This window comes from Mugil cephalus, chromosome 18 (genome assembly GCF_022458985.1).
Source record: "Mugil cephalus isolate CIBA_MC_2020 chromosome 18, CIBA_Mcephalus_1.1, whole genome shotgun sequence".
In the NCBI taxonomy this organism is placed as follows: domain Eukaryota; kingdom Metazoa; phylum Chordata; class Actinopteri; order Mugiliformes; family Mugilidae; genus Mugil; species Mugil cephalus.
Window position 1 is genome coordinate 7,606,788 of NC_061787.1, and position 71,881 is coordinate 7,678,668.

The window sequence follows — 71,881 nt, forward strand, 5'->3', positions numbered from 1 at the left end:
GACAAATCCAGCTTTGTAAACAAGACATATGTAAACAAGAAAAAAACTCCACCAAGACAGAATGAGCAAACCGCATCACATCTTTGCACCGTTGTCAGAAGTTTGAAAAATTAACACATGCTGAATAGCTTGTGTGTGCATGCAAAATAACTTAAATGTATAAACAAATGATCGCAAGTTTTATGGTTAATACGAGTGAACGTACTCTAACAGTGATTTTCAACAGGAACTGACGAAGAAGAGCACATCCAAAACGTTTCATGACACTTTTAATGTTTCCAGATTTCATGGTACAGCCAACATCCTGCTCAAGTAAAATACAGTAGAGTGAAAAGTCACCTACAGAAAAGCTGCTGGTCAAGAAGTGATAGGATGATGGCAGCAGAGGGTGGGCGAGCAAGAAAACACTAAGGCACTGAGGATCTACTGCATACATGGCTAAAGGCTAAAGGACCCTAATGTGGCATTTAGTAGTGCTGTAAACATGTTTGTATATATATATATATATATATTTATGTTAAACAGAGGTTGTTTCAGTTCAAAAACTAGAGAAACTTTGAGAAAAGAAAACATTAAGAAGATTCCTAGGTGACTGCATAGTAAAAAAGAAAAGAAGAAGAATGTACACGTAAGTGCAAATCTTAGTCACACTAATACAAAAGGGCCAGTTGAACTCGTTTCCATCTCCTTTTTACAAAAAAGAGCATTGAAGAAAAGACAAAAAGATTTAATAACCGTGGCAGGACAGACTGAATAATGTTGCACAGACCATTAAAACCTGTTCATTGCATTTTACTTTTTTTTTTTTTCGTATTAAATTTGTCTTTGGAGTATGGAGGGGTAATGCTGGTAGAGGGAGAGGCTTGGCTCATCTCTAGTTGAGAAACAGGTAAAGGGGGAAAACTGCAACCTGATTGACAGTATTCTCTCGAAAGACCTGTGGTGACAGTTTGTTAAACCGCAAGTGCTCTTTTCACATCCTCCTCCTCTATTTGAGAAACGAATCAAGCTTTCTCTGTATATTGTCAAACGAGTCCACTCCCATGTAGTCCGCCTGACCTTGCTCCCATTTCTGCTTCCGCTCTTCTGAGGACATCGTGGGCTGGAGTTCCTGAGGAGGTGAAGGGCTGCTTTCGACCTGGGCGAAAATAGAGAATAAAAGCATTAATGCAGAAAGCGAATGAAGGATGAGAGACGGCACAAAGCACACGGTTTACGGTTATTGCCTCTTGAAAGCAATGAACTCCAGGAGTTTTGAATTGATGGCCAAACGCAAACTCACACAAAAGCTCTAATTATCGAGGAATAGTAGTAATAGCATTAAACTAGTTGCCAACACACGGTTAAGCCGTAAAACCCAAATCGTCTTCTCCATACCTGTCCACTTTCAAAAGTGACCTCGTCACTGACCTGCAACTTAACAGACTAATAGGAAGACAGAAAAGATGTATGACAATTACATTTACATACAGTGAATACATCAATAGATTGTATGAAACCTGCTTTATCTCTTGTATTAAGACTTCAAGCACCACAAACAACACATTATTTTATCTCATGTGCAGCTTGACCATGGTCCATAAAGTTGGAAGCTGTAAAAAAGTTGAAAATCCAAGGGAGTTAGGAAGTTTCCATTGGCTTGTATACTAAAGTTGTGTATTTTTTAATACCTAAACTGGGCTGTTGAGACTCAGTTCTGACCAGAATATGAGTCAGGTAACACGTCATTTGGATTTAATTTTATATTTCAACTGGTGCAGAGGAAAAAACATGTCTGCATGCAAGTAATTAGTCCAACAACCCAACTGTGCTCGCTGTTACTCTTCTGTCTATAACTCATGAAGCCCACCCAGACAATCTGATTGACCCTAACCCCCTAACCCTAACCCTACCAGATCTTTGCCCAGGTATAATTGGTTTCCAAAGGACCAAACCCAGATCAACAATTTTACTAGTTTAAATTTGTAGCTCTGCCTACATCCACTGAAACAGAATAACCCATTAAGTTGCATGTAGTCTAAAAACAATGTGAAAGTTTCAACTAGACATCCAGTGTTCATTCACCTCTACGCATCCGGACACAAAAGGCTTGTCTCCGTACTGCTCCTGCATCATGGGCACCACAGAGGAGGAGTACAGGGTCCACCAGTCGACCAGGAAGGTGGGATGTGTGGAGTCCTGCGCTCTCCCTGAAACCTGTTTGGATTTGGGGTCGAAGGTGTAGCTCCATGGCTTGGTCTTCCCGAGGAAATGGACCACCTTAGCATTTCCACCATATCTGAAACGAGGAGTAAACGGGGACAAACATTTTTTTTTTAAAACGTGGTTGCTTCATTGCGGTTTGATTTAGTGAATTGAGTTAAGTTTTTATTTTTGGCTCATGATTATAAATTTGTTTCACATGATAAAAGGCCATTATCCACGTTATTTTTTCTGTGTTAATGCTATTTATTTTTGAATTGATTAGCAGTCTCTTCAACCTTTGAATAAATTTCTCTTTTATACACGCTTTCCTTTTGGAAAACAACAATTTAATTTCACTGTCTCATGTATTGGATTGGATAAATCAAAGATTTATGTGAGATAAACACATTTGGACAACGTATAAACTAATATTAATGAAATACATCTAAGGCTAAGTTACCTTTTTGTGAAGTTTATATCAGAAAATCTCTAATGCTCTAGAGCCATCATAACACTAGCATTGGCAAACTGCCTGTGTACACAGACACATCCAAATCTGGCCCTGTAGCATTTATTTTGTTGTTTTTGCCAGACCTCTAAGCACTTTTGCTGACTGCTACCAACAACCAAAGACATGTTTATCACCCCTGCCAGCTTGATTTGGATGCCAGGAAATACCAAAGCTAAGAGCATGTTGATGAGATTTGTTCCTATGAGGAAAGGCGCAGAGATGCAGTGAGGATGGGGGAGCTTAAGACGCAGTGCACAATGACCAGTCCGGGAGGCAAACATAAAAGGTCTTTAAATAAAGTGCTCTATTTTGGGATTGGGTATCAGCTGCTGGGAGCTCAGGGTGGATTTCCAACCCAGAGTTGAAGCCTGCTAGGAGACGTCCCAGTTGAGCTACTGGAATCTAACTGCTCATCACTAGTAACCTGATGTCACGTCACGATGCCACTACTAAGTTCATGTGATCAGGCGTCTCCTTACATCTTGGCTTTGCATCCAATACGCAAGGCTTGAGTCACACTGTCAGGCAGCTGTATAACACTGTGTTTCTTAAGTAGTATATCTTGTAGGGCTTTAAATACCAAAAAACTACAAATCGCTCATGTGATCTTTGAAGATTTCGCAACTGCTGTGTGAGCCAAGTGTCGTCATTAGACGGACACTTACTTCTTGAATGCTGGAAGGTAAGTGTAGATGGCTATGCTGCTGAGGTTGTAAATGAAGGGGAGGTGTTTGGATATGTCAGCTGTCGCCCAGTTGCTAAAGTAGCCATTCAAAACACCTTGGTCTCCTCCTGCAACAGACAAAATGAACGTTTGGTTAATTCTGACCAACATACAGTACATACTTCTCAAAAACAAGCTGTGCAAATTTCAGTAAATCAAATGGCTTACGATTCAAATACAGTATCATCTTTACATGATTTAAACTGAATGCAGTATAGTTGCATGTAGTAGCTTTCCAGTTGCCAAATAGCAATGCAGTACCCACATAGCAACAACATTAGCATTAGCATCAATTCTGTTTGTTATATCAGCAATGAGGATGAGCCTTTTTCAAGATTTGATTTTAGATGTTGCTACATGTGCAACATGTGCTGGGAGAACCTGTTATGGTGACATTACGGCCAACTGAGCTTTTGAAATTGAGCTTCGAAAAAAGGGTTTGTCAGGTTTTCTGTATCAGTGAATTGCGTCAGTGAAATGATGAGCACACCTGTGACAGCCACATTAATTAGCCTTTCCGCTCACACTACATTAGTTTGCTGAGATCGTGTTGGGTTCAGACAAGCAGTTCCAGAAATGTTCCCACACATTCACAATGCACTATTAGTTTTCTTTCTGACTTTCTGACTGTTGACTTCTGTGGAAATAAAGCCGAGTTTGCCAGAAGCTGCAAGTGGTTTGCGCCGCTGGGTCATACCATATCAAGTCATGCATGTGCATGTGCGCGTAGACTCCTACTGATGACAGTAGATGCACAGAAAGTTAAAGAGGCATAATGTCCAGAACTCTCACACAGGCTTTTCTGTAGACAATCTACTCTCCAGCGTTAGGAAAATACCAAACATCCATGTGTTGACCCTACAGCACTCTGCAGTATAAATTCAGATTCTGCTCAGCAACACCGGAAAGCCATGCAACAGGCTGCAGCCCATCTGCCTGCTAACAGATGGCAACGCTAGTCTAATGAATATATTTCTGAATTTCTATTCCATTCAGGAGATAAACTTAGCAAAAAAAAAAAAAGGCGTACCTACAGAAATATTTGTTTAGACCAGACACCTTCTCATTTAAAGGTTTTAGATTTTAGATTCTTCAATATAGTCACCCTTTGCTTTGATTATTGCTTTGCACACTCTTGGCAGATGAGCTTCGCAAGGTAGTCTGGAAATGGTTTTCCAACACTCTTAAAGGAATTCCCTGAGATGCCGAGCACTTGTTGGCCCTTTTGCCTTCACTCTGCGGCCCATCTCATCCCAAACCATCTCAGTCGGGTTTAGGACATGTGGCTGTGGAGGCCAGGCCAGTCCATCAGTCTCCTTCTTGGTCAGATAGCCCTCACACAGCCTGATGGTGTGTTTGGGGTCCAACTTCATGATGAGATGGCATTTTGCTGCAGGACGCTGTGGTAGCCATGCTCGTTCAGTGTGCCTTCAATTTTGAATACATCCCCAACAGTGTCACCAGCAAAGCACCCCCACACCATTACACCTCCTCCTTCATGCTTCATGGTGGGAACCATGCATGTAGAGACCATCCGTTCACCATTTCTGCATCGCACAAAGACACGGCGGGTGGAATCAAAGATCTCTAATTTAGACGCATCAGACCAAAGCACAAATTTCCATTGGAACAATGTCCCTTCTTTGTGTTTCTTGGCTCAAACAAATGTCTTCTGCTTGTTTTTTGTTTTGTTTTTTTTCGTTAGTGGTGGTTTCTTAGCAAAGACCTGGATTTCCTCTGAGCAGTTGATGTAGAGATGTGTCTGCAACTAGAACTCTGTGTGGCATTTATCTGGGCTCTAATCTGTACTGAATTACTGAGGCTGGTGACTCAGATGAACTTCCTCTGCAGAGGTGATTCTTGGTCTTAACTTTCCTGGGGCGGTCCTCATGTGAGCCAGTTTCGCCGTAGTGCTTGATCATTTTTCTGACTGCACTTGGGGACACATTCAAAGTTTTTGCAATTTTTCCTGACTGACTGACCATCAGTCCTTAAAGTAACGATGGATTGTCTGATTGGCTGATTGGTTCGTGCCATAATATGAATTTCAAACAGTTGTCAGATAGGGCTGCCAGCTCTGAACCAATGTGACGTTCTCACAACACAACTGATGTTCCCAACCCCATTAAGAAGGAAAGAAATTTCACAAATCTGGTTAGTGAAAACTATTTCAGGTGACTACATCATGAAGCTCATTGGGAGAACGCAGCAGATTTGCCCCATTTAACATTTTTTTTCTTTGCTACATAATTCCACATATCTTGCTTCATGTATTTGATGTCTTCAGTATGCATCTATGTAGAAAGAAGTAAAAATGAAGAAAACACTGAATGAGAAGGTGTGTCCAAACGCTTCACTGGCAATGTAGGTGAGGTATAATACAAGACATAACATGCAAAAAACTTTTTAATTTTATGGGTAAATTTGGTTTCTTTCATTGTATCGAAAAACTTTGTATGTATATTTTCCAAAGCAAAGCCCAGTCCACACTCGCCACCCATCACTTTGTAGCTAACAGTTGGTCGCTACTAAATGTTTTAGGCTCTGGTTGTTGCTGAGGTAAATCTCTTCTTTATTATCAACCCTAAGAAACATAAAATATTGGCTTTGTAGGGATGGATGTTGCCATCACTGCTTTTTCTTTGAAAAGAAAATACCCTCGATGTTGCCAGTGCTCCATGCCTACTATTAGCATGGTGAATCCAGGTCAAGGACATTGTTAACATACCAGAAACCCTGTGTCTGCGTCACATGTCAGTCAACTGTGTCAGGTTACATGTCACGTCAATTGCATCACTTCAAAGCTGGTTCAACGTGGTAACGGCTAAATGTGTTGCCAAAGTTTTTTTTTTTTTTTGCGTGTCATTGTTACAACACAGACGTTGCCACATCCCATGTGTGGACCAGATGCCCCTAAATGTATCAAATACCTCATCTCGATATCATTTTGTTAGTCATACTGAGAATCATAAAAAAAATTCAAACAACACCCAGCCTTATTTATGAGCAGTCAACTTTAAATAATTCAAGCAGACATGGGTATTTAAAATATGAGTCGGCTCTCCCTGTACTGCTGATGTAAATTAACATTGCCCTCTCGGTTAATGCACATTTTAGATTTTGTACTGTAGAGTTGCCTCAGGTCCTGGTTGTCCAGTGAGAGGGTTGGACAACAAGTGTGACCCTCACTCTTGGCAAATTTAGAACTGGGGCAGCCAGAGATAAAGACTGTTTCCGGTATAGGGACATTTGATGGTAAGTAGGTCAGCTGCCACATCTAAACCGAAACCATTTTACTGAACCTCTCCTCTGTTCCATCTTTAAATCTGTAAGGTGAGCAATCATGAAGTTATGTGAAAACACGCCACAAGCTCATTTACCACTGAAGTTTCTTCCCCTACTATCTGTTAACTGAGACACTGAATTGACACTGGCACAAGATGAGATGCTGACCATCAATAGAACTCTTAAAGGGAGCTCCTAAAAAGCAACGACCTGTAAAGTCTGTGGAACCGCAGACTGCTACAGTTAAAAATAACACACGGAGCTGATGTTTGTCTGAAGCCACAGCCTTCACTGGGGATTTCAAAACTTAATATGGAGCCGAGTATCTTCATTTTGAGGGGATGAGCAGAGCTCAGCAAGAATGTGCATCTAACTCTGCCAGTTTGTTTTGGCAGCAGACAAGACTGGGCCCACGGACGCAGAGATAGAACCTTTGGGTTTAACTAATTATTTTCTTTCCTCAGCCATTTTTCAATATCACCCATGATATACCATGTATTCCATGTAGCCGGGTGGAAATGAAATGCAAAAGGTCAAAGTACCTCATGCCCCAGTGCACATGAAAAGTCCATCCACGGCTATAAATAAGCTTCGCCCACAAGAATGCCATCGGGCCTACAGACGCCGGCATCACTTCAAAATACTTGATGTAAAGATCAAAATTAATAGAACTAATAGCAATTAATTTTAATTGTGTCTTTACTTGAAAAATTAATGTCTTTTTTATGTGTTTGTGATTGTGACATGTAAAACTCCTGCCAGACAACCCTAGCAGCGGCCAGAATGAGTCGGCACTTGAAAGCACTGGCCCACATTAAGCAAACTAATTGGTTTTTCCATTGAACTCCCCCTCATAGAAACTCTTTCACAGTATCACAAGGGGAAAGGCTTTAATGTTAAAAAGATTCAATGCCACTAATAAGGATCCGGAACTCCCGAGTCCAACCATAAACTGCATCATGTTTTGTTTATTCCACAAACTGTTTTCTTTGTTAATTGTCATTTTTGAGGTCAAAGCAACGACGAGGAAACTATGATTTTGTTCAGAGCCCGACCAGCATATTGGCAGGACTGACACATCATTTACATGCAGTACATTTACATGAGGTAATTATTAGCTGGGATTTTTAGCTTTATATTATGACTCTGAACACTAAATGACCAAACCTTGGTTATTACAGCAAAGAATCTCCATTTGCCAAGAGAGATCACGAGAGGGGTTAAAAACTCTTGGAGGAAGACATAGCTAGTCAGGGGATCTTGTGTTAACATTACTTTGTGACAGATTACCACTAAGTACAACATATCAGCTTCATGATAATTAACATGTAAGGTTTGTGTACAACATATAATATTTTTTTGCTGTTATTCCGAGAAAGACACTATTCATACTAAACTGTTCACATGACTGATGAAAATGAATATTCTACCTAAATGCTACTTTAGACTAATTAAGGAAGGTGTTTCTATGTTTTCCACCTCATTTGTTGGGCTTCTTCTGTAACTTTTTAGAAAAGGTCGACACTGCAGTATTAACACAAAACTTGTTTCATTCATAATGTTTAAAAGTGGACCTGTTTTCCTTCGGAACACAAAGCATTAAGTGTATTCTTAAAAATGTTGTTTGTTTAGGCTGGCTGTAATACAAACCGTGTGTCAAAAGCTTTAATGAATGCAATGTACATATTTTAAAAAAAATTACTGAAACCCAAACTGATCCACAAGTCTTAAATGGAAAATTCTACATCTATGAAAAAGAGCTAATTAGGAATATCTAGATTTTAGTGCATTTTGTAGACAAATAGTCACCCATTAATACAAGTGATAATAACATTGAAATATGGGCTAATCACTGTACAACATGCCTGAGTTATCAAATCCTAAATTCTATTTTTAACCGTGTAAATATACTGTATGTAAGTTGCTAACTCAATGCTAGCTCAACATAGCGTTGCATGAGAGGTCTTAGCTATGTAAGTACGTATGTGAGGGTCAGCTGAGGTGACGTAATTGTATATTTTAGCTTAGTTTTCCAACTAATAGCGTGTCTTTGAATGAACCTTCTCTCATGGTTAAACATGAACTGGGCACTATGTCGGATTCTGGTGCTAAGATTTCAGCTGCTTTAAGTTATTTTTTTGGGGAGGAGTGAGGAAAGCAAACTTGTAGTAGTGAGGACCGCAGCGCCCTACGAGCCTGGACCCACGATCATTTCAGCCACAGATTTGAGAAGAGCTGTTCACTAATCCTGACATGGAGCCAGGACTACAACCGCAACTCAGTTTCAGTACTCTTGACGGAGAAGAGTTGCTGAATGTCAACCAGTGCTCTGTGCAAAAGAGGGCCTCTCAAATTTAACCACCACCCCAGAGAGCCCCTGAGAATAACTTCAGTAGAGCTAGAAAGTCTCTGACAGGGCGGCCTTGTGTTTGGGAAATAGGTTTCATAAAGGCTGTATTTAGAGCAAAAAAAGCTTAGTTTTACTTAATATTACTCACATCAGGTCAAGGCCTTAATGTTTGAGTAAGACTGACAAATTCTATTTATGTTATATTCCTGGCAGTAAAATGCAAAAAGCATATTTTGAGGGAAACATAAATGACACAGATACATTTTTATCAAGTGACATATTAGGTTTAGGACCTAACCATGACATTATGCGCCTAAAAGGAATAGACTGCCCCTTTTTGTCTTCAGCTAGCTCAGAGTAAAGCAGTGAAAAAGGGTTAGAACAGCTAGTCTGCCTCTGTCCAAACCTAAAACACCAAGCTGCATCCACACATTGCACTTTTGATCGTAAAAGACATCCACATAGGTTATGTGACACACCGGCACTGAGCTTCTGGATATATGCATTTCCGAAAATACTGAAATTGAACCTTTATACAAAATAAATAGCTATAGTTTGCCATTTTTACACATTAACCTCTGGAGACCCTGCGTCCTTATATGGGGACATTAGGTTTTAGGCTTTGAACCCATTGTCCTTGCTAGTGGACACTTTAGTGTGCCATCTAGTGGTTGCAATCAAAGGACAAAAGTAGACAAGGAACAAAACCCCATCAAATTCTACAGCTAAAACATATTTATTTGTGCTTATTAATGTTTCTAGCTTGATATACAGCTACCTTGCTAATTCTTGAGTACTCGTTTGAGGACGTTGGACCTTCATTGTTCACAATTCTTGTTCGGGTATTAAAATAAACACTTTTATATTTTGTCACACATTTGTGACTTTATTATAATATAAATAATGAAATAATCCCAGTGGCCACATATGAGGACGTTGTACTACTTCCTGTTCAAAGATGATGCTTAGTTTTTAAATGTCTCGAGTCCTACTAGTCCCAAATAGCTAGGCGAAATTAAAAATGCAAATAAAAGCTTGGGTCTCAGGAGGTTAAGGACGTCCTGTTACATTCAAGCCAAACAAATCCACACAGTGCTTATTAAATAGTACGACAGACCCAGTGGTGGAGAAGCAAGTTACAGATGTAAGTACGGTTCTACGAAATTCGCTGCCTCTGCTGGTCAGGAAGAATAAAACTAAACCTTGGAAGTGTTTGAAAAAGGTTTCTGATACTCCAAGTATAAAAGAGATAGGGATTTCGGAGGCACAATTAGGTTCTAAAAAAGAAAGCATTCGACGGCTAGGACAAACAGATTACTGTTGTTGTTTCTTTGCCTCGTTGGAGAGCGTTGAGAAGCTGTAAAACACAAGCCTCAAAATTAATCTTCTACTGGATCGGTGAACTTTCAGCAGGTTAACAGGGGGTGAAAATGGAGGAAAGAAAATTGTTCTTACCGTCAAAGCTGCCGTGTTCCGTACAATACTGAAGCAGTTTGCCGTAAGTCTCCATGGAAGGGCAAAAAACAAACACACCGGAGTTGAAGCAGTCGGGCCAACCAGGGTCGGGGGCAGCTGACAATTCCTCTCGGTCAAACAACTCATCTATATTTGAAAGCACCTAGGAGGCAGACACAAACAAGTACAGGCAGACAAACATATTGAACACAACAGCCATGGAGAGCATCCCAGAGTTGTGTGTTAGATAATCTCACCAGAGTGTCTGCATCCATGAAAACACATTTAGAGTACTGGGTAAGGGTCCAGCAGTGGAGCTTGGTGAAGGTGACGCCCAGATCAGGCCTCTTCATCATGGCCAGGTGTGCCGTGTCGCCGCTGTCCAGCACATCCACCACCTTCACCTCGTCATAAATCCTCTTGAGCACAGACCTAATGATTTACAATACTGTGAAATGAATTCCCATCAACCATCCGGCTGGAAAAAAGGAGCTGATGGGAATGCTGCGATTCTGAAATATTGTACGTATTGCTAAGGTTTCTTACCGGCAAGGCTCTGACACTTGCGGGCCGATGAGGGCCACCAGCTTCTTGGATGTATTGTGGTTAAGGAGAGACTTGCCCAAAACCATGGCACCCCGAGCATAGCTGTCATTGGTTGCTAACGTCACAAAAGCCTGATCTGTAAAATAAATAAATAAATAAATAAATATCATGTCACATGCATTTTCTGCACATTTGATTAATCTTCTTATGGCTGAAGGTAGATGACCCCATCCCAGGACAACCCAAAGATTGTCTAATTTTGACAAACTAGAAGAGCTTGCAAAGAGTGGTTTTCTTTATTCATAATTATATTATTGGGTTTAATATGTTAATTTTTTACTTAAATGTGATTTGCTGAATTCAAATAATTACAGTCACATGAAGGCCGTGACATGCCAAGCCGACTCTTATTCATTATCCAGAGTCGGACCGTGTGTTGTCTTTAGGTTTCCAGACGATTGTTGAATCAGATCAACAGATGAAGAAGTGTGTCAGTGAGAGAGATTATAATGTTTGGCTGATCAGCTTTGGAAACCAGAATGTAAGAAGAGAAACTGATATGATTAACAGTGGACACACAGAACGTTACTCTCATCTACAAACTGACCAGTACCCTAACCTGCACTGAACAACAGTTGCAGCTCGTTCTGGCGTTGTAGTCTCTTCTTCTTCTTTGTTCATTGGCGGGTTGCAACCACGTCTTTAAAGGAGCACACCGCCACCTACTGTATCGGAGTACGTAACCTGGACTTAACATCCTACTTTACATCAGTTATGTTGAAAAAAAAAAAATCCTAAACTTTGCTAATAGTAGCTCCTCAGGTTTCCTCTTTAAATAACAAATACAGACTACTGCCATCTGCTGGTCCGGAGAGTTATTTCCTTTTACACAGGCACAGAACTGATGTGCTACCTGGCCATTCTAGTCTTTGCAGTGTGTTCAAGTACAACTTTCTTGACACAACGTCACAGTTGGAATTGGTTGCTGGTAGTTTTCTGATGCTAGTTTTGTTTGTCTGTACCTTAAAGTGTAAAGCTTTGAGATCAAGGACAAGAAGAGACGATCTGAAATATATTTTCCATTTATGTTTCAAATAGTTGTTTTGCTTGGACAGTTGGTATCAATCATAAACACACAAACAATTAAGTATTGAATCCATAACTTAAGTTTTGCTTAATGCTAAATAAGCATCATGATCTAAACTCAATGAAAGATTTCTTGCTTGGTTTGAAGAAAAAAAAAAAATCATCCAGTAAAATATTTTATTTGCAGTGTGGCGCCTACTCTGTGCCTCCACCTCAGAGCGCAGGGAGGAAAATGTGTCAGCTACCTGCCAAGTCATGTCTTAAAACAATGACTTGCCTGTGAGGGAAATGATGAAATCAACATGGCAGTCAGGACGGTTTTGTGGCAGTAGCACAACACAAATCCCACCGGGATTTCATGTTACCACCCTGGTATCATGCGCAAAGAAGCAGTCGTTAACGGGCTTTGGGTTTCTGTAATTTTGGGCCAGCCAGGGAACAATGGTTCCCATTACAGCGGCTTGCCAGGAAAAGCTGTTCTGTCTCTGCTCAGCGGTCACACCTCTTTTCTCTCACACCCCCTTTTCAATTGGTAGAACCAGAGCTTTAGTATAAAGGCAGCTGAACATGATGCACGCGATTAGTGAAGTTATGGAAACTATTAACCTCAGTGGAGCGTTCAGTTAATTGTCCAGACTGCAAACACCTTTAGGCCTATTTCCCAATCAGCTTATATGACTAATAAAGACCAACTGTAGAACTGTGACTCTCAAAAGAAGGTGTGGGGACCTAAATGCCACTATTATGTAATTTTTTTTATTTATGTATTTTTTAGAATTTATTATCATGATTTTTTTTCAGTATTTATTTATTCTTTTTTTTTCTACTACTTTGGGACGTTTATGTAATAGTATAACAGTCAACAACAAAACATAAGTGGAGAGAGGATGTACAGTAGCAGCTGCCGAGTAAAACCAGTAACACACACATAACATACAACGACCTAAAATTAGTAAGCAACAGCGACAACAAACTCTTATTTTGACAGCGTTAGATGCTGACACCGCGAGATTTCACACTTTTAAGAACTTTCCATATGCGCCACAATACAAACGAGGGGTTGGTTTACCCCTTTTAAAATATTAAAATATTGTACATACCCGCCATGACTCAGTCGAAGCTACCCTGTAGCCCGGACCTGTAGACAGCAGCTTAGCGCGGAGGGGAAGAGAAGGAGCGACTAAATATACAGAGGTGGATTTATAGCAGCATGACAGTAGCCAGACGCAGCGTCATGTGACGGACGCTCTCCCCAGGACGCACACACCCACCTGCTGACAACATGAGCCCCGGCAGTTCAGGGGGTTCAGCTGTTCGCAGTTTTCACAAAAGAACAAAAGTAACATTTGAAGTATTCGTTGATGTAAAGTTTTGTAAAATTGCACCAAACTGTACTCTGTGGACATAATTCTGCACATAGTCTCTCTGTTTCATATCTGTCTCTTTTTTGTTTTTTTTGTTAATGCGCATACAAAAAGAACTTGAATATATATATCAGGGCACACCGGCGACAGCATTAAACATGTTTGTAAACGCCGTTAAATTTAGATTTTCACATTTTATTTTACGAACAAAACGATTAGAAAAAATAATAAATGAAAATAAAACCAGATAAACAATGCAACGAGGACACACAAACGCAGGAATAAATAAAAATAAATATATTAAAGCGGAGGAAAAGAAAAAGAATAGGTGGTGGTATTGTCGCGAAGTTTCCCCCTTTTTGAATATCTAATTTTCTCTACTTTTAAAAAAAGGACACGATCTCATAAATACACTGTGTGCTGGAAGGAGATGTTGTAGATTTAGGAGGCGTAAAGGCTTCACTGATGGTGACAACAAGGACACTACAATGATGTTCTGTAAGGAGGAACATGCGTTCAAGAACAACGTGTTCCATCCAGTGACTGGTTCTATCATTAACTATTGGCATTTTGTCGCCCTCTTGTGGAAGGGAAACCTCAGCAAGGCAGCTCCCAGACAAACAGTAGCTGTGCAGGTCAGTGATCTTACTGCAGTAGCTAGAGAACAGTGAATTATTTCCAGGTCTCAGTAGAGCTCCTGACCTAATGCTCAGATCAAATGGCTCACTTTTAGAGACTGAGTAAAGAGGATGGGGCACTTTACATAACTTAACTCTGAAATGAAAATGAAGATACAACCAAGCTTCAAATGTATACAAGTACAAAAGGATATTTGTGCAAATACTCCCTTGATATTAAAAAAAAAGAGAAAGAAATCACAATAAGCTCACCTTTCAACACAGATGGTGTGTGCCAGCGCAGTTAAATTTCCTGCTGGTCTTTGGCTCCTTTATTTTTTGCACTCGTGCAGATGCTTGGCAGAGCGGACGCGCTGCCAAGGAGTACTCTGTGGTTGTCACGTACTGTGCTGCCGGACTGAAATCCTTAAAGACTGGTACCCCCACCCACCCGGCCTCCGCTGCTGGAGCCGAGCCAGCTGAACCAAAGGGAATACCGGGGTTCAAAGTGGGCTGATACAGTAAATTAGTGGACGCCTTTGTCTCCTGAAGCATTGTCTCGTTCAGAGCAAAACACTGCATTCTTTGCATGGTTGAATTCCACTGTCTCACTGAATCACTCGTATAATTTGAAATAAGTGCAGCAGGCAGGTTTTCTGGCCAATCAGTGACGGGTTGTAAAGCATTATTTTTATTCACTGTACATCGCCGGTTTGTATATTTTCACATAAATGACAAAGAATACCAGATGTTATATTATCATATACACGTAAAAAAATTGATTCGGCATGTTGAGATGGATCATTGATTTTATTGTTTGCACTCATCTTGACATTCTGTCAAGCACAGTGAGGAAACATGGCGGGTGGTGCCCGTATCCATGGATACGGGCAGGAGATGGCTGAGAGATTGGAGGGGCTGGGGGCTGGTACGGAGGAGCCGAGTTGGCAGGGGTCCTGGCAGTTCCGCTTTTTAATAGAGGTTCTTCTGCACGTAGGCGGCGATGTACTTGACGGCCAGCATGGTCTCCTCGCATGTGGGCTGGATCTGAGTCGTGGGCAGCAGGAAGCCGTAACGACCAGTGTCACGCAACTCGAAGGTGAAGGAGTATTTCACACCCAGATCGTAGGCCCAGTCGTCAGAGCCTCCAGCAGCGGGATCTGAGGGCAGATAAGGAGATGGGGATTATTCAAAGCGGGATATGCTGATGGCTTGGGACCGAGCCTGGCTTTCAAAGGAAACCCCCCCTCCAAAAAAAAAAAACAACCACCCTGAGACGGCGGTGTGTGGGCTCCTGATTGCCTTTTGTTGTCTCTAGAGGCCATATCGCTCCAAAGAGATTTGTGCACCGTGAGCGCACCATTATGCGTGATATTAGAGGAGAAAATAGTCTGTCTGGGTTTCACCAAATACACTATTTCCCTTCAGAAACGCCAATATAGATGAAATGTCGCATTGTGTGCACTTACAGATGGTTGCAGCTCCAGGTCCGCTGGTGTAGCGGGTGTTGTGCAGACTACGCAGGGCAGCAGAGGCTCCTTCAGCAAGCTGCAGCTACAAGACACAGAATACCAAAATGTTAAAGCACTGTAGGATTATTTTTTTATTGAAATTAGAGAATACGTAGGGAATCTGTCGCTGTTTTCCCCTGAAAACCTATTTGCAGTGGTGACCCTAGGTTCCAAGGGACCCCAGGAAGACCCATGATAGTTTAAAAGGGGGTTTATGGTTGTCATTGAACAATATGCCAAAAGGTAGCTAGCTGGGGGCCTCCTTTCTTAATTTTGCTTGGTTTTCCTGTCCTGATGGGGGCGCCGCTACTTCTTTGTCCGTTTAAAAGCCTCCAGCATAAGATTTATTTATTTATTTCATCAAAATCTAATTATATAAACAAATCCAGATTTATTAGACTTGTGAGAAAAGTGTGCTATATTTAAAATGCAGCTGTTACTAAGACTTATAAATATAATCTGTTTACAGCATCCAGTAACCTTTGCACCGCTTTGAACAAAACAAAAAAACAAAATTTTTTTTGACTGATACAAGAAAAAAAGAGAAAGGGAAAGGAGGGAGCTGGGGAGGGAGTGGGGGGGATAAAAAGCTCCAGTGAGTTGGGAGAGGAAATGAAACCCCCAGAGAAATGCACAAGCAGGAAATGATATTTCTGGACAGACGGATGAGTTATGACAGCTCCCCGGAGTTCTTTTGTTCTGTAAAGTGTCAAGAGAAGAGAGCCTAAATTACGAGCGAGTAATAAGAGAGGCAGAGACGTGTGATCCGCCTCGGTTAGTGTGAGAGCTGGAACAGGGGTGTGAGTGTTAACTGCGCTGCTCTCGGACACCCCAGTGAGAGGTAAAAGAGCCATGAGAATGAGGCATGTGAGCGGGGAGTAAATGATTTGCAGCAGCTAAGTGTGGCCCTTAGATAAGAGTCGCACAGTAATGGGACTGGGTTGATTTCTTGCTTAAGACCTTCAGAGATATTATAGGAATTCACGTTACATGAAGCGCTAATGAAAGTAATCCTTGCAGGTGCATCATTATAATTTTTTAAACCTCTCTCTTTAAATATAATACGACGTATATTTATGTGTCCGCTGATGAGTGACTGACTGACCAGCTCGGTGTGGTCGGGGGCCAGGTCGTAGGTGTAGGAGTAGGGGAAGAGCAGCAGCTGAGAGTAGGAGTGGATGGTGAGGTAGGCCTTGATGACGGACTTCTTGTTGCGGATGAAGTTGGCAACGTTCTTGACCTCGATCTCGGACTCGGGAACGGACCCGCAGTAGGTGTCGCTGCAGGGGTTGCTGGAGGCTCCGATGGCTGCGGTGACATTGTGGGAAACCATTAATGATGCAGTCAGGTTTAATTGTCACGGGGAGTTTTTTAAAAATTCCCCTGAGAACAGCAGAGCCACTAATCTCCGTTCTTGCTCGAGGCTGCGAGCAAAAAGCAAAAAGCGTGCGTCGGGAGCGGTGAGTGTGGTTTTTGAAATTTGCTGCCAACTTGGAGGAATTTAGGGTGTGACTCATACTAGGGAATAGCAGTCCCTAGTATGTCAACCTCTGCCTCTTCTATAATCTGTTACACACAAGGCCTCCAGCTCTACGGAAATGCAATATCAAACTGCTGCTAAGATAAAAACGAGTGCATGTTCCACTTACTGCACCAGCCAGCGTTGAAGTTCCTGTTGGGGTCGGTTCCAACGCAGCTTCCAGAGTTCTTGGAGCGAGTTTTCCTCCACATCCTGTCCTGAAGTTCCAAAGTGGACAAGATGCACATGATAAATCAACAAGGACAAAACACCGTAGCACAGTTTATGTAAAGCAGGGGTCTTCAACGTTTTTCAGGCCAAGGACCCCCAAACTGGTGGAGAGATTAAGTAGGGACCCCCTACCTGTGATATTAAATTTGGCCTAGTGCAAACTGTAAATATATACAATGCAAACATACATATAAGGTATTTGGCCTCAGCAGTTGGCTGATGGTAGCCAATGGCACTGCTTCTCTTTTGCTAATAATGCAGGGGACTGAACAGGCTCTCGGCCAATTGCAGGGAACCTGACAGAGTCAGCGTGTAATATGCAGCCTGGTGATTGGCTCAGCAGTGATAGGGGCGGGGCCTACTGCGTACAGGAAGCTCCGTGTGAAAAGATGCGCTGTTGTAAGGGTTCTGACTGAAAGATGACGTCTTCTGCCTCCATTTAGCCCTTTTAAATTTGTGGGGAAATTAAAAAACAAAGATTTTGCAAACTCCCTGCAGCACCTCCGTGGATCCCCTAGGGGTCACTGACCCCCCCGTTGAAGACCTCTGCTTTAAAGAAAGGCGTGAAGTGAATGTAACCTACGCTCTTGTGGGTGTAGTCGTAGCCGTCGACGTTGAACACGGGGAGCACGTAGACATCCATCTGATCGAGCAGGCTGGTCATGGCAGAGTCGCTGCCGTAGGTCTCCACAGCCTAAAAGCGGTCGTGATAACACTGAGTGCTGTAAAGCGTGGAAGCCTCTCTACAAATGCTTGACTTGTTCTCACCTCCTTGACGAACCACTGGCAGAAAGCAGGGGAGATCCACTCTCTGGCGTGGATACCGCAGTCCATGAAGATGGCAGGCTTAGCGGAGCTGGAGGCCTTTCCAATCTGCGATTAAAGGCAATCATGACACATTTGCCACGCGTGATGCTACACGTGGGGATGATTTTTAAGTGTAGATAGCAGCGTGATGTACCTTAATGACAGTCATGGGGCGTCCCTCGTAGGAGTTTCCGATCACCTGCTTGCTGACCAGGCCAGCGTTGGCGGAGACAACGGTATCAATCCAGGTCTGGATCTAAAATCAAAAGAGGGAAAAATATTAGAAGAAGAAGAAGAAGAAGTGAATCAAAACGAGGACTGAGAAGATGTTTTCGACTCTCACATCAGCCAAGGTGTTGTACTTGATGTAGCTGTGGGCTCTGGGAGCGGGTCCGCTCTCATCAATCGCAGCCTGGACATCCTCAATGAGAACCCTGAGGAGGGGTTCATTACACAGTGTCACAGCATCACATGAGCTGGAGAATCGTGCAACAACGAGACGCTTTCGCTCCGTTCATCTAATCACCCACTTGTACTCCATCTCGCTCTGCTGCAGGCGGGTGTACACGATGTCGAGGTACATGGCCGGCACGCGGATGTCCACATCGATGTTGGTGGCCACCAGCTCGGGGCTCTCGGGGCTCCAGAAGTCAACCTGCAGAGGGCACCAAAGTCTAAGACTTGAGCAGTAAAACATCCTGACATAACCTCTCGGTGCAGCATATCAGAATCTCATTCCACAAACTGCAAAGTGAAAGAGATCCTCAAGAGCACGCACATATATGATATATATATATGCAGAGTTTTTATAAGAATTAAAGGGGAAAAGGAGCCTTTTTTTAATCACATCTGAAGAGGTGCTGAGTTAATAATAACAACAATGACCTCAAAACCTATTAAACCGGCTAAACCCCTATAGTGGGAGAGAGTAGAGGGGAAAGATGTGTGTAAAAAAAACAAAAAAACAAATCTGTACCGTGATGTCCTTAGCCATGTCCTTAATGAAGGTCACATGTTCGTCGAGCACAGGCTTCAGACGGAAGACTTTCTCTCTATCAGAATAAATGGGAGAAACCATGAATACGACATCACTAAACAGTAGGCTGGAAGCGTCACTCTTCACCTGAGCTACAAAACATACAGAAAACTCAAATAGTACAGGCGCTAGCCTTTGATAGGATGGATTTCTGTTAACTCGATTGAGGACGATGTTATTTTAGTTTTTAACAAGCTACATTCCACCTCAGGAAATAAGTAAATGAGACGTCAAAGAGGCTGTTTTGTTCTAAACAGTCCACAGCCAGTTCAGTAGTAATGAATAGTCGCTTTAGTCTGCGAACAAATTGAAAACTGAAAAAAATAGTTACCAGCAACAGAAACTATCCTAGACTAAAGTTAAAGCCAGTTACATGATATGTGGTATGTGACCATAAGAAACTTATGTTACACATAATGTGTTTTTTTTTTTATTTTTCTTTATTTAATATTTACCCCTCGAAGCGAGTGACGTCAGCCAGGGCAATAGCCACCAGTCCGAAAAACAAAAGGGCCTTCATGTTGGCAGTGAGACTGACCTCACCTGCAGACCGCATTTATAAACCCGCGGCTCCCCGCCCATCCACCAATCCCAGACTGTGATGCGATATCGTGTTATTTTTAGGCACTACGTGGAGGAACACAGGCCGATATGATGCACAGTCAATAATTAATAGATGCTTAGGCAAACGTTAGAGCAAGGTCACTTGATGTTTTTTTTTGTTATTCCTCATGGCGACATAAAGTCATGCTTCGGTGACACGTCTTCATGACTAATGTGCATCATCTATGAGGTAACAGAAACAGTCGAAATGAGGGCGTGATCTTTAAATTTTATTTCTATTTTCATATATTCACAAAATGTACACATACAGAGTAGAAAAAAACAAAAAAACAAAACAAAAAAAACATGTTTAAATACCACAAAGACAACCACCAGAGACATGAACAAGGATCACCCAACCTGGAGTGCTTGTGAGTTTTTACAGTATGCTACTTACAGACTTGGCAGCATCTCAGCCGTTCTTCTTATTATACGAACACGTATTATACATTTTTCACGAGGGACACACCTTTTACAATACCATATGGAATACAGATATTTACTGTACGTGACGATTTGCTACACATCTAAAATCATCCCAAGTATACAGCTGCTCGTGGGTTTTGTTTTTTGTTTTTTTCTTTTCTTTTCAGCTCCAGCATCTTCGCTGAGCACTTGATCACTGTTCCAACTGGTAAAAGACCTGCTGAGCACACAGAACGCTTATCACAGGACAATATATTACTGCACTGTATCATTAAGGCACGACGCTGACAAAATCTTGCAGAACATGCAGAGATCATATAAATAATGGAATAAGTGATCAGTAATTATATATAGTCTTCTCCAGCAGGGCGATGCTGAATTAATATAACTTATTCCTGGATTTTTTTTTAATATTTTTTTTATAATTATTTATTTAGTGACATTAATTTGCCAGAACGTTATAAGACACTTGATGGGTAGGGATAATTATCCTGCAAAGGAGCATTGTACAAGGTAATATTTTGGTCTTACACGAACATTTAAACCGTTCTGCATGGTTCAGTGCTTGGTAATACAGTTGGGGCTTCAAAAGCAAGGAATGTCTCCATCTCCAGCCTCTTAACCGCCGACAAAAAGGGTCCGGAGAGTGAAATCCTACCACCGTTTCTTTCTTCTTCTTCTTCTTCTTCTTCTTTTTTTTTTTTTTTTTTTTTTTTATCACTTGACATCAGACAAGTCATTGCTTTTGACTGTAAGGCTGAGCGCCTCTGACGCTCGGAAAGAGAGCGCGCTCATCTTGGAGGTGATGCTCGGGTGGGCCCCGGGAGCCCCGGTCGGCGAGCAGCGCAACAGACGCAGCAGGTTCTTGCGGAAGTTGCGCCCCACGAAGCCATACACGATGGGGTTGACGCAGCTGTTGAAGAAGGCGATGCAGATGGTGAAGGGCATGGCGGTGTCGATGATCTCCAGGATGGCGCAGTTCTCCGCCAGCGTGAGCTGGGTGAGCAACTGCATGAAGTGGAACACCTGGTGGGGCGCCCAGCACAGGAAGAAGGCCAGGACGGCCGCCGTGAGCATGAGCAGGGCCTCGTCGTCCCGGGAGCGGGAGCTTTTCTGGATGTGCTTCGCCCCCAGCAGAGCTCGTCCGATGAGGCAATAGCATGTGATGATGATGACGAATGGTATCAGGAAGCCCAGCAAGCTTTTCATAATGCCGATGGCCAGGAGGAGCTCCTTCAACCTCATGACCTGGTCCTTTTTCGGGTGCAGAATGGCGCACACCGTGGTGTTGGAGATTTCAATGTCGTGGACGTCCCTGGTCAGTGCCGTGGGAACGCTGAGCACGAAAGCAAAGAGCCAGATCAGTACGCAGGTGATGCGCGCGTACATGACGGTGCGGAAGCGGCGCGATCGCATCGGGTGCACGATGGCCAGGTAGCGGTCGATGCTGAGCGCCGTGAGGAAGAAGATGCTGGTGTAAAGGTTGAAAATCACCAGCCCTGCGCTGGCCTTGCACAGGAACCCTCCGAAGGGCCAGTAGTACCCCGTGGCGGTAAACGTCGCCCACATGGGCAGCGTGATGACGAAGGTGAGGTCGGAGACGGCGAGGTTGAGGACGAAGATGTTGGCCACCGTCTTGAGCTTCGTGTAGCAGTAGATGACAGCCACCACCATGCTGTTTCCGACGATGCCGATGACAAAGTTGCAGCCGTAGACGATGGGCACCAGGGTGAAGATGAATTCATGGCTTCCAGACATGCCACATGTCAGCGCTATCCCTTCTGTCGCTCCTGCCGTTAGATTCTGCATTTTCCCTTTTTAGTGCCAGATCCTAGGACTTTTAAACAGGGGGCCGTGTCGGCAGGGTGCGTCTGTGGTGACTGATACAGGCCTTGGGCGAGGGCCTCAGCGAGTCCTATAAAAGAAACACAACAAAAATGTCACAGGCAGTCTAGGAGAAGAGCCATCATTACCGCTGGCATGGTCCATAAACGCTAATCCACACGAGCACCCATGAAAGTGCTCACCCTACACCAGCTCATTAAAAACCTGCACATTAAAGCCATCCTGACGCTTTATGTTATTTCTGTAAAGTAAGAAGCCATGAAAAACAGATGTCGCATGTTATTCAATATTCCAAAAATGCCCTTTGAAACATCATTATTCAGACATGCGCCATTCTGCCTCCTCCTTTAAATCGTCCCTCGGCTAATGAACGGCAACAGTAAAAAGTGTACAGTGTTTATCAAACGGTCCGTCCATCTGGGTGGACTGTCAGCACCCGGAAGGAGAACATTTATGCCTTGTGTTATGACCTGTGTTAATGAAGGCTGCATGGCAAAGCGAGAGCTTCGGCTAACAACGCCATTAAGCACGGAGGTGGCGAGGGAGCGGGGAGAACGAGGGGTCTGGGGCTCGACTCACTGTAAAAGACACGTTTCAAACCCTTGGCGCGCGGAGATACATTGTACCCAGCATGAGAACTTCTAATCAGTGCACACCTAAACAAACAGGACGGCAGGGATTCGGCTCCGTGGAAACTTTGCTCTGTGAGAAAATCAAACCTGCGTGCTGCGGAGAGTTCGCCTCGGGGCTCGTTTTTGCCTCATTTGCGCGAGCAGGATGCGAAATGGAAATATAAAACAAATTGTTGAGAGCCTTTCCGTTTAATGGAGTAGGATGTTATAATATTAACATAAACCTCATGTGTACAACTCTTAACTTTAACATTTGTGGTTTACTTGAAATAAAACAGAAGATGAACTGAATTTGAGGCTCAAAGGTAAATAATTTACATCTAGATTTTGTGTGATATATTGGAGGTGTAGTGCAGATGAGCTCCAAGGACAGAAACTGAAATCCCCTGATTACAGTTTCATTAAACTAAGCAAGTGTCTTGCCACAAGATGGCATTCTAGCTTAAAGAGTTCACTCCTATCGCCTCAGATTCGGCTCCGTAGAGAAAAACACCACGATGGAAAACTTACTGATTAGTTCTGCCAGCTAGTCCGCATAAATATTTACTCAGAAATAACGAAACATCGCCTTTGCTCTGTTGCGAAGCTCCATTTGAGGCTATAGCAGAGTGCTGATTGAAAGCATCTGCATTCCTACTGCCCTCTGGTTGGTATTAAGGCAGTCTGAGCCCCAGCGGTAGAACAAGTTTATCTCATAGTCAAAGAGCTCCTCATTTTCCACTAGGTTTCAGTAGATGGATTCTTTGAGGAAAAAGAAAAAAAACCTCCAGCACTAAAGCAACAGCCGTATCGGTTGCAGATGTGGAGGATTGGTGAGTGTGGAAGATGTGTGGGAGCCAAGGGCAACAGATTAATGAAATTTCACTGTGTGTTTCCTGCGCGGACTGCGGCGTAATAGGTAGCGCGAAGCACCGACGCAGATGTCATTGCTCGGATTTACTTTGCGTGTGTTTTCTCTCCTTAACGATCACAACAGTGGGTGGCTGGAAATTGAAAGCGTACGAGAGAGAGCAACAAAACAGTTGCGCGGAACAGGGATTCGAAACGGTTAAAGAAAATCTCCCAGTGACCACAAATGTGAAATAAGGGAGAAAAGCGACGCTGGGTATCTTTTACTTTACATTATTGCAGCAGTTCTAAACACTTGTAGTTTTCCATGATGCTGATGCTGAGGGGACATGTGCGGTGAGTGGATACAAACAGGGCTGAAAGTTATTGCTGTGTGTATATGTGTGAGCCCTATAATAAAAAAAAAAAAAAAAAGGTGAGGTGGCGCAGGCAGAAGGTGACTCGGAAGCAGGTCATTTAGAGTGGCCGTGTCCAGTGAGCTATAGCTCGGAGTGAGATGGCACATTACTGACTGGCAGCCATAAACCCTGGGTGACCACAGACAGGAAGGTAAACAGCTACTTCACAAGGTCCCCGAGCAAGCTGCATCCTCTGAGACAAGACAAAAGGACCGCAAGGCCCCCGCGCTGTTTGCATGCACAGAGCTGCTTACAATGAATGATAAAATCAGGATCAGGAGGAAGTCTGCAGACATTGTTGATCCACAGTTCACTGGTTGACTCCTGAGTGACACTGCAGTTGCTACATTCCATGTGTAATCCTATTTTTGGGCCATTTAAACGCAAGACCCCCGCTGGGATCATGGGAATTTTTCGAAAAGCCAAACCAAGGAAAGTTACACGAGTCACAGTTCGGCCTAGCTGAGCTGGACGGAAGCGAGGTTCACATCAACTGAGCTATCTGAGGCCGCCCTGGGCTGGAGCAGCCAGTGTCTGCTCTGGCTTGAGCACCACCATCTGGCTGCCCGTAGAGAGGGAGCCACTAAAACGTCCGTTTGATGGAGTTAATGATTTATATCGGCCCATTATAAAGCGAGCTTCGTCCCGCTGGAAACGCAGCACCTCAGCTCGCCTTGATCAGCCTCTCGTGGACCTTGTTTGAGCAGCGCTCGGTCAACAGGACGTTCTGCAACAATGGGTGCTTCCAGCTGCATCTTTAAACATATTAGGGAATAAATTTAGCGTCAGTCCTGGAGCTTGATTCGTCTCCAGTGGACGCTTCATGATGATGGAGGTGTTTAATAATGAGGCGCATCTCAACCATAGCCTCCTTCCACCCACGTCCTCCTCTCTTCGTCTCAGCTTACAGGGTGTCACTTCACCTCAGTTTGTTAAAGTAGGACGATCTCACTGGCTGCTTAAGAAACCCTTTACACATGAAGGCACCAGTGTAGAGTTTAATGTAGTGCATTAAAAAGTGCATTTAAAACATTAATTTTTTGCCCATTTTTTCAGAAATGGAAGGATTCCGATTAGGTGACAGTGTCCATGAACCAAACGAGGACTTCTGGTTCGCAGCAGAGCAGCTAATGGAAATATTGGCTTCTGAAGTCACGTCTGATTTTTTTTTTTTTTTCATCTCTGTTTACAAAACTCTGCTTTCATGTGACCTACACAATTAAACAGCTCAAACTTCTCCCTGTGAGGCGTCCAATCATTTCCTGCGCTGCATTTTATTTCCCACTGCTTCTTTCAATTACAATAACATAACAGACCATAAATCCCTTTCTCTCCTATTTATTTTCAATCACTGTGATGAGCTTGTTAGATGATTACTTCACCGCAGAGTAGTTTTGGTCTCCAGCATAGAGACATTAGAGCGGGAATAAGCACCTATGAAAGTGAAAAATGTGTGCAGTTTTTTGGGCTCGGTGGTTAAGCGGATTTCTTAACAACCCAGTCTGCAGCGGCGTCTTTCCACTCTTCCTCAACGTGTTCCTCCTCCATTATCACCTTATTTCTCTTTCTCCCCAACACTCGTGGAAGTGTTGATCACCGCCGAGGCTGAAAATTAAACTTCGCCCGTGCTTTCTTAGCGTCACCCCTCTCGCTTTTCGCGCCCGTTACGGGATGAAATTCCTCAAAAGGGCGCAAAGCTGCTGTTTCTCAGAGAGCGGATTCAATTTTCCAGGTTTGTGAGGGTTTGTGTAGGTTGCATAACTCAGTTCTGGACCCTTGAGGTCCCTACCGCAAAGCCAGCTCAGTTGTTTTAGGGGGCTCCGCACACACTCGGGGCTTTCACGTTGATAACTTGAGCAAACAGCATCAACAGGTGGCACGGATCATGTCGGTGAATGGAGCCAGTGTCCCGTTTTTGTTCTTTGAGTTTCCGGGACATTATGAGCAATTTTCAATAAAGGTAGTTAAATATTTACAAAAACTGAAACCTCTTTTGCACTCTTTTGGGTCGGTAGAGGCAGGCGAAAACAGTTAAATCTGAAAAAGGAAGCTGTGACGGTCAAACACGTGAGGCTAAAACTATTAAAAGTCAGGCAAAGCATCTTCCTGAGAACGAGGTAAGGTGAGATCTTACCTGTGGAGACGAACCCGGAGGTTGTTGATGCTTTCAGAGCAGGACGGACAGAGATAGAGAGAGACCACCGCAGCGTGCCAGTGACTGCCTCTGATTTAACTCAACCGGTGGAGCGAGACGAGCAGGAATACCGTCTGACACACAAACGCCCCCCCCTCCCTCCCTCCCTCCCCCTCGACTCTCCTTCTCGGTCGCACACAGCACACACAGCGGTGATGAATGAATTATTTTGGAGCTGGTCAGCTACATATTGTCCTCATCCGTCTCTGGCACACACACAAACAACCTCACACAAGTTCTTACACAATACCTCTCCTCATCCTCCTCCTCCTTCTCCTCCTCCTCCTCCTCCTTTCCCCTCTATACTCTCCAAGCATCCCTTTCTCTTATGTCTGCTTTTAATCACTCACTTTCTATTCGGCGTGAAATTTTATCCCTGCTTCTGACAGCTAGAGTTTATTAAAGGGCCAAAGTCTGGGCCCGATCCTTAAAGGGGCGTTCGACTCGGCGTTAACCAGACGCAATACAGGACTCGGGTTGCTCTCGCTTTAATACTTTGCCCACTTCTACTTCTATCCTCTTTCATCTCATGACAGCCGTCTGTCCCTTGTCCTCTGCTCAGCATGAAAGGAATGGCCAGAGCCTGACTGTGATTGGAGCTGTCATCGCACTGTATTAATAGCTGCCACAAGCTCACCCTTAGCTTGAATCAGGGTGTACCAGGGGCTCGGCAAAAGGGGCTGGTTGGTGGGGGCCCGGTGTCAGAGAGTTAGGTAACTGGGGTTTGTTTATTTCCACCCCTTGCCGGGATCCCGGAAAAGCATTTCCAGCTTTCCAGTGACTGAATCAGGTGCCACTCATTTGTCAAACTGCTGGATGTTTTGTTTGGAGGATGCACACACGTCAACTCCCAGCTCCAAGATTTTTCTAGTAGTACGACTGAAGCGTGCGGCGAATGCAACTCGCTGCACAACAAAGTTTCCAAGTGCGATCTTTATGCAAAAACAATATTTTTATATCGGGGCATGAAAGAAAAGAATCTGAAGCTCGCATACTTTCCGGTGTGTAATCCGAAAGCATTAAGAAGGAATTTTCTATTTTTAGGAGCCGCACATCTGACACTGCTTGGTGTTAAAGTTATTTGTCTCCCGCCATTCTTTTCCTTTCTCTGGGTCTTGACAGGCGTTGAGAAGTGTTTCACATCCTCACCTCTCGGCCACGCCGTCCACTCGCGGACGTTCGCGGAGATGGATCATGATGGATGAGGCGGCGCGGGCTGTCATCCCCCAAATCCACCCCAGTTTCAGTGAGTGTCGGCGGCGAGGAGGGCCATCACCTGGGTTGAAGACAAACAAGGAAAGAAAGGAAAAACAAACACTTTAGGCTAAGCGGAGGTCCTGTTTGGTGGCTTTTGCTCGCTCAGGTGTGACCCAGTCATTCGAGAATGATTGCGTTTACCGAGCTCTCTGTGGCGCTGTCTCGCGGGGTCAAAAGGCAACAGGTACAAATATCTGGAAAACTTTTTTTTTTTTTTTCGGAATACTATCAGCAAAGGGCTCTTCAGTCTTTACGCCAGTCATTTTTCAGGAAGGGGAGGTTGTGGAGGAGCGCAACTCACTTTACACAGCAACGGAGTCATTTACACCTCCAGGGGATTATAATCAGGCTCCGACATGTCTTAAATTACTGCAAAAGATAAGAATCCCCCATTAGGCGCACGTTATCTTATTGCATGTCCTGTCACAGTAATGAGCATGTGTATCAGTTTGTCCTCATGGTCACTGCCTCACCGTCAAAAGAATAACCAGCAATCTATATCTGACCCACAAGAACTCTCAGGAAGTACACAGGGAGTTATGTATCGGGCAAGAAATCTCTAACTGTATTTTCCACAAAACAAATAATCCTCAGCAGGGACAGGATGTTATTGCAACACTCCGCACTACAACACTGATTTACACTCCTCGTCCAAGTAGAAACAGATGCTGATGTTTTAAAAATGGACATTTGTGGTGAGAAGTAAAAAGTCTTCTGGGATTGCACCTTTTTAGAATACATGGGCGGTGTTCACTCCAACTAAATAACTCACCGCCTTGAGAATAACCTCCATTACTCACTCTAAAGAAAACAATGGCCATCCCAAGATAATTTCCAAATCTGTTGTGCAACCTTCAGGAACCTGCTGTAAAATCCAAGAAGCTATGTGCCATTTAATAGTTATCGAGCAATACATCATTTCTGTGGTTGAGAAAGGCCAGAAAATAGGACAAGGTTTCATCTCAAGTGGTCATACCCCGGAGGTGTGATAGTGGGTGATGTTCTTGCTAATCAAATCACTCTAACAAGATTAGCTGTGTTAGCACTTAAGCTGTAGTAGAATGAATTGATGACTAAGGTAATTACTGGTAGCACGGAGCACTGCAGGGAAGGGCAGACTTTTTACAGCACAACAACACGAGCGGTAAAATGCCAAACCAGCTCACAAGCCACCTGCCCAAGAAACACAATACTGTGTGAGGACTGAAGACTGAGCTCGGAGCGTCAAGTGCTGACCTGCAGTGGAGGGGGTAAAGCACTGCGTCATCTCTTAGACATGCAAGATATATCAAATATGCAAATAAATTATGTGGTAATTTTCATAGCGCATAGTGCTGTATGATTCCCATCAAACCAGCCTTTTATAAAAACTGATCTTGTTTTTTTTTAACAAAGCGCCAAGGTTAATACAACCATAATAAATATATCAGGAACATCTCCAAGTTTCTGTCTACACACGGTCCTAGCTCTTTTGCAGAGGAAAAACAAGTTCTTCATCTTTTGGATTTGACTGACATGTTGTCTTAATAAGCATCCCCTTTTACCTCCCAGGTCCGTTCATCTTGCACATGCGGTTACACAACACTGTTTCCTCATCATGCCCGAATGAACTGTACTCAGAAAGTCAGCCGCAGACATTTTGACTACAGTCGCGGCAGGAATAGCACAGGTGGAACCAATAACATTAATCATGGCTGTGTTCCAGCAATCACCGCGACGTATGCGCCGCTTGTTATGTCACTAGATACGACTCAGATCGGGTCAAAATGCACACGGTTTTAAGGGTCTGTCCAACTTTACCTTTTAAGGTACTGCAAAGCATTTTTTGTTGATCTGCAGGCATTCATTACTCAGAAAAAAAACAGATGTTTAGCCGTTTGACTCAAATATGCAGACAAAGGACAGAAAAGACACAATTTCCTGTTAAAGACAGGACATGATGGTGCATTGATATCATAATGTTTAATGAAATGCCTCCTGTATAGCAATAGTATGGGAGCAAGCCTTGCAGCTGTCTTTTCTTCGCTTTAGTTGAGTTTAGTGGTTTTGATGGAGCTCAAATGAAGATTAATGTACAGATAAAGCATTTCATGTTATATTTGTGTTGTATATTTCATAAATAACCCAAACATTCAGACAGTACATACCTGACAGTAACCTGTAGCCACATTTATCCATGAGTGTCTCCCAGCCTCAAAAAATAAGAGTGGTGAACCTGTACAAAGTAAATTCATTATTATCATTATCAATGGACCTTTTTAATAGCACACATGTTGACTTGGATCAGTTGGTAGTTAAAGCATATGTGTATTACACACTGCTGAATTCCATTAAGTCTAGCAGTAAGCCATGGCAGCCAAACAACCTGCACCAAGGAAGGAATTCCACTAAATGAAATGAGACCATTAGTTTTCCATTAGATACAACTAGAAAAATATCCCAGTGAAAAAGGTACGTTGTAATTATTATAATAATTATTATATGAATATATTTTATGGTGATAATACTGTAAAATAATAATTCTACTGATACTTTATTAATAATAACAGAATGTTTTAATCATAACTGTGACCAGACTAGATCCAGTGTATCCAACGTATAACTACATCCGGCCTATCTCACTTCTTTTAAACAAGTGTAGAAGTGTATAATTAAATAGTCTATAGTAGTACTATTTACTACTATAATAGTATAATCATCATGATGTTAGCTGGAGGCAAAACAGAGGGAAGCTTGGGGCTAACACTGCCACTTTCAACCATGTAAATGTGGTCTTGCTGTATTTTTGGCTGCTAGAACCGAAAAATCAAAAACACTAACTTGAAGTTTTATCACATAATGGCAGTTGCATCCAGCTTTGGTTTGTCTTTGACGATTAAAAGCAAGGATTGGAGTGAGACAATCAACAACGGGCACACTTCATCAGTTTCAGCTTGGGAAACATCAAGGGTTACATTAAATAAAATGACTGAAATTAAGTTAATCCTCATTTAGGGGATTCTTGTTACATGCTAATGCTAACCACTAGCTAACTCAACGTTAGTTGTATGTTTCAGGGTGTCCAAGCAGAAGTTGCATTGACTACATGACTCTCCACAGTGGTTCCACTTACTTCTTGTAATATCTTTGTTGGAGAGGCTTCACTTGATAAAGACAGACCAGACGTCATCTCCTTGTGTTCTCCTTTGGTCAAATCATCCATCCAGTGAGTGAGTGTGTAGGGGTCGCTGAATATAGTCCCACCAGTCAGAGTCAACTTTTTAAAATAACACAGTCTCGGGGAGTGAGTGTATTAGTATAATCTGTAAAATATACGTTTTCCTCGTCGATTCATGCCAAAACAGTCCATTGAAATGTGTGAACTGATGTTTACAGGCTATAGTGTTTGAGATGTTTTGCATCCAGTTAAGCCCCGCCCCTCAAAAAACGTCACATTGTTTGCAAACCGTGAAGGGGTCTATAGATTACTAAACTCAAGCAGTGGCTAGTATAGGCTAACATGTAAATTAAAGTCAAGACAGTGGCTCAACTTCAAACTTCAAACATATAGCAACATAACACCAAACACTATTATTACAATACCTTAATAAATGAATACACATAATATAATGTGTATATAATAGTGACCATTCTGAGATGCAGTACCTGGTAAGATGGCGGCGACACATACGCGAGCGTGTACGCATGCGCTGGTCACGGGACTTGCTGGTCGATATTTTGAACGCGGCGTCTCTGAAAAGGCGGTTTGTTTAAAAAATACTCCGACGTGCCCATTCCCGAGTCGTCGTCAGTGTGAAGCAATGACGCTAATTCTTTAACAAAAATAAGAAAATAAATAAACAAAAACGTCACAGACGCATGCCTGTCGTCCTAACGTGGCATTTTCTAAGCAAACTCACCTGCTCCATTTTGCTCTGTAATGACTCGCATCAGGATTTTTCCATGGGGGAAACCACTGTTTGGTGTTACACTTTGCTGGAAATACCGTGGATGACTGCTTCATTTTATAAAGGTAAGAGCTTGTGTTAATGTATTGGCTGTGTTTGGTTATATCATGCTTCGTTGGCATCTGCTTGCTGTTGAATTGCGCTCTGGTGGATGTGGTTGCGGCCTGTATCTGGACCTTTGTTATTTCTGCTCTTCTGTTCTTGTGCGTCCGGTGTTTGCACTGGCAGCAATTGTTTCTACAGCACTTGTTCTTCCCTTGACTGGTCTTAGTTGGCGTGGGGATTCATATTGCAATATAACACTTGTGAGCATTGATAGCTGGTGTAGAGTTGCATTTCCAAGGTATCTGCTGTTGTTTTTGGTAGTGGTTTCATGTTTTATCTTTCTGCAATCAGGAGATGTCTCTGTGTATTGAGCTTAATGTCAGCTTACTGGTTGGATCTAATTTTCCACTGCAATGATTACTAAACATGACCTAAAAAGCACATATTCAGCCATCGCTAGTTATTCTTCAACTTTTAAACTCTTATTTGTATTTTCATTGCCAATGTCCTGTTTTGTGAGTTCTTGCTATATTAATCTTCTGTCCATGATTGCGTATTGCTTGTCAGCGCTGCATTATGTTTCATTTGAAGAGCCCACATGCTCCATTGCGACTGTCTTTTTTTTTTGTTGTTGTTGTTGCGAACTTTGCTTTTAAACTATTCGTACAATGTGTTTCATTTGATCGCTATCACATCATGCACATGTGGACTTATTTTGACCGTGAGGAATAAAAGCTATTATTGGTGCATCCCTTGGTAAAGTTCTTATCGCAGAGGGATAAGATCTGTGCCGATGCCAAATAACAGCTCTGTAGTCGCATAATAAATCTCTATCTCTATCATCGTGCTGGTACATTTCTACCATCCCCGTGTCGTCAAACCGTGATATATTGTATGCAGGACGTGATGTTATCATATCGCTATTTATTTGTCTGTGTGTGTGATAGATTCTTGGCCAACATTCTTGGCGCACCTTGCGGTCTTAATCCGTTATATGGGAGAATAGATAAAAAAAAAATAAAAAAAAATACATCCTTGCGTGAAGGAAAATGCCGAGACATTTATCAGCTTAATTAGCCACCCAATTAACATGAACATTTATTTTAAATTTACAGTGATTATAGTATCGCAGTAAATAGCTGAACAGCAAGCTTCTGAAAAATGATGTCAGTCGTGGGGAGCCTAATAGCTCATTGCCGGATACTTAAACTGATTTACATCTGGTCTAAAATGTATAAAATCCGGATTATTTTTTCCCCCCTTCTTGTAGTGTAAATAACATGACAGAAAAAGCTTGCGTTCTTACATTTATTGTATTTAATGGACACTCCGTGCTCTCATGTTTTGCGTAGATGTGACACAGATCGGTTTGCAAGGCTCCAGTCCTGGCAGTCAAACATCCAGCTCCACATATATCACCCTGAGACGGCCCAAAAGGGACCTGTCCGGTGTGACTTTAACAAGCCCTTTATTTTCACAGTGTGCTTGCGTAGGTGTCAGGGACAGCTCCAGCGCCGTCCCTCAGGCGCAGTCAAGGCTCAGAAAATATTTACTGCGTTTCTCACCGTGACCGGACCTGCCTTGTTAGAGTCGTCGCCCGCATGAGCCTGACTCAGACACTGTGGGAGGATTAGAGGAACATGGACGGAGAGTAACAGGACACACAGCGTGTTTAGTCACATTTTTTTTTTTTTATATATAGTTAGTTCTGGTTAGACTCAGGAACACAACCTGTAAGTGCTGTGCTTTCAGATTGACCTTTGCCCTTAAGTTTGCTCGACGTCATGGAAATCACTGGCCCGGAGGATATGTAAGACGATGTGGTAGCAACACTCCTCGCGATCGGAGCAAAAGAACTGATATGTTAAAAACAACAAATCTTTTGCACAAACAGGAAGTGTCCAAGAGATTGGAGGGAAAGTGGTGGGAAGGCCTGCGTAGGGCCTCTAAGAGGCACATTGTTTGGGTCTGGCCTCCTCAAGGTTGGCTTTTTACATCCACACACAGGGAGGGATGGGAAAATACTGACTGGGGGGGGGGGGGGGGGGGGGACGCTGAGGGAGGTTTGCTACTTCTCCTTTGGTGTAACCTCTCCCATGAATATTTTAAGCTCTTCATTAGATCTGTGGGGGATAAAAAAAAAAAGAAATACGTCTTTACTTCCTTTCCGCTTTGTGAAGTTTATCAGTCGGATGAGATTTGAATTCAATAAACCAGTGACCTGTCATGCAGATGTATTTTACTTCCTCAAGGTACTATTTGTCCAGCCAAAGGACCACTATAGACTGAGATAATGGAGGAAGAGGCAGTGCTGCCTTCGAGCTAGGAAGCGAGTATGGTGCTCTAAAGGTTTGTTTTCGTTTATTAAAGTGATCTGTCTTTATATGTAGACGTCTCAGACGCAGATTATAAGAGCATAAACAAATAATTCTGTCTTTATGTTCTCTCCCTCCATCTTATTTACTTTCTTTTTACTTGATGGCAGTGAGCTCTCAGGATGTGTGCGGCTTTAAACGCTCGCCTTTTTGTGAGAGAATAGATGATTGCAGGCTCTCTGGCTGCTATTTTGAGGTTATGCGTGTGCGCTTAAAGTGCAGGTTTTTGTGCGTACGCGTCTACGCGTGAACCAGCGTGGGAGGGAGACGTTTCACACACGCTGTCGTAGTAAGTGTCTGGAACCTGTTCCCTGTCCCCTGCCAGGCTTTCCTTGTGTAAACAGCGTGTGTCCAGCGTTGAAATGTTTTTCTCACCCGTGACCCTTCCATGAAGCCATGGAAATAGTAGCGAAGGAATTAAATTCAACCCAAATACACAAATTAAATAAAAGCTAAAAATAATATTAATGATATACATCCATTAGGTCCCATCTGGTCTATAAAAATGTCTTGTAAGATGCGTCTCTGTGCGAACAGTGCATTATCTCAGCTTGTATCTCAGCTTGTACCCACTTCCCCAGTTAAACCCCCTCTGGTGACGCTGTAACTCTCTGAGAGGGCTGTGGAGTTTGGGCTCAGCTGAGTCAACATCCCTGGGGCCCTCCAGTCCGTAAAAACACCCCCCGTCCTCCGGGAAGACAGTGATTCGAGCCCTGCTGGCAGTGTTTTGTCATGTCCTCGTCTCTGTAGTAAAAAACAGATTAGTCTCTGACAGATGCGTTTCAAGACAACGTTTCGGCCTTCGACAACTCCGTCTCATGGCAAATAAACAGGCTTTCTGTAGTCATGGCATGATTTATAGTTTAGGCTGCTTGTTGCGCATTTAAACTAAATAACTGTAAAGCTTGCTTTAAACACAAAAATATTCAATCGTTCACTCATAATTTGTGAAAAGTTGGTATTTATGGATATGCGGTCTCCAGGTTGACTAGTCAGTTGGCTGGTTGATATACTGCCGGATAATCTCTTGAGTTCTGCATCAGTAGGAGTTAATCCTTTAATATTTACCAACTTGAAAATGGAATACACAAATTACATGTAAAACCTTTAAAAGAGACAGTCTAACATACATTTGCAATTACAGAATATAATATAAGTGGAAGTTTATTTCTTGAAGCTGATTAAAACCATGCAAATAATCTTGTTTTTTGTTGTTGTCATAATGGATGACCAAAAGGTTGACTGTAGACTTTGAAATGGCAGTTGGTTATCACAACATGACATATAATCTCAAAATGGCTAATTTCTTCCTCTGGCAACTTTTAGATTTAACTCGTTATCGTTTTAGTACAAAATAAGTAGGTTACAATTCAGATTTTGCAACATACAACATTTAAGTATGTGTTCTTTAATTTATTTAGGATGATAACTCTACTCTTTTATTTGTTTTTTAATTTCATTTTCAGCTATACCAAGGCATTACTTCACAAATGCAACCTGTTCTTTGGGAAGCAATTTAAGGATGGAGTCCTTTTTTGTTTTTTATAAAAGAAAATCCAAGTTTATTCATCCTCAGACAAATCCTGTGTTGTTTCTAGTAGATATGAACACCATCCCTTGGCAAGTTATGTATAAACCTAGGTCTGGATGTATAGCTCACTTTGCTTATGTGACTCCAGCGCTTCTCGCAGTTGAGATGAGCAGAACAAAGACCGAATGTCCTGTTAAACTTAGAGGCTGATCGACCACAACCACAGCAGATGGTGTTGGTTTCCAAAACTGTCAGCAAAGAACAGAAATCCGAGACCTGAGAAAATCAGAAATTGATGGAAAAACATATGCTGGCCTTACGAATCTCGAAGGAATAGTCTCCAGTTCCACCAGGACCTGAGGCTGTTTTAAAAGTTTTCTTGGGACCCGGGAGAAAAGTGGGCTGTCAGACTATTTTGGAATAGGATATATGGATATAGGATGGACATCGTTTTTTGCCATAAAAGGCAACTTAAATAAATATTTTGTAGTTATCTCTCTACAGATCCTCATCCCTTGTGTGCTTTTAATGTCATGACGTAGCAAATGGTGGCAATAACAGTTTACAGGAACATCTGAGCTCTGTTGCTGACGTTGAATGCAACTTAAAATCTGAAAACCAGACTCTGCATGGCCTTCACTGGTGTTTAGATATATCTCTCTTCGTCATATCCCATAAGTTCACTTCGTGTACTAAGTTCACTTGACCTAAAGTAAGCGGCAGGTCAAGAATTTGTTCCAGTCATGTGTTCGTCCTTCCAGTCCATTTTTGTCAACCAGCCTGTTTAGTCACTTGTCTAGTTCCTGCTAATTACAAATGTTTTAAACATTTTGTCTGTGTGCTGGTTCCCAGACTTTTTCTGCTGAGGTGGCCTTCCCTAAGGAGTTTGTCTTGGCTGTGTTTTAAAGGAGTGCCAGTTAGTGGATGGCACCAAGGTCTTATAATCAGCACATAGTCCCTGGAAAGGAGGAGCTCATACTGGTTTTTAATTTAGTTCTCTGTCCTGTTGTTTGCATTGCATTTTGATACCTAGGGGCACGCCGGAGCAACTTTAGCTTCCACAGTAGGAGATATTTCCAAGTTTAGTAGTGCATGTAGGAGTCGGATAATTCGGGAGGGATGTGAGCATATAGTTATAGGATTTTATTTGGTGTTTTAAAAGCGGGTGAGACACAACGTCTCTGGGAAGTCACTGCAGTTTGTAGCATCAAACTAAAGCCCCACCGTTAACTGTTGTTTTGACCTAAAGTATCTTGAAAATGACACTTAAAAGTTTGCGAAATTAGATAAAAAATGTGCAAGCTGACTTGCATAATATTAGTAATGGCTTGTTCCCAAAAATCACAGTCTGGTCTGCATTGAATGTAGAATTATGGTTAAGACAACAAAACTCCAGGGTGAATCACTGACATTCAAATGAATTCTTTACCAGTTAATGAAAATCCTTAAAATATCATTAAAAGCACCAATACAGCTTTCTTTGGGCAGCTGATTGCGTAGCGGTAATGAAAGACATTCAGGAAGGACGCCCCAGTTGGTGTCAGAGCCTATCCAGGCACTAATAAAATGATCTAAACAGATCAGGCTTCAGCCAAGCTGGATCTTTGGTAGTTATTTGTGTCCTTGAAGTGTCAAACTTCATCTTGTTTTAGTTGTGGTTGGCTAGAAACAAAAGCTGACAAAAAGAAGAGCCACCAAAACCACATGACTTAAACATGTCTGCTCCGTGGACGTACTTTACTACGGAAAATGAAGTCAGTCTGGCAGCAATTTGTAAACGGTGCACTCTGGATGTTTGGCGAGGTGATAGCAGGAGATTGTCATTTAATACTACCAGCTGGACTCACCACCTCCGAAAAAATACTGCTGTATGGAATACAGCGAGTACGCTCATGGAAAAGGCTGCAGTGAAAAACGAAGAACAAACACTGAACAGCATTTAAAAGAAAAGAGCAGTTGACGGCGCATCATCCCTAATATACATGGCGAGTTTCGAATTCATGGCAAAATTTGATGGTGGGCAAACCATCTAACGAAAACTTTTGAATTGACGTCAAACATGATTTTTGATTTTTTGCACTGACAGGTCTACTTATCGGCCTATACAACCAAAATCCAGGCACCCATTCCAATCATCACTGCTCCAGCCTACCAGATATACTTTACACCGAAGTGCATAAAGTAGTCCCGCGCTGGTGATTGGCGGTTGAGTCATCGAAAATACTAAGTAAGACGCATTTTGTATAAATGATCCAATGACACACTGGGCGATGGCCTTTTGTGTGTGTCTTCTGTTGTTTGGACAAACCAAGTCTAAACAATGTTCTGCTAAGTATATTTAATGATGTCCGCTCCTTTCAGTGAGCAATCTGGTCAGGGTTTTGGGAACTAAGCCAAGGAATTCCCCAACTGGAGCCAAAATGACCCAGTGTGTTTTCAGTGGCAACAAGCACTTTTTTTCCCCAATGACGAATAAATCAACAGCCTTCACACAACTAATATAAACGCACGGAAATATGGAAAACATTAGTATTTTCCATATTTCCCCACGTTGCAGTTATTTGATTGATGGGTCGTGTCTTCGTATCCTCCAGTGTTGTCCTTTGTTTGTTTGTGCGTTGCTTCGCCTCAATAAACATAAGCTTATCAAGCTATTCTCTGCAAGTCCTTCAAGTCAGAGGGAGCTAATAGCCAAAGGTTCCTGCACAGTAGTTGAAAAAGAATTACTATTATGGATTGGAGTCTAAGGCTTCTAAATTGGCCATGAGACGCTTGTGCTTATTTTCCCCTGATAATCACAGAGACATTCAGCTGCCCCATGGGTGCTTGTACTGTGTGTTTCTGAGGTCAGTCAAGCCCCGCTGTGAACGCTGGAGTGGATAGAAAGAGGAGAAAAGCTAGAGGAAATAACACAGCAGCGGGGTATCTTATGCCAATCAACATACAGCAAAGTGAGAAACATTAGCCAAAAGACTGATGCTTACCGATTTCCCTGCACTGTGTGCGTGAATGCTTTTACCCTTGAGAGGAGAGGATGGTTAATGTGCCCACTGTAGCTTCAATCATGTTGTCTCAGTGGGGTTATGCTTTAGTTCCTTGGATGTATGAAGCCATATATTGTAGTTCAGTGTGTTGTCTTTGGAGGCGACTTAATTCCCATTATTGCTCCGTGTGCATTGTTTGCGTGCCATCACGTGTTCGTCGGGATTTTATTGGTGGATTAATCAGCATCGCATTTTCTGTCCGTCTCTGTGGCATTTAACACAGTCACCAAGTGACTCGACGTCAACTTTCTGAGCTCTCCCACTCTGTGTCGGCACCAGGAGAGAGAGAAAGAGAGAGAGAGGAGGTGACTCAACACGAAGCAACTCCTAATGAAATCCCTTCCTGGGAGCTCTGTAAATATTTTCATCTTCTCCCTGGCCTGCTGATAAACTAATTCCACTCACTTTCTTAATTAATCACCAGATAGAGGCCTAGACGGGAGGAATGGGATAACTGGCCGCGCGGCTGTTGTTGGAGACCGTCCACATCAACACCGCGAGTCCAGCCCCTGCCCCGGTCCCCCGCTCAGATGCACATCTGAGAACACGGGCAGGTAAAAATAGAGCGAAGAATGAGAAGCCATTAAATCGAGATATTGCCGACTGGAGATTCAACATTTTTCTCAGGCTCATGTAATACTTAATTAGGGGGTTTTGGACTGTTGGTTGGAAACGAGAGGCAAAAGACGTCTTTGAGGTTTATATGGCTGAGCTGAACTTTAAAAAATTTTTTTTTTTGATAAATGACAGCATGAAGACAAATGAAAGTAGTAGTTTTAATGAGAGATTCTATACGCAGAGAAAATGTAGTCTTTGCCGTGTTATTGGAGAGTTAAGTGATATCCATATATATCAGTCATCAACACATTTTGAACTTATTTACCAAGATATTAAATGTAACTGACACGCATTTATAGATATGCATGAAATAAACACTTCTGTGTGCCTGTTGGCAGATAATTCTGCAATTTTGCAGTGTATAATTGGGTAATATTGATCCGTAATCACCATCTGGAAATATAATTGACTGATATTAATGACAAGTTGGTTTGTTTGTGGTTAATTCTATGAATTTAAACCTTTTTGAAGCCAGTGTTATGAACACACTGATGCAAAAAAATCTCAAATTCACACATTTTTATGAAGCCCCGTCTTATTAATTTAGATTATTGATCGTGACTTGGCTGAATCGTAGATAACAACATCAAGAGAGATCCCAGTTAATCACATAACCCGTTATTTTACTTTTTCTCAGTCTTTTATTTTATTAAATGATGTAATAATCACAGATATATTTGTAATAAGCAGCAGATAATTTCACATGGGGAGAAAAGTGCTCGCTATTATACGATGTTTTCTCATGAAACTGAAAGTATTCTCCAATTGTATTGCACACGATTACTTATAACACCCCACTTGAGAAAATATGCACACTGTGTTGCGGATATACACTCCAGCTCATCTGTTCACGGCACATCAGTGCGCACAGTCACATGTGTGATCCGTGTTTGACAGGTGAGAATCTGTCTTTCCTCCTGACTTTTCCACAGCCTTAACTCCTTCAGTCATCCCGGTTATTTGAAAAGCATTACTTACTGATGGCGGTAATACTGACTGATGAAGTTGAGTTTCCACATGAGCCTCCTGTCATTGACTTGGCATAACCTAAACCACAGATGGATACCATATGGGTCTTTATCCTGCTCCAGGGAAAACATTCATCTTATTTTCGGAGTTTTCAGCCACCTCCACATTCTGTATAATATCAAAGGGAATCAGCCATGAGCGGTATCTATCTATATTTCATATCTGAGGAGTAAATAACTCATGCAAAGGTGTGAGCAAGGGTCACACCTGGAGCGTAGAACCATAAATTTCAAGAACACGTGTAGGTAGGTACAAACGCATGCTAAACAGACGTCACAGTTAATAGGTCCTCAGAAAACTGTCCATCATGTTTATTTAATCACTCCTGATGGGCTTTTGGGTGATGCAGGCAGATATTGGTCTCAGAGGTACCGCACTGCAAATCAGGTTAGTTCTTACACTGAATGTGGAGGAGGCCTGCTAATCTGGCCCCTGTTCCATTTCCCCTGGCTGCATTACCCACTTCTAACAAAGTTACAGCGCAGTTCTCGATTTTTCATTGGATTAAAAGGGGCCGTATAGATTCGGACATGAGACACTGTGGTGCATCAATCCCCAAGTGCATCTGCCCCATAGTTCAGGCCGCCGCTCACAAACACCTTTCTCCCATCCCTTTCTCCCGCCGTCCTAATGCGCGGGTTCAGTTTGTCGCCGGCCGCCCTCACAACAGCCGCTCGCTCATTTGCCTTTTGTCTCCGTCGCCTGTTTAATTGCGTTAGGAAAAGGACAACAGCGCTCACAGTGATCGGTTGCAGCGACTCGGACCCATCAGAAGCTGAAATAAGGCAGACAATGGAAAGTAAGGCCACTGATTAGTGTGGAAAAGATTTTTTTTTGTGCCATCTTTGTCTGGAAGGGTCACAGGTTTGCGTCATTTACCCGTGGGATCAATACAGTTTAACACACACACATATATTTTTATATATATATATATATATATATATAAATAAATAAGCCCTGTTCCAGGTATTTTACACATCATTTTTTTATCTCCCAAAAGGCTGATTTCATCCAGGTTTTTTGAAAGATTATTCATGCATCAGCTATTTTTACAACATTACTAAAACCCTCATGTCTTGGACTGAAACAAGAGGTGTGTAAACCCAAGTCAAAACACGGGGAAATGTTCTGTGTCTAAACGGCAAAAAATGTATTCTCTCCATTTTTGAACTTGAAAATAAATTGCTGCGCCCACTTCAAAGGGTCATTTACTTTACTGTACATGTGTTTTGTGTTATCTATAGGGTAAGTTACACTCCCCCAGGGCGGACAACTTTGACTTATTGTCTTCCAGTGACATTTGAGGGACATCTTCCCATATTCCTTTTAGCCGCCAACATAAAGAATTTTGTAATAATGACCTCTGCATTTCGTCGGGGACATATGTTACTCATTCGGGGGAGAAGCCTCCGTGGTACAGTTACTAGCCGTTGGTTCTGCATGTTTAGTCAGTTTCCCATGTCTGTTTCTCATGTATGTTGTGCAATACAATTTGTTCAGAGGAAACGAGGAGGAGGAGGTGGAGGAGGAGGTGGAGGGCGCCTGAAAAAGGCAGCTGGTTACTGTAAGAATTCAAATGTTAGTTATTCCAGAGCAAAGGACATGGATTAATAGTGATTTCACTGGATGAATAATTAGTGCACGCTCCTGAGTGCAGGATGAGTCAACAACATTATAAAATCGAGTTTCTGGAAAAGACGACCTCTAAAATATCAATATATACACATTTATTTTATTGTTTATTGTACATATTAGTTTCAAAGAGGTTTAACCTTGGAGCCACATGAAGACACAGGACTAAAGGCTCATTTAGAGTCCTGCTGGACATAGACGCTGTAACTTATGCACGTAGCCGGTGCCGTACTTGTGCGTAAATAATTCCCCTCTATAAAAACTCCACCTAAAACACAAGTTTCTTTTTTGCCAGTCGGGATAATTGTTAATTGTTTCCACTTCCTGCTTCACTTTCAACAGTGGCGGCTGAACCTTCCGAGTCGTGCAAATGCCGGTATCGAACCTTTCCTCTATGTGTTCCGTCTTAATTGATCCAACACAATCAAAAAATTAGAAACTGGGGAAGCAGCCAGAAATACTTGAGCGAAAATACGCTACTACCAAGAGGTGCATGTCACGTAGCTACAGTTTTAAACTGTGGGCAGGAGCCTGAACTGCCTGTCAGTGCAACACAAGGGAAGGGACTGACCATAAAGTGAGCGTGTGCAAGCTTGTGCAGACAATGCAAAACCGCATAAACAGAGCAAAACAGTGCAGACAGTTTAGACAGCGTAGACAAACAGAGGCAAACAGAGACAACAGTGCACAACACTTGGGAGACAATGCACTTCGAAAAAAGACGCTACACAACAACAACAACAACAGAGAGCAGCATGGACTCATCAACAGTATATTGTATTAGCAGCATATTGTGCACAAAGGATATGGGTTATTCTGTGAATCATGAGTCATGAGTGAATTGTGTATTTATTGTGTGTGTGTGTTCAGACCAGTTTCAATGATGGAACAAACTTAAACAATCTGTTTGTGTCGGCCCAAAAGCTCCGGTACCTTCGTCCAGAGGGGGATGACACCAAAGAGCGTGTGAGGGATGTGTGTGTTCGTCCAAAGCGTGTGTTGTAAATGTTTGTGGTGGAGGGTGGAGGGTGGAGGGACTCCTATGAACCTGTCTTCGCAGTCCGCTGCAACGTCCTGCGATTCGAGACAGTGCACTTCCCGAACCAGACAGTGATGCAGATTGATGGGGTCTTTAAAGGAAATTTACTTTGTTACTTTGTCCATATTGTGTACATTATTGTTCCTTTAGTGTGGGTTTCTTTGTCATACTTTGGTTAAATATTTTTTAAAAAAGCTGTCAAACATTGACGCACTATACATTTGCCATGACTTGTGTACCATAATATAGTACTACCAGGGAGGCCATCTGCTCTGACCATGCACGCAGTAATAAATACCCTGCTGACGTCACCTGAAGGCCTTTAAAGTCGGGAACATGAAAGGGCCATACAGCGCCACTTTTCTTGAGCTTTGCCTCCATTAGGCGAGCTCATCAGGAGCCCACTGACACACGGAGACACAACAGCGTCACCAGGAACAGGCTGCGCGTAACCGAGGTATGATGTCATTTGCGGAGCTCGTATACCGCAGCCCGTTGACACAAAAACACTTTTCTTTACAGGAAGCAGCCGCAGCTTCTGTATTGTTCGATGGGTGGGCAGCAGGCCTCTAGATCATTTCCAGTCACAGCTGGCACTCGGTTGTTCTTGTTTCCACTGATAAGATCGGTAATTTGCCATCATAATCTTTTCCGCTAAATGTAACTTAAATGGTTTACGTCTGGACCATTGGTTTTGATTGATATTTGACAATGCAGTCAAACGAAACACCTTTTACCTTTTTATTTAGTCACCTCTTCATATGAAGTTCTCCTTGTGTCTCAACTTTGCCCCCTGGCGGACACATGAATGAACAGCAGCATTAGACCAATGGATTCTAATGCTCTGAGTTTTTTTTTTTTTTTTTCTCCTCAGTGATTCTTTTAAAAGGAATCACAGATAAATAAAGGTATTTTTGATGTATAAATATCCTCTCGTAGTTTCTCCTAGATGGTAACATACAGTAGGACATTTTTTTTGTGTGCTACTTCTCATACAATTTCAGAGGAGAAATATTAGCAAGTTCATAATTCTCTCATTTCACATCTGTTTCAAAGATTTTTTTTATAGAATGGATTTTGCACTTCCCTTTTTATTAATCCATAAATGTTGAAATACTGTAAGTTGCCAGAAGGAAAATCAAATTTCATATTTTTAGAAATAAAATATTAAATAAATCTGATTCTAAATGATGTATGACCAAACCCTACATACATAGGTGCCATTTGGACATTTACTTTCTATTAGTCTGTTTAAAAAGACATAGACACACAAAAAAAGCCAGAAATCCCAACATGTTTTAGCCTAAAATTGCTCCTTTAGATGAAAGTAATATTAAGAACCACAAACACTATCAAATTACTCTGGTAATAGTTTGTGGTTCTTAATGAATAGAAATAAATTAATTTTTTTTTTTCTGTAGTCGCTGAAGTAAACAAATGAAAATGGCAGACGATGTTTACTGGGATTTAGTAGACACTAAAATGTGAACTGTATGGGTGCCATCTTGTGGTGTACAGTCTCAATTACACATTCACCATCCAGTTAAAGGTCTTTCTACAAATGGAAGAAGTAACATGATTCTGGGTCCTGGGATAAAACGGCAGAAATTAATTTGTAAAGTTTTGCTTTATCTTAACATTTTGTTTGTATTTGATAGTTAATAAGGACAGGAAAGAATGGAAACATGGTCCTGTGAGCCAGATGTTTGTCTAAGGTTGTAGGTATGCTATTCATCCGAACCAACACATTTAACTGTTTCCTTCACGGTTGCACCACAAATATGTTTTTTATGATCACTGGTATTTCTCTGTTATTAAGAATCATGTACATGCATGTCCACTGTAGTAAAACACAGGCCTGCAGATTCTCCATGTTTACACCGGGAAAAAAACGTATCTCCTCCACTCTCGTCTTCATTTTCCCCGCACGTTAAACTCCTCTCCACTTTTCTGCCTCACGAAATTTCTCCGCAAACTAGAAATCCTGAGAATGCCGCGACTTACAAATGACCTCCCCTTGATGTGTTCAGTTTGAGGTGCTCAGCAATAAAAATGGCAACTAAATCAGTGGAAATGTACACAGCGATAACTATTAAGTTTGACCACACCACTGGAGTTCAATTGATGTGCCGTAGCACGCAGTTAGCGGCTAAATGTTTGCAAGTCCCGTGGTGAGAAGTTAGGGATGCTAACTCCGTGCCTGCACACAAAGCACATCAACCAGCTAGCCTTGGGCAAAGGAAGCAAACATGCTCGAGTACTGGAGTCAGTTTGCATCCCTAATGTCAGAACAAAACGGTAGCCCCGGCGGTAACACTCAACGCTTTACTTGTTTATTTATTTCAGTATTTTTTGCCCCCTTCTAATCTCCTGTTCCCGAATTAATTACTCAATTAGCATAGCAAATTAGCAAAACAATTATGATGCATGGAAAACTTCCAGCGCGCACCATCACAGCCAGTCTGGTTACGATTTAGTGAAGTGGGGAGGGGGTGGAGTAGGAGAAAAAACAAAAAAAAAAAAAAAAAAGAGAGAAAACAAGAGGAATGAGAAGCAAGCAGGGTGGCTCAGAACTTAAGCCAGAGAGTTTTGTAATGAAATAAAGCATTTTAACAAACAGTCCTGCCAAATGAAATGTGATACCCTTTCCTCAGTGTGAGATGTAATAAACATAGCGGTGCAAATTTATTAGCGATGTATAAAAGCGGCAATGAATTAATTCTTTGTGCCTCTTAGAAGGTTGCATGGCGAGCCTGGAGAATTAAATGCTTTCCTCCTTTTTTTTTTTCCAAATACACGCAAGCACAAATGTTGGCATCACCGTCTTTGTGAGGACGTTCATCGGCTTCATGCATTCTCTAGGCCTCCACCCTAGCTATCTCAGTGCCTAACCCCAACCCTATTTCTAGCCTTAACCCTAAAATCAAGTCTTAACTGTCAAACTACCCAGTAAGAAAGTGAGGGAAGTAAAAAGTTTTTCTTAGCTTTGTAGCTTGGCTCAGATAAAACAGGTGCTTTAGCTTTGGTTTTGGGTTATACTGTACACTAAGCTTTAACCACCCAGTTCAAATAGAGGCAACTCATTGTTTACCCGTCTCAGGTTTAGGTTCTTCCAGCAGCTGGAATGAGAGATGTGATGCGTTACTGAGGACATCTTCCACTCCACATCCTCATACTGTATATCCCCAACGGTGAAGCAGCACGACAACCACAGCGCGTCTTCACTCTGCCTCCGTTATAACGTGGACCGGCGTGCCACAAAGTTGGGGGGTGTCACTAGAAGTTGCGTCGCTGTCCCTTTTGCTCGATCTGGAGGCAGGATAATGAACCAACCACACACATCAACTAGTATACGAGGCAGAAGGTGTTGATGGCGAGAGATGCAAAAGACTTTTTTCTCTTTACCGCAATAGGGCTTATGCACTGCTGCATTCCCTATTTACTACCACTGAACACTGGATGACTCATGTACCACTGTGAATAAAATACTGCAATGTTTTTTTTTTTCTCGTGGTGATTAGTCCAATGTTGGTTTTCCAAGCACATGGGGAGTTTACGCATTCCTCTCGTCTTCCACGGCACTTTGTATTGTCGTGTTTGCTTGGTGTGATCCAGTCCTATCGTGGACAAGTCATCGTATGACATGTTCTAAAAGAAATGAAGAATGGGTGCACATCCAGCTGTTTTTGTTCCCCCAATGTGTCTCTGGACACATACATCAGGAAATGACATAACCAAAGAGAATACTTCCGTAGACTTATAGACTTCCGGATGCCTTTGTGTGAAAGCATTACAAATATACATATTTAGGCCATGGGAAGCAGTGTTTGCTTTGACTTTACTAACAGTGCTGGACTGTTTATTGCTTGGTGTGTTCTCATATACGAAGGAAGTCCTGATGTATACGCATTGATTGGACTTTAATTAAATTACACATTAAATAAAATTACATTCTTTAATCCCTGTGCTCATAAAAACAGTGCACAGAGTGCAGAAAAGTGTAGATAAGTTCTCCAGAGAAAAGGTCACAGGGTCATTAAAAGTCATTAAAACTAAGGTTGTACCAATTTATGATCCACAGTGTGTTTTCAGCTTATACTCAGAAAATCTATAAGCCTTTGGATTCAGAATGATTTGTCCCTCCAGCACCTACGCACGGCCCAGATTACCAATAGCTCAAATAGCTCTATATAGAAGCATATTATGTTTGAGTTGCAGGCAGGTGTGGAGGCATCATAAATTTCCATTGGCACGTTCCCAGTGGCATAAGTTCCTTGTGAATATCACATACCTCATTACGCTCCACTCAGTTTAGGTTCAATGTGTAATTAGTTTAATGAGTGTTGTCCACTGAGAGCGCTGTGGAGGGACCCATCTCCTAAGCTAATGTATTTGCATGACAATATGAGAGGCGAGCAGATTGCACATCATAGCCGAACAGTAGGCCACTCTCCTATGTGTAATAAAAGATCAAAAAGTCACTGGCGGTTGAAGTGCGCGGACTAAACATCACGCACTCAACAAACTCTCTCCGTTTTAATTGCATTACAATGTTTGGCAAGACATCCCGCTTTAATTTGTCCAAGTTTGTTTTTTTTTCTTCTTTCATTTATCTTTTCCAAGGCCGATGCAATCTGTTCAGTCTTGTCATGTAAATAAAAGCTGCATCTTGAGTAGAGGAAATTAAATTCAAAGTATCCCACTGGCTGCCTGGCAGCTACATCAAATGGCTAAAACAAGAACCTCTGCTACACTTTCAGTGGTGTTTGTCTTTAGTTAAGGGCTTAAAGCCACTCCGGGGATAAAAGACGACTCGGTTGAAGACAGTGTCTGAACTGAAGGGTGATGGAGTAAATGATGTTGATGAAGCAGCATGATTAATGTGCCAAATGCACTGCATTCTGGTACCAAGTCTGCTATAATCAAATGTTTGCAATGGCTTTAATTCACTGTGGTGTGTAGTGTGTGATCAGAGCAGGCAGCTAGGATAATATATGGACTTATTACAGCGTCCCCTCGCGCCTACGGTCCTGCACAAATCTCAAAAATGACAAGTCCCGTATATTTAAGAACTAAAAAAACTCAATTAAAACTTAGAGCAAACAGTCTTCTCGCTGAGAAGAGACAAGCTGTTACTCTTTAATTCAAAACTCATCTATCTCGCTAAACTGTTTTCCGCTCGAGACTGCAAATTCAGTGGTCGCCTCTCTTCTCGGAGAGGAAGACTGTGGTGGTGGTGATGTGGTGTGGGGTGGGGTTGGGTGGGGTGGGGTGGGGTGTGGGGTGTGGGGTGTGGGGTGTGGGGTGTGGGGGGGTAGTCAGCAGTCGGAACGTCACCAGTCTTCTCCTGTCAAGGCTGTCACAGCTGGACTCCGCTTGTGAGTTGATTAAAATAGGAGAGTCCATAGCTAATTAAAAAGCTCTTCCCTTTTAATGCGAGAGTGTTAAATAAAGGAGCGGGAGAGGGGATATAAACAGCCTCCTGACAGATCGTTCATTTGCAGAAACTCCAGGCTCCCTGTTGACTTGAGCGGGGTGTGTGAGGAGAGTGTTGATTTGGAGTGGAAATGCAGTGTCAAAGGTCACCTTCATGGAGACTCTCGCCTCCCTTTGGTTCAGTGTCAGTCCTGGCAGCGTGTGCAGAGTTTAAAAGTTGCATTTTGAGTTTTTTTTTTCATATGTTATTGTTTCCCGTAAGTGAAGATGGTGGAAAGAGAAGAAGGAAAAAAAGAAAAGAAAAGAAGAACAGATTTCCTGAATGCATTTCCTGTCCCCGGCTCAAAGGGCAGGTAAAGTCTTCAGCCTGAATTTCGTGTTTATTTTACAAGCAACCACCCGCTGCTAGCGCCGCCGCTTAGAGCTCCCCCTGGAGGTGGGGATGTTGGGGCGGGTGAGGAGGGGTCTCCACAGTTTAGAGTTACTTTATTCTTGGAGTTCAGCCTTCTGCTGTAGATCCTTCCTCCTGCCCTGCTGGTGTTAAAGGTAAAAAGGTCCACTATCTCTTATAAAATTACCTCTGCTTTTTGTTTTTGTGATAATACAACGTCTTTTCCAAACCCTGACATATTGGCAAGGCCTGCACAAATAAAAATATTCATTGTATTGCACCCTGTGCCTCTTTTCCTGGACGTAAATGTGATATGTGGTTTCGTTTGTCAAGAGCTTTGTCAATGCCACGAGTCGCCCAAGAAGTGGGAACCTGAGTGTCGAGATCCTTTTTCCATTGCTCACATACCTCCATGCTGAGGCTGACCTTTTAGTTCTGCAGTGACTAAGATTCCTCTTTTTTTGTTACACTTGCACAAACTCTCCAGTTATTTTTACTCAAACTGAAGTTCACAGTCTTATTTTGAAAGGGGGAACAAGGACATTTTTAAGCAGCGCATGTTTTCCAACTATTCGTGGCGATGGCGGGCCAGCAGGAGCTACGCCACGTTGCACACACTGGCTGCGTAGCGTTGTGTGACTGGATTCCTACCAGTGGACCAAAAACACTAACACGCTAAAAGGGAAAAACAGGTAAAGCAAAACACGAGCGTTACTCGCTGATGACGACAACGGTGGAGGAGAAACGCGTTAAAGTGTTAAATCTTATCCGGTCATTACAGCTACAGAGCTGCGTAAGAAAGGAAATATTGTTTTGGACGTAAGTAAAAGCAGACAACGGGACTTGCATAAATAAAGCCAGTCTTACAAAACAGCGGTCCTCGAGAGTTTTTGTGTGGCCGTCGAGTTTTATGATCCTAATTCTTTCGCATATATTGCCAACATAAATATGGCACTTCACGGTGGGATGCTCCGAGGAGGGCCGTTAAGACCAAGGCTCGGCCGCAACAGGTTCGGACTCACAACTTTTACAGCAGAACCTATGAATTTTTCCCATCAGTGCCTTCTCGGCATGTTTCGGGGCGCGGGCAGAGGCCCGCATGCTGTGCTTCCTTTTAAAAATCAGGATTTCTGTTGCTCATGGGAGATGATTTAGAGCCTAAACATCGGGGAGAGTGTGTTTCTGTTGCGTTTATGCTAGCTTTGTGATTCACACCACTGAAACGGATGCGTCCCGTGGAAGAGCGGAGTGACACATTTTTAGAAATTTAATTTGAGATTCCACAAAAAAGAAGATGATGAGCTTTTAAGTACATTTTACAAGTAAACAGCCATAAATTTAATACTCTTCCGTAGACGTGAATGAATCAGGAAGGTATCTTGCTGAATTGTGGATAGAATATCACTCAATGTTGCCACGTGCAAGAAATATGGTGTCATTAAATAAATGAAGGAGCAGCACTTTGGCGAAAAGACAGAAAGATAATCTGCTCTATTTAAAATGCTCCGAGATCTTAAGCCTAAAGAAAACAGAATCTAAGAACCTACGATGCACAACAGGAAAAAAAACAGTTGACTATATCATCATAACCCTTTGGCAATAACACTGTGGTGGGTGATTCAGAAACATGTGCTGCCATTTTATCATGCCGAGGGCCAAGTTTCGGAGGCTTAAACACCCCGCCAAGGCTTGATAAATCTGGCTTGAAAAATCTCATTTGCGGAGAGTTAGGCATCTGCAACAATATTTATCTTCTTCCCTGTCCAAGGGTAATGGGTTAGGCAGGATGGATGAGGGCACAGTCCTCTTGCCTTCAGGTGCAGCGATCTCGCAGAGGACCCGTAGACAGGCTGCTTATGACGAAGCAAAAGGAAACACATCAACTCCCTCAGTAAACATATCACCATGGTTGAACAATTGGCTATTAGCATAATTAGCCTGCCTGATCTTAGACTTGTTGTGCACGAATGTGTGTGTGTGTGTTTGGAGGGGGTGGGGGCTTTGCTGTTGTTCCACAGCAATTAAACCCATCTAATTTCAAGAAGAACAAACATTCTTTGGTGGCTGGGGGAAAGCTTCGGGGCGCAGAAACTTCAGGAAAAATAAAGTCCTTGGTGGCACCAAGTCTTGTCTGATGATGTTCGCTAATTATGCAGCCCGGCACTTCCTGGGAAAACGCAAAAAAAGAAAGAAGTAGCAGGCAAGGGTCTGCGCCTGAAGCTTATCAAGAAACAAGCAGGCAACTCTGTCTGGATGTGGCCTTTTGTCTCTTGCACAGAAAAGAGAATCGAAAAAGAAAGAAAATGTTAAGGTCAATTTCCAGTGAAGGACTCTGTCTCAGATGTAATTAACCTTTTGATTTAGGACACAGTGTCTCGTAAATAAGCCGGCAATTAGTTTATTTGGCTATCGTGTGATAGTAATGACTCTCATTAGCATGATGTGACCTCCTCTAATCTGTTGCCTCCCAGACTCTTTACTGAGTTTCTTGTCTGGCCTGGTGAACCAGCCTCTGATTGCTGCTGATGTGCCCGCGCTGATAGAACGGCGTAATGCACAAGGAAGTGTGGCTGTGAAGTCTGTCGCCTTTTTTTTTTTTATTTCTGCCGCATTCAATCTCATTTTCTTTCAGCCACTTCGCTTCTCTGCCTTTATTTCGCCTTATCTGCTGGAGTAAAGGAGGTCAGAAGTTCTGTCTTAATCATAAATACTTCACCTCATGACGCGTTTAAGTTCAGCTGAACATCTGTAACTTTTCTTTTTCTTTTTTTTTTTGTTCTAAAATTGGGGGAAACAAAGTTGGGCAGATAACAACCGAGAACAAGAGAGCAAAATATGTTTTCGCCCTATCAGGTCTGAGTAAGAGTTAACGAGGCAGAGCATACAGGAAAATGTGGAGAACATGGACTCTGAGATGTAAGCCAGGAAGCCACGGGGTAGTAAGATGTGTGAAATGGTCTTCCCTGCGCGGCTTCGCTCAGCGAGGGCCGCAGATGTAAAAATATGGCCTGTTTTCACAGCACACTGACTTTATTGGTGAATTTTGATGTAAATGGCGGCACTTGGAACTTTTCTCAAAGAGGAGAAGCTGTTATGTTTTTTTTTGTTTTGTTTTTTCCCCCCCCGACCCCTTGTGCATGATTTGGTGTCCGTCGCACTAAATGACGTGAGCTTACCTATTAAACCCGCCGTGATTAATTGTGATTGCACATTGGAGTTACTCGACGGGCAATAGTGACACAGCGCGCGCGGTTAAAAAGCGCAGATGTGTTATAAAAGTCGTACGCCGACAACAAAAAACTCTTTGCTGCGCGATTGTGCAATACATCACTGAATGCTTTAGGGTGACAAGCTGCAATTAAGCGTGGAGTCAGAAGACATTTATGAGCATTTCATATCTCATTAAATACATTTATTTATTTTACAAGAAAGCATGTTTTCGTTTGCAAAGTTTGTCTTCTTGAGACCACTGTCGTTCAAAGTTGTGGAAGATAAGTTCATGGAAGATGAACTGAGGCATAGATGGATAAATAAATAAATGAATAAAGCGACTGTTCATCCTTGTGGGAGAAGAAGATTTACCTAAGCGACACCTATATACCCTCTGGGAATATATAAGATAAGCAGAAAATTTGGAGAATTTAATACTCACACTATCCATTTGATAGAGGCACTGGACTGATTTAAGTACCCCTCTGTTACTATTCCTATCAGTATCTTTATTATCGCCCTTTGTTTTCCAGTGGTGCTCCATATCACAGCGAGATCTGCTGTTATCTCTCAAACAGTCCTATATATAGAAGGAAAAAGCAGCTGTGCAGAAAACGACTGGATGAAGAGCAGATGGTGGTGGTGTAAAACTGGTGCTCCAGTAAATGTCTACTAAACTGCGAAGCTGGAGGAACTACAGTAATCTTTTACTTTAATAAAAGCAGCTATACTGTAATTTCTAAGGTCATTTTCTTTCTGTTCTTACATGTTAAACTCATGGATATCATATTAACGCATAGGTGACATCTAAATAGTGTAACTGAGTGCTGAGGAGCTGCTTTGGCGATAAGTAATACCTTAGAACATAGTGGTGTCCTTGTACAAATAAGAATGAAATTAAAATACCTACCAAGCACAAATACCGTAGAAGTGTAAATGACATAAATTACGTAAATGTAATAGGACTACGACAACACAAAGACATTGGTACATCGCAACGTTTAGGCCGCACAGCCAGACACGCTGAAAGCCCAACTGTCAAAAGTTTAACTCTTGCACAGACCTGATAAATACATTTCAAAAATGACGCTGCCTGCCTCAGCAGCACAACCACTACACACTGGCATCTTGGCGAAACATCGGCATGCTCTCGACCTCCAAACGGCACGACAGCCACGTCAGTTTTTGGACTGTTAAAGTGGGTTTTGTCTGATTCTTGCTTGGTGTTTATTTATTTTGTTAATTGAACATTCGCATTATCTGTTACCATAGTTACCAACTCATCTTGATTGGGTCCAAGGAAAAACAAGTACACAGTCAATCACAATCATCTACAATATATCACATTTTAAAATACAATACAATAATTGTGATTGTGTCTTCATCTGTTGTTTTTCAGACGAGAACTAAACTAAGACTTAAGACTAATGATCAGTATGGCAGTGCTTCTGTCCAGGACATTTGTCCTAAGGGACAGGGTCCTAAGCAGTTTGCATTTAGACGTATAAGTCCTTTATAACTTAATAGATTCCATTAACGTTACACTCTAAGTCATACGTCTTCAACAGGGGGTCTGCGAACCCTAGTTGTCCGCAGAGGTACTGCAGGGGGGCTCGCAAAGTCTTTGGTTGATTAGACATTTTTCTTATTTCTTGAAAATTATATATATATATATTATTTTTAATTTCCCCCCACAGATTTAATTTTCGTTAAATACACATTAACATGAACCCATGAAATAATAAATGTATATTTATAGATATCGTTAAGCTGAGTTTAATATAGAACACATATAGTAGGTAGGGGGTCCCTACTTAATCTCTCCTTCAGTTTGAGGGTTTAATGAATAGAATAGATTGAATGAATAGATTTTGTGTAAAAAAATATGTTCTTAGGAGGGAAAAAAATGGTGGCTACGGTCACTATTTAGTGAAGACTTAACCCAGGAATGAATAGATTAGTTATATTGTAAGTAGTTGTTTGTTGCAACCCGTCTTTCCTTAGTTTCTTCTCCGTCAAACAGTCAGGTTACACCACATCTCCGCTGAAATCCCAACAAGTCTCCAAAGGGAGATTATTGGACAAGCAATTTCTTGCACTCAATAACGTCCACCTCCTTAATCTGACTAACACATCCTCGCGGTGCAGATAATACACGGAAAATAAATACCTGCACTACTAATTGCATTCCACTTGATTACCGTTTTCATTTAGAGAAGGTCAGCAGAGGGAAAGATTTATCTCTTATCCCTCTTAGGCGCTCAACCTGATCAAAGAGGCGCAAATAGTCGAGGAGATGATTTTCCACAAGAATGACAATATCTCCTGTGTGGAAAAATGGTGTTTTATAAAATGCACACACAAAGCAAGTGTCCGTCTTTACCACCATCAAACACGAATCATCAAGCGCCTTGTAGTTAGCAAAAGGGCTAATAAAGGATCTAATAAAGAGCTGATTGGGAACGTTTGATCCAAAGGGGAAAAAGGTGTCTCTCTGTGTGCGACTTCAAAATATCCTGCTTGGACATGTTTGCGTTGGCTCCAGCTTGCCGTCCAGATCATCATCCTTGAACATCAAAGCCGTCTCCCTCCAGCTGAGATGTTTATCTGCTTCCAAGTCCTGAAGCCGCACGGCCAAAAAGAACAATAGCGTCCTCTCGCCGCCTCAGTGTCCCGTGCTCACTTACAACACTCGACTGCTCAAAATGGTCAATATCCCAGAGTTCATAGCTAGTGCAGCCATTAAGCTACTCCGCTTTGAGAAAGCTACGTCTGCTGCGTGGCGGGAAAAAAAAAACCTACTTAAAAGCGTGTCTTCCATTACCACTCCGAGCGCGGAGAAAAGAAAACTTCCTTGTGTTTGACTCCCAACCACGTTTCCAGATGTGCCAGGGGTCAGAGGTTAAAGATAAAAGTACCAGGATGTGGCATAGCCGGACTAGAAAACTGGCTCGCCGTGTGTGCATTCCTCGCTGGAGGGGGGCGATGAGCCTTGCCTTGTGTTTCTTCTTTCCACCGCTCCCAGTGAGAGGCCTCATTTCGCAGTGGTGAATTATGACACCACAAAGTTTCGGGCTCGCTACTTTGGCTATGTTTACCGATGGCACCGAGGCAAAATGTCAGCCATGTTAAACATAGCGGGGCGGAAAAACAAGTAAGGATGTTGTTTTCGGTCTCAGAGGTCTCAGGCTCGTTTCTGGCCCTGCGCTACAGGGGGGTCGCCAGAAGTGTTAAAACGTTCCCTGTCTTTCCCTCCGAAGCAAATCATTTAGCAGCTCGTCCTTGATTAGAAATTTGAAGAAAAAAAAAAAAAAGGAGGAACACTTGAAGTGAGGTATATAGAAGGCCAAGCCTGGAGCAGGATTTGACTGATAGCTCTGAGTAAGGACCAGCCTTTCCACCCCCTGCCTGGTGCTGAGCAGCAATAGAGACATCACAAGTTATGTATAAGAGTCTATTACGTCGATTCAAGAATGTCTGCCAGAAATTGGGCTAATTTCACAAAAAAAAGCGCTAATACGATTATTTCAAGTGTGTCAGAGGCTTAATAAGTGTGGAAATTGGCCTGTCATATAAGTCCTGAGAGTGGTTGTAAATTGCGTGATTACAGTCGCAAAGCCTCGGCCTCTCTTATTGTTTCTTTACATATCATAATCTGCTAAATGAAAACGGACTGGACAACTTCATTAGAATTGTAAAAAAAAAAAAAAAAAAAAGTGGGTAATATTAATATGACAGAGACAACTTTATTGTGGTATTATGGTAATAATGAGCTTTAGAGGATGGGCAAAGATTACACGTCCCCTGAGATGGCTTCTTTTATTATTAGGCTCCGAGTGTTGGCTCCCGAAAATTTGTTTTATTACCCCCAGCCTCTGGCAGCCTGGTCCCTCGGAAACATGGCCACAGTTGTCCCACTTAATAAAATAAAGGGGAAAAAACGCAGCGTATTGAGAACAGATGTCGTGAAGATACAGAGATCTGAAGGATGAAACACTGGACATGTCTGCGGTTAAATATATTTCTGTTGGAGACGGTCTCACTTGGAGGTGGAGAACCCTGCGTCGGGCTGTAGGTCGAGGCTGTTCGGCGCGTGAAGGGAGCGCGCGGGGCCACTAGATGGAGTTAGATCCTACAGAAGAGCTTTGGGACCTTGACAGGAACAAGACAATAACGGCACAAGAGGAGCAGAGGACGTGCAGTCGCTTCGTGTGCTCAGACCTTGGGAAGCGAGAATGCGTCGCTTCCTTCCTGCACAGAGGCCACAGCACAATCTTCCTGTGACCTGCTCTCGTTTGGCATCATAGGAGCGTTTACGATTCATAAAACAGAAGATACACGCGCAGACCATGGGAGCAGCTACCTTTATTAAAATGAAAATGATAATCGCCTCCAGTGCATCCCTCAGCTTTCATCCTCTTTTCATACAATGAGCTAATTAGCTACTGTTTAGATTATCTATACAGCTATATATACGTGTTTATTTGTATTAACTCATTTAAAGGCACCCAATCAAGTGTTAATTATCCCAAAACATGTATTTAAATTTAAAAAAAGGTTTTTATCCTTAAAGAACATTCTTAATGTCCGTCATTATCAGGATTTTTTTGGAGCAGGGTGGGGGACGACTCAAATTCATGCCTTACTGTGTGATATGATAATGCTGATACAGAAGCATGTCCCAGTCTTTTAATGGAGAGAAAATTATATAGTTAGATGAATCGATAAGTGTAAAGTGACATGCTGTTTTTACAAAAAAAAAATTAATTCAAGAGCAGCGTTTTAGCACTAATGGTCGATAAAAGCATAAAAATTATGGCAAATGGAACGCATTACTGGTCCAGTTTTACACCCTTACACGGTTCATGCTGCCCTGAAAGAAAGAAGAATAGCCTCATGTATTTGGTATTTTGGTGTTAGGTTCCAAAAAGGAGACCATTCACCCTCTCTAAGTACTAATCTGAATATCATGTGCATCGTTCCTGCTGCTCCTCCTGTGACCGTGGTGCCACGGATCTGGATCCTTGACACAATGTAAGACTGAAGGAAAACAAATTTAAGCGCCAGTCCCACAGGAGTAAACGTGAACTCCATCAACAGATGTTTAAGGCTGTGAAAAGAAGAAGAACACAAAGACGAAAACAAATCTCCATTTCTGTTGATCTCTCATGTGGATTGCACCATTTAGCATGTAGCAGTTGTGACAGGTAATTGACTTTGGGATCTGGCGAGGAGTATTTCTGTCATGGTAAATAATGCATCGTTTCTGCGTTTTTTTATGAATATTCATGGCGGATCTTTATTGGGAGACAATGAACGGTTTATTTTAAACACAGATATTTATCGGTTAGGAGATCGTTCTTGTGGAAAAGTGGCTACGACTCTTCCCGTTTTTTTTTCGCTGGCGTGTCTGGCGTTAACAGAAGCAGCTGATGCATTTAACGCTCCGCAATGAATTAACCATTGTTGTTGGATGATCTCATTTACGTCCTGCTTTGAGCTCAAACTCCTAATTCTCTTTATGCGCTGAAATATTAAAAGCCTAATATGTCATCTGTCACGACTATCGTTCATCATCGGAGCTGCGGCGTGTCCTGTGGGCCTGTAAAGATGTCCCTCAAATTACTTCTTATTAAATTGGCCGCATTTGTTCCCGTTTTACATGCCTCCGTTTCGTCCCCAAACTTCGCCCCGATAGCAGCTGCCGTCATGCGTCGCGAGCTCTGCCCCTTCCACGTCTTCATCCACCCAAATGACCCGACGTCGCCCGTCTCTGTGTGCCTTGGACAGCTGAGCTGATTAAGAAGTTGCCTTTTGAGCGCTAATTTATTCCGCTCCTCCATTTTGTTATATGGTCATTGTTTCATTTAAAGTTTGCCCTGCTTCTCCTCAGATGGAAGTCACGCTAATTCCGATTTCCCTTTTGGAGAAGCTATTTAGTTTTACAACGTATGATGGATCTGATTAGTCATTCAGGCTGGCCTCTGCTTTTATGCTTACATTAACTAACACAAAGAGCCCCCCTACAGGTTAAAGTTTAAATGTGGATTAGCAGATAAAGCAACTCCTGATTAGGTTACTGCGGGGCTTAGAGGGGGGAAAAAAATGGATTTTCCCTGCACATTATTTCACAAACATCTTCACTCTGCCTCCTTTCTCCCCCTTCTTTCTTTTCTTCTCTGGCTTCATCCTCTCACATTCACTCCCAGCATGGATATCTATTTTGGCGCAAAATCTTTGAACAATTATGCAAATGCATGTAAGGCAATGCACAATACAGTATGGAAATGCCTGGGAGAGAAAATGGACTCATTAAGGACAGATGGCATGAGTGCAAAAAGCCATTTGTTATGGATGCAGGAAGACATTTCAGACAATGTCAGAACCTGAGAGACACCAGATATGTTTTTCACACCAAGCACTATTTGTTGTGGTGGCGTAGTTCTTGATTATTTCAGCGTGGTGATGATTACAAATGAGCGACTTTCAAAACAAGACGAGGCTCCTTCTCAGTGTGTTGTGGCTGTGGCGTTGGTATATACGTTGTTGTTGTTGTTTTTTTTTTTTTGTTTAAGTGATTACAGCCTTGTGATATTTCATTGCGCCGCCTTAATTCCCCTTTACTGCCGCGTTAGATCTAATCCATGATCACTACACGGTCTTTAACGAAATTATATATGTTGATCAAAGCGGCTATATGTTAAGTACGACGAGCTTGCGTCGCGATAAGAACAAAGAGGCCGCCGTGAATAGGAATGTAGGAGCAGTTGTGATGTGGGCTTCTTGAAATTACAAGTGCCACATGCATGACTTCTGCGCCGATATTACATACGTTTCACTGTCGCTTCGTACAGCACGGATTGAGCTGCATATAAAGCAGAATCCCGCCAGAGATTAGTTTCCATATATTGGAACGTGCCTTGAAACGACAATGAATGCGGGACGCGCAGAATAGAAACAGTGTTTTTCCATAATTAAGAAAATTAAGTCTGCTGCTAAGGATGCGACGCTCTGTTATCACAGAGGCCAGCGTTAACCCTGGGTGGGAGAAAATTATTTGCGGCAAAGATTAAGCCCCGCGATCCATTGCAGATGGCAGCATAAACACAACAGCGTGCACGCAGGACTCACTCTGAAGAACTGTATCGCCTCTGGAGGGGGAGTCGTAGGTGGAGAAATGTGGGCTTTGACATGGCCACTGTTTATTTTGTCTCCGGCCCTCCGCGGGCATCCCCAGTACCACTGTCTGGGCCTTTGATGTCACTGAGGTTATTGTTGACTATTCTCTGCTGTCTGCCTCAATATTCATCCGAGCTTCACATGGGACACAGAGGAGGGAGAGGCGAAGACTGCCATTTATTTCTACACTAATTTTCCTTTGTGATGGATGGCTTTCTTATTGTGTCATTTGTGCCTTTGAAAAATGCTCCTTGGAGCAGAAGAAATTACCATCTTCCAAATCATACAACCACGCACAGTTCACTGGGAAAAAAGGGGGGGGGGGGGGGGAAAAAAAGAAAAAGCTTGCGTGTGGGACAAAGAAGACTATCCAATATGGTGTAAATTACACAAGGAACGTTTTACATGGGATGAATAGAAAATAATGCTTCCGTAGCTCTAAATTCACAAGTATGAATTCCAAAAAGCTGCACGGTCCGCCACTGTAGTTCGACTGTATGAATATATAATGTTGGAATTAATTTACAGGAAACAATGCAAGAAATCATCTGCCCTGTAAAACTGTTAAAATTGTAAAATGTAAAATTTATATGTGCATATAATCAATAATAGTGACATTTAACAATCTCAACTTGAACTTCTTCCTACTCAACATCCAACTCAAAATCTTTTTTCATTTATTACTCCAGACTCTTGCATAACCAAAGCTACAAATAAAAAGATTTTGGTATCCAGATCTGTCATTTAAAAAAAAAAAAAAAAAAAAAAAAAAAATCCTTAAAGAAGTCACTGAACAAACAAATGAAGGAAGAAACGAATGAATCAAAGGCTTTCATATTCAGGACTTTCCCTTTGTTGTATTCAGTCTGCCTTTTGTCCGGCCTCCGACTATTGTGACAGGACACAGAGACTTCTAAAGGCCAAAGTTTCTTATTAAATTATTTCTGGGTGAGATGAACAGAGGCTGAATGGAATCATTAAAGTTCACCAGTTATAGGAATGCATGTGCCCGCGCTGCCGTCTGCTGCGAGATGAAAAGCCGCGCGTTTTCATGCTCCTTCAAAACCTTTAACTTGCCATGAAAAGATATGACATCAATCCTGGCAAAAACACAAGGGAGAAATGAAACGATACCATTGTGCTCCCTGAGCATCAATCATGCTCAATACTTTGGAAAAACAATGCATTTTTGTTTGCATTTCAGGAGGTGACAAACAACACTTGTGACTGGCTTAACATTGTCAATTCCCATTACTCAAAACCTGAAGCAAATCAGAATTAAACTGTGGCCCTGTTGCTAGGCAGCTGAGTTCTCTTGACATGGTGGTTAGTTTTTCTTTCATTGCTTGACAAGAGCGAAGTGAAAGGAGTTTAGAAAAACTTGCTTAAGGCGCTCAGAGGAAGGGGATAATTGGAGTCTGTGGATTGTGTAGTGGCCCTTGTGTGGAAACTTCCAGAGCTGTAGACAGAGAGAGTTGGACGCAACAAAATTTTAACTCTTGTACACAAACTTGACCCCGGGACTACTGCAGGGGTTTTTTTTTTTTTTTTTTTTACCACCACACTTCATCTGCAGAGTGTTTGCCCCAGCGTGGCCCAGAGCCCAGTGTCAACACTGTAGTCTGTGGAGAGTCACAGGTGACGGAGCAGGAGCGCAAGTCATGGGTAACAAAGAAAGCGCCACAGTTTTATTTGCATCTGCAGAGAAGGTGTTAAAAGTAGAAACACTCCCTCACTTTTTTCTTTTTTTCTTCTTTTTTTTCCCCCCCTCTTACCAGTGCGGTGGGGTCGGGCGCTGTGAGAAAATGCACATCGTGGCTCCGATTTTACACTCTCTCCGTCGGACAAAACGTGACGGAGTGAGGTCATCTTGATACTGTAGCCATGGTCAATTTTATTAGTCCGTCTCTTGAAATATAGAAGGAGCTCGTTAAGTAAACAATGAGAGGGGGTCTATGCCTTTAATGACCCACGGCGGAGCCCGGCCTGCGAAAGTGCACACCCAGTTTAAGAGGGAACCAATTAATGCTGGATTAACATTCATGGTTATTTACAGTTGCTTTTGTGCTTGTTTCTGCACTCCGACTTCCACACAGAGGAGAGAGAGAGACTGGGAGAGGAGGGGGGAGAGAGAGAGAGATACGAGGGGGGGGGGGTGAAGGGAGAGAGCTGAGGGGCTTGGAGAATGGGGGGTTGTTTGGACGCAAGAGGTGCAGCGAGGTGGCTGGGTCCATTGTGAGGACACCACCTCTCTCATTATGCCCTCTCAATCAACACTCCTGCTCACAGGAAGCCCCTGTAAAGCCCATCTGCCATAGCTAATCTACAGGCAGCCCCGCGCTTGCGTCTGGGCCTGCTACCCTCAGCCGCATTATTCTCAGATCCAAGGCTTCGCCAGGGATCAGCCAAAGCCCATTAAAGTAAATAATAGCCAGAAATGACAGGCTTAGCAAGGATTGGGGAGGAAGTTGAAGACCAGTTTGAGCCGTGAGCTCTGATTAATAGAGAAAAGCATTTTGGGGGGGGGGGGTCGGACGGAGAGGGAGAGAAGACGGGGGGAGAGAGAGAGAGAGAGAGCGAGAGCATGGAGGAAAAAATGACCTTAGCCTGCTGCAAAGAATTCCTCAACCTCGGGGTTGTTAGGACTGGTGCTACCATCTGAAGCATTAGCAATCCTTGAGCTACTTTTGCTTTGATGAAGCTCAGACGGGACGGGGCGAGGGAGGGGAGAGGAGGGGATGCGGGTGATGAGGCGGGTGTCGGGGGGGTGAGGTGGGGGTGGGGGGGGGGGGTAGTGGGATGCATGCCACAGTCTTCAGAGGGCCCCAAGACCGAGCAGCGTCAAGAGTCACGCCGCTCAGCAGTGGAAAAAACAAGTTTGTGTGCACACGTGATATCAGCACCGGAGACACACAGGTGGAAAAGCTTCTGCAGCCGCACTTTAAGAGTTAAAAGTTACACTTTCTTACCTCTCTATTGGGATTTTAGCCTTTGTATTATAATCGTTAGTAATGAGTCCATCAATTATTTGACTTTTGGTTGGAACAAACATGGTATTTGGCAGCTCTACCTCGTACTTTGGGAGATGTGACTTATGCTAATCAGCAACGCAAATTAACACTGAATCACAGGTTGGCGCGACCAAAACATGCTCATAGATGGATATAAAATTGCACCAAATTAAAAAAAAAATATTTCCAGTCCGTGCCCTGCTACACATTCGCAGCCTCGTGTATTTGTGTGTGTTTTCTGGACTCGAACGCCATCCTCTCCTCAGCATTGTTATTTGTAGTGGAAGTAAGCCTGTTGGCAACTTTGAAAGGGCTACTTTGTCATGGTCAGCTTGAGGTTAAACAATTAAAGCTGCTCCATAGAGTCAGGTTAGTGTCAAGTTAGGCATGGACATCAAGAGTTAAGCAAGTAAAAGAGGAGGGGAGTAAATAATGCGACCTGGTTAATAGTTAGCTGACCTGCCGACGGCCTCGGGCGTCGCACTGAACGTGACCCCGGGCAGCGACGAAAAAAAACAAAAAAAAAAAAACATGTATGGGAACTTCTTACTGTAGGTGCTGTCATAACATGCTGCTTTAGCTCTAAATCATAGTTTAGCAGTAGTCTACAGAAAACAGACACAAATTAAACATCAATTACCACAAGCTGCGTCTTTGCAGGGTGGAGAATGTATTGGTGCGCTGAAAGGACATGTAACACCGATCGTAGAAGTGTTTGCACTGTCCGTGTTTATTGCCACACACAAAAAAATTAAAAAAAAAAAAGAAGCTTATTCCACTTTGCGCTTGAGCTCAGCCTGGGATTTAACGTGATTTGTCACTGGGCCGACAGTGGAGACGGTCTAAGCGCGATTATGTGAAGCAGTTCCACCTCTGCCTAACTACTGTAAAAATTGCTTATATGCCTGTGAAGGAATTGGAATGCATTCAGGAAGCGAATGATCGGGCTTGTGGTCGGTCGGTGCTGCTTCCTATGGGATCCTCTGATTGGACGGACGCCCCAGACAGCTGGGACGCAGGAAGAAACAAGTTAGTGCTGCATGAAAGGTACGCTCCCCCCTCCAAGAGTATTGTCTATTGATCTATCAGTTACCTGAATCTTCAAAAACGCTGGAGGAAAAAAAAAAGACGTGTGGAGACCTCGGCCTCTGACATGTAATGAAGAATTTAAGATCCTCCGAATGTTTTATTGACAAGACAGTAAAAAGATATGATACATAGAAACCGACAAGGCCTCTGGGGAAACACTTAAGGTTTCTTAAAGAAGTGTTTAATGGTATCGATTTTTATTGTTCAGCGAACAGTGTGAAGCCTTTGACTGTTTTATTGAACGGATTGAGACACATGCTCTTAAACACAGAGAGGAAGAAGACTTTTCAGTTCTTAGATTTAATCCATCAAACAATGTGTGCATTGAATTTTAATAAGCTTTCCGACTTATAAGCCACGCGATACACAGCTGCGCTTGGATTTCAGATGCTGCTTATTTTACAGTAGCTGCCTCTTATGTCATCGTCCCCAGTGTGGGATGTGGTTTGTTTCCTACTATTGCGACAGATGTTAGGACCTCGGCAGCCAGCAGAGGCCTCTCATGTCTTGTACAACCCTTGGTACAAGTTGAGGAACTGCCTGACTAAGAGCTAAATAGGCATCTTGACACGATATAATCAAACTTACATGGAAAATTGCCACCAAATACTTTTGGAATATACCAATTTCGTGTTCTCAGACCCCCAGACGAGGCCCAGCTCTCGACAAACTTGTCGGCTATTTCGGGAATAAGCGACTCGGTCACCTTTCTCTTTCCGGCTGCCGAATTCAGTGGTAAAAGGCTACGCCGCGGTTCTTTGACCAGGATCTATTTTCTTTTTTTTTTTTTTTCCCCCTCCTCTGTCCAGCCTGATCTTTCCTCTTCAGAGCACTGAATACTCATCCTTGACCGGCTTGCTTAAATGAACCCTGCTCTCCTCATGTACCACAAAAGTGCCACTGTGTGGTGTCACCCAGGCTTTTCTTCCCAGGAGACAGTGTGATTTCTATATCCGTTGTCATGGTGACGTGGCGAGGAGAGAGGAAAATGGAGCTCTAACCTCTGGCTTTAGCCGGCTCCCAGGCCAGACGGTTCATTCGGGGAGAGCAGGAAACGGCACTCTGCCTGTTTGTTTGTGTGCTGACAATGGCGGCACTTGAAAAGGTGAAACCGGGACATAGGGGCGGCTATCTGTCTAACGCTATACGGCGAAACATGAGGCCGTGCACGAGGGATTATGTGACCGCGTCCATAGAAAACAGAAAAGATTAACTAGATCTCGCCAAATATATTAAGGCATCTTCATAATAAAGAGCAGGATCAGTTTATTCTAACACCCCTCATTGAGAGCAAACTCTATTTCATGGGAGCTAATGCAATTCCCCAATTTCAGAGGATTGCCCTCAAACACCTGACACTGCACGCGCAGGGAATCAGACGAGGTGTTTTTTTTTTTTTTTTTATTTTTTTTATCTTTGTATCTAAACGGGGGCAGGGGAGGCAGAATCGCATTTACCCCAAAACGAACCGTTTAAGGAGGCTGGGAGGCAAAATGAAGACATTGGCATTATTAAAATCAAATCTGGAATGGCTCACATGCACTTCCCTCCTAATGACGAGGGAGTGCCATGACCAGTCGAGAGGAAGAGAACACCATTTTCTGTTCATTTGGCAGCGTGCCCAGATCTCATTCAACCAAAAAGTCTTCTCAATCCAAACTTAATCCCAGCCAATTAAAAGATGGCATTGCTTTTCCTCCTCCGTCGTTATGCTGATGAGAAAACAGTTCATCACCAGGAAGGTAGAGGTTTGTTTAGTCTGGAGGGGAAGGAGGGTGGGGGGGGGGATCATATGGGTTTATTTTACAAGGCTTGGAAATATTTAGGATTTTAACATTTGTTTCGAAAAGGCAATTACTGTGGCCTGGCGACGCCTAATGCGCTGCAGTGTAATGAAACATGTGAAAAGGAATTGATCTGAGAGGAAAATGAATATTTATTGATGTAGAAAAGTACGCTCTGTGTTTTTCCACGACTCCTATGGGGAAGGTGTGAAATCTAATAAAGCCGTTCTCAGGAGGGGTGGCTTTGATCAGAGATTCTCTAAACAAGCAGCAGGTCCCATGTGAACATAAGATCTATATGCTCCAACATGTGCTATCTTTACATCTCGGCTTCTGTTTTCGCTAAAACAGAGCCGTTGTATTGGAAACAGCTGAACCATTTCATCTTCAGCCCGAGGCAACGTTCTCCTCGCGAAGAAGTGTCGGGATGCGCCGTGTGTTAGAAATATTTCCTGCAAAGACCAAGATCCGAGCATTTGTTTTTTTTGTTTTTTTACCTTCCCAAGATTCTGATGCGCTGTATATTTTTTAATATTTTTTATTTTTGTCCCCATTGTCATGATAGTGAACTTAAATATTCAGTTGTGTCAAACAAGGCGTCTCAGTGGGGGTTGTGTCACAAGCACAAATATGTATATACATTACACGTTTCACACTCGAACAGCGCATAGTTTCACACACTAATTACTGAAAATCTATATTTGGAGAGAGACGACAATAGTAGTTGAAATAAAAGCAATGATCTCCAGGGAGGAAAAAAAAAAGACACTCATGGTCTTTCAGCACTTCATGACAAATTGCATTTATTAGAGAGAGAGAGAGAGAGAAAAAAAAGACCTGACGGGGTTAAAATGGACCAATAATTGTGTGAGCGATGTTGTGTGATGCAGCAGAAGTGGAGTGATGTGCTGCTCTGATGATGCAGAGTGGGCAGTGTTGGCTGTTGCTCCATGCAGAGTCGGTGTGTGTGTCTCACCGTGGCTCCTCTCACACTCCAGAAGGTCACACAGGAAGTGGCGTAACACACACATTTTGAGCCAACCTCTTAAAATAGCCATAAAAGTCTGCAGCTCAGTCAGGCCGCTTGAATACATGCTGCACGGTATAATCTGCACTGGTTTTCATTAAAGGTTCAGATAATTACATTTTTTTTTTTTAGATTTTTAATTAAGCTCTCGATGTGCAGTTTTATCCTCTGGGTTTCCGTTGGCAAGGTTTAAGTTTGTAAAAATGATATTTGGATTATTTCGGCCACTTGTCAAAGCTATACTTTACCCAGATGCTGTGTTTCTAATTGTTGAAGCGTTCATTCAAATGTTAATATTCTATATGACTTGTACGTCTGTCCTGGTTTAACCAGTCTCCTTTCTTATCAGAGTACGTGTTGGTGAAACTATTAGGATTTTAGGGTAGAGTGTGTTTCAACTTATATAGTTTAAAGCAAGCCTGAGCTAGGGTTGGGCTGGTATTTTTTCTCATTATGATATGAATTTTTAATATATCAGCATACCAGTTATTTGATTACACAGCGCCATGAGACCCCATTTCAATAGAAAGGTCCCCAAAAATGTCCCCAATTTGAGCTTTTTTATGAATGAGAAAAAAATGTTGCGCGCAGACTACAGTTATTACGGTAATCGGTCGCGTTGCTATTGATATTACAGACATGTTTAAATATGGATAAATATGTCTAAATAAATTAAACTGTAATTGTCTCCGTTTCTTCGTTTCATCTCGATAACATTTAATTCTTTTCTTTTTTTTCCTCTGAGCTGTAAATGTCAGATTTCCACATCAGCAGCAGGCAGCGCTAACACGGGGCCATGCAAACCTGCTTTACTACTAGTGTGGGACCACTCTGCAATATTGGCTCATCATCACAGTAAAATTGTCCATCCTTAGTGAATCTGCTGCATTAATTACTCCCTGATCCAGTAGATAATGCTGTGAACATGATCTTACGCACACAAAGAAATACTGATATACCGTCAGAATTTTGGAAAATACCATGATATACATTTTTGGTCATACTGCCCACCCTTAGGTGTGTATATCTATGTCACTGTTACTCTTGTTTCCATCACTGCGTCAACTATTTTAATTGGCCGGGCAGATCTTTGCCAGGCAATCGATTCTCAACTGAGAGATTCTAATCCAAGTTCGTGAAGCTTGTCGTCTACTCAATCCCTGCAATATTTGGGAACTATTTCAGAAGGTGCCATGCTCAGATGTACTCTGTCCACCTGGTAACACTTACCAACGTATGAGGGCTCACGCCAAGCCATGTTGAGCACGGTTAGCACGCATTATTTGTTTTGATGTGAAATCTCGATGAAGGACCGCCTGCTCCTGTCCTTGGCCATGCGTGCGTCATTTCACGCCATAAAATGATACACAAAAAGCTGAAAATGTTCTGCCGTGATAGAGGTAATGGATAAGACGTGGGGTTGTATTTATACGCAGTTCCGTGATGTGACGTACTGTATGTTCTTAAGCAAATTCATTAGCACACATGAATCAACACCCCCCACACTCCATAATATGTTAGGCACACATTTCTCAGAAAGATATGCTATGTTGGTGTGACCATTTGATAACACTCTCTTTAATGTGGGCTGCTTTTAGGCAGTTATTATTGCCTGACTCATCGTGTCCAACCTGCAGATAAAAAATAATGACTGGCCTACCAGCACATTAGTTCTGGTTAAGGGGTCTTTTTTTTTGTTATTTCGTATTTAAATTACTAGTTTTGTACGGACATTATTTTTCAAATTTTGCTTAAATATTCATTCTTTATTTTATTATTTTTTTATAGTACATGTTCTCTTTTAGCTTTGCCACTTAACTAACTGTGGCTGAATTCTTTCAAAACAATAAACCACAAACCATACAGTATTTTGAAATATAGCTAGCATCCTGCGCTAACTATACTTCATACTAAACGACAACTGAGAAAAAAAAAAAAAAAAAAAAACAGCCGCAGAAACGTGTTCCAGTGGGGCAGTCATGCAGCCATGTGACAGGGCAAACACACTTAACTAACAACTTCCTTCACATTGGATGCCCTTTGACAAACAGCCCTGCTCCTCAGCGCTAACGCCATGTGCCTCAGCATTAACGCCAACGCCCTGTGGTACGGTTGGCTGGACAGGCACTTGACTGATGGCTCTATTAGAGCCCCCCACCACGGCACCTAGTCCTATCCCGGTCCTTTTCCCCCTACTGGATGTGATGCTGACAACGCACTGATGGGCTAAGGGGAAGACTAAATGGAGGCTCTAAACACACCAACAACCACATTCAGACACCCGCCAATAGGCCAGCCCGCGTAAAAATAGACACAGACGTATGCGTGTGAAGAGAGATACGTGGACGCGGATGTGCGAACAAACACACAAGAGCCACACAAGGAAGCAGAAAGGATTTAGCCATGCTTCACCTTTTTGTATTTGCTTGGAACAATACCTTACACAAATACAACACACAGCTGATCTGCGCCCCTCCAATTCCGCCTCTTTGGTGCCTTGTTCCTGAGACCACCATGAAACGTGGAGGCCACTGAAAGGCTGGCTCTCGATAATCAGCTCTGAAGGGGGTGGAAAATACAATTCATATCTCCACTCTTCTTGGTAAAGCAACCACTGGAGCAGGAAATGACAGTGGATGTTTTAATCTTCAAACGGTGAGCACCACGCTCCCTCAGGCTAGATGGGAGAATCTGCTCAATTGTGACGGAGCTGCCTACCCGTTTCTGCAGCTAGCTCAGGTTTTTTTTTTTTTTTTCTCATACATTTTCAAAAACTACATGACTTTGTGATACATTTATTATTGTGCTGGAAACATAGAAATCTTCTCACATTTTTGACAGAGCTTCTGGATCGCTCAGAGGCTCTAAGTCCGTATGGAGTGGCTGAGATTGTGCGCACTCTAATGTAGAGCTTCTCGGGTAAGACAGGCAGGCGGCGGTGTCTCCCGAGGCCCCGGGTCGGCATACTCTCGTGGGCCACGCTATAAACACCAAGTCCCCCGGCGCCTGACATCCCCCGACTGCCTGCTACCTCCCAACAGCACTCACAGGGAATTTGCAAAGTAGCAAAAGTGACACGACACTTACAATTACATCCCAACACATTTCAATGATTATCCTGCTCCTTTCGAGAGTCCTCCAATCCTGGAGATGGTTCCCATCCGGAAAGATTTCATTGCTGCTGCTGCATGGAATATGAGGGAAAAACGAGAAAAGAGAAGTGAGCGGAGGAAAAAGTGTAACGGGTGACATTAGACCAAATGGAGTGTCTCTGGTCCAAATTCGGATCGAAATTAGCTCAATTTGTCAATGTCAATGACGGCACCAAACCCAGGGATAGAGACATGAATATTAATTGAAAATAATCAGATTAAGCCACTAGAACCTGACATTTTGAGATGGGCACTTTATCTTCGGGGCTGGAGAGACACAAGATTGCCTACGTACAAATCAGAGAACACTGCTTAATTGCATGTTATCACCCTATGATTGCCTTGGCATTATATAAAACAGTATGGTAATTACTCCACAGATAGTGATGCAAATAGCCTCGGGCTGCTGCTCCCATAAGAGGAAGTGAAGAGGGGCACGGGGCTGAACATCTGGGCGAAGAGGTAGCGCAATTAGAAGTGTATAGTCAGGTGATTAGCTATATCACACAGGCATTAGCAGAAACATACATTTGACAGCAGCCTTCACACTTTGCCACGAACACTTGAGCCTTAGACAGTGTCACATTGAAGAGATCCTTAAATGTACACAAACACAAATTAAAAAAAAAAAAAAAAAAAAGTGGGATCTATAGGTAGATGTGTGAGGGCTTTGATGGAGGAGATTGTAAGTGGCCCTCATGGTGTCACTGCCGGCCAGCCCAGTGAACAGATGCACCATGGGCCAGCTGGAGCTCCCCTCCCTCTACCGGAGGCCCCCCAGCCCCAGAGGAAACACAGCTCTGACGGCTGCCGTCATATGTTTTCAACGTTTGTACAACGCCTGATAAATGTAATGTAAAAGGGGCTTTGTGTGTGGGGGCAGTGGGGGTTGACTGTGATTGCTGGTAATAACTGACTAATAGAATAAAGCAATAACGCACAGCCTCGGGGCGAGAGCTCTGTACCGACAATTTCATACCGCAGATTTATCATCGCGTGGAAATTAGCATTTCAGTCTGTTCACTTTCCCATCTGATGGAGCTCCGTCGTGAGACTGTGAGCCCTGAAAAGATGTCTGTCGACTTCAGGTCTCCTTCGTCACAACACTCCATAACTCTCCTAACACCCCATGGAGAAAGACATCTCTAAGTTGACAGGGAACAATAATGATGGAGTTTTGCAGCATGGCTTGTGGAGACACTTCATAAACAACGGGCTGTTAAAATACAATTCCCACTTTGGGCACCAATGAAGATGAAAGATGAAATTTGAGATGAAATGTGCATTAATGTAACAATCTACATATATCCTGACTTTCCTTCTTACGAGACCTCTTGAATACCACCACTTTGGGCTCAAAATTTTCTGTTTACTTTCAAATATCTTGATTAAATGAAATATTTTGAACTTTTTATATGGCAGATATTTCCGTACATTCAAGTACAATGTGCTATAACCAGAGTTCTGCTTCTCCTTCGTTAACTGATTACACTCATAAGCTCAAGTCGTCAAAATAAGCCGTCACTAATAAGTTCCCTTAATTAGGCCCATCTTGGCAGAACCAAACTAGTCATCTCCAGCCAAAAATCCTCCATATTCATTCTCTTCTTTTATGGACTTTCTGTCTTCAAAAGCACAGCAGAGATTAAAAGAGAAATTCCAACTGTAAGTTAGCCTTTACTCTCCGTTTTCTCCAGAGTGGTTGTTTCTCACCAACAGAGTCAACGAGCGTCTGAATAAGCAAATGGTACTCGGCGGATAATTTTGCTTACAATGTTCCGGAGGCCTATGATTAGAATATTAATTAGGCCCATCTATGACGGTCAGATAATAACAATGTCAGTGGGCTGAATGGATTCTGTGACCTGTAAAAGGCCCATTCAAGATCTCCAGTCTGCCATAGTTCATTCTTTTGGCCACAGGCAGCAGACTTTTTCACACCCTTTTCTAAACGTTCCGATTGTCCCGCGCCGAGACACTGTGGAGGAAGTATGTAAAGAAATACAAATATGTTAAAGAGGGCGTGTTTTATGTCAAACACGCTTGATATTTACAGCTTGTTTCAAAGTTTTTCTCTTTGTGGTAATGGCAAATATTCCAAAAACATGTCAGTTAACGAGCATCTCTTTTGCAAAGGATTTGACTTGGTGTGTTTGGGATTTAATTACATGACACGGATCACAAACACCAAAGCAGAGGAAACGACCAGCCACACCCACGGATGATGTTCACTTGTTCCGTTATTGAATAAGTGGTGCCCCATCTGGAACTTTCCAGCATGAGGGAAAGTTTGGGAAAAGAAAACCATAATCTTGTACTTTCTCTTTGAGCAGTTTGTAGGTTTCTCCTGAAAATTAAAACGCATGTTGTCCGTTATAATGAGCAGCCACAAATACTGCAGGATCTAAAGAGTATCCCTTATTCGCCCTGTAAATGTGAGAACATTAGTCAAGTTGCGCCTCCCGGGACGTCAGTGGGATGCCTCCGTTCGACATTTTGCTGTACGGGCTACTTAAAGCAATGCGAGCACTTAAGAGACAAAGCCAATAAAAACACGACATCCTCACAGTGACTAAAAAGAGGGGTTTCAAGGGTCGCTAGGTTCATTATATGTATTATTGTTAAGTCTCTTGAGAAAAGGCAGGATAAGCTCTTTGCTTTTTTTCCCCCTGAGCTCAGCAACAACATCCCATGAAACAAGACAGGCCAGTAATTCACATTACAATTCACTTAATACTTTCCAAAAGTTTCTAATTTTTTTTCTGGACATTCTAATTCCAGCGAAAAAATCGGAATATTCATATTTTCCAACTCTAAATTGTCCCAGTTATTAGCTCAAACCTGGCGACAAATGCACAACTTAAACAATATCCTGAAATACAGGGCGTTATATAAATGAACTTGTCTTAATT

The 71,881-nt window shown here is 42.6% G+C and overlaps 3 protein-coding genes across 6 annotated transcripts; all 3 read right to left on the reverse strand.

Moving 5' to 3' along the window:
- Positions 1 to 252: 252 nt before the first annotated feature.
- On the reverse strand, positions 253 to 13,392 carry gyg1b (glycogenin 1b). Of its 4 annotated transcripts, XM_047568640.1 has the most exons (9): positions 13,242 to 13,392; positions 11,056 to 11,191; positions 10,767 to 10,941; positions 10,510 to 10,672; positions 10,373 to 10,411; positions 3,361 to 3,487; positions 2,065 to 2,278; positions 1,378 to 1,425; positions 253 to 1,138 (listed from the first exon to the last, which is right to left on the reverse strand). In XM_047568640.1, exons 1-9 carry the CDS (start codon positions 13,246 to 13,248, stop codon positions 989 to 991), a joined length of 1,059 nt encoding a protein of 352 aa, XP_047424596.1. In that variant the 5' UTR covers positions 13,249 to 13,392; the 3' UTR covers positions 253 to 988. The 4 variants fall into 4 exon arrangements, with proteins under 4 accessions (XP_047424596.1, XP_047424597.1, XP_047424598.1 ...); XM_047568641.1 differs by lacking the exon at positions 10,373 to 10,411; XM_047568642.1 differs by lacking the exon at positions 1,378 to 1,425.
- Positions 13,393 to 14,913: 1,521 nt separating this feature from the next.
- Positions 14,914 to 19,777, reverse strand: cpb1 (carboxypeptidase B1 (tissue)). Its single transcript, XM_047568358.1, has 11 exons — positions 19,682 to 19,777; positions 19,167 to 19,242; positions 18,721 to 18,845; positions 18,534 to 18,624; positions 18,345 to 18,446; positions 18,152 to 18,256; positions 17,967 to 18,077; positions 17,283 to 17,370; positions 16,739 to 16,941; positions 15,592 to 15,676; positions 14,914 to 15,282 (listed from the first exon to the last, which is right to left on the reverse strand). Exons 1-11 carry the CDS (start codon positions 19,744 to 19,746, stop codon positions 15,095 to 15,097), a joined length of 1,239 nt encoding a protein of 412 aa, XP_047424314.1. The 5' UTR covers positions 19,747 to 19,777; the 3' UTR covers positions 14,914 to 15,094.
- Positions 19,778 to 20,046: 269 nt separating this feature from the next.
- On the reverse strand, positions 20,047 to 26,287 carry agtr1b (angiotensin II receptor, type 1b). The gene is made up of 2 exons (XM_047568359.1): positions 26,114 to 26,287; positions 20,047 to 22,170 (listed from the first exon to the last, which is right to left on the reverse strand). The coding sequence occupies exon 2, from the start codon at positions 22,062 to 22,064 to the stop codon at positions 20,973 to 20,975; it is 1,092 nt and encodes a 363-aa protein (XP_047424315.1). The 5' UTR covers positions 22,065 to 22,170; positions 26,114 to 26,287; the 3' UTR covers positions 20,047 to 20,972.
- Positions 26,288 to 71,881: the final 45,594 nt, after the last annotated feature.

Coding starts and splice junctions, on each gene's coding strand:
- gyg1b (XM_047568640.1), bottom strand. Junction 2,279..3,360: donor TACCTTCCAGCATTCAAGAA/GTAAGTGTCCGT, acceptor TCCTCGTTTCAG/ATATGGTGGAAATGCTAAGG. Junction 1,139..1,377: donor TCACTTTTGAAAGTGGACAG/GTATGGAGAAGA, acceptor ATTTTCGCCCAG/GTCGAAAGCAGCCCTTCACC.
- cpb1 (XM_047568358.1), bottom strand. CDS start 19,746: ATGAAGGCCCTTTTGTTTTTCGGACTGGTGGCTATTGCCCTGGCTGAC. Junction 18,846..19,166: donor ACATGGCTAAGGACATCACG/GTACAGATTTGT, acceptor TGCCCTCTGCAG/GTTGACTTCTGGAGCCCCGA. Junction 16,942..17,282: donor CTTCAACGCTGGCTGGTGCA/GTAAGTGGAACA, acceptor ATGTCACCGCAG/CCATCGGAGCCTCCAGCAAC.
- agtr1b (XM_047568359.1), bottom strand. CDS start 22,064: ATGCAGAATCTAACGGCAGGAGCGACAGAAGGGATAGCGCTGACATGT.